We start from the raw sequence: 72,089 nt of genomic DNA, 5'->3' as shown, positions 1-72,089 counted from the left end.
CAGCGTGCTTCCCTCTCCCTTTGCAGGCAAAGGAGAGCTGTGTGATGCCGGGGGACAAGGACCGCGGGCACGCAGAGCTCGCTGTCAGTCAGCAGCTTGCAGCGCCCACTGAATAAATGTTTGCCAAGAGCAAAGCTTGCCCAGGGCTGCCGTGCTTCTTGGGATGGTTGTGCGTTCACTGCGAGACTTTAGACTCGTCTTTATTTATAAGATTTCTTTCTTGCCCACCTGGCCCCTGCACGGCTGGCAGGAGGATGCGGTCTCCCAGCTTGGCCCCATGACCCCTGCCCAGCCCCTCTTCCAGGTTCTCCCCCCTGTCAGCCCACCATGCTGGGCAGCAGCTGTGCTCTGTGCTTCCTTTTGTGACTCGGCTTCCCCATGCTGATCAGGAAGAGGGCAGTTCTTGCAAACTAGCTGAAGGAAACAGAGGGCTTGCAGTACAAATGCTTTGTGCCCGTGAAGAATGTGAGTCCTGCAGAGCTAGGACTTTTCTCCAGGCAGAACCCAGTGCCCTCTGAGGCAAACCAGAGAGCCTTGGCACAGGCCTGCTGCAAAGCAAGTCCTATGGCTGCTGATAACCAACCTTGGACCACTGCAAAGCTAACATCAAGACTGCAGTGATCACACTCACCCAGGGAAGCAGAAGACAGGTTTGCAGAAGACATGGATTGAGCTCTGAATCTGTGGGTTTTGGGCACGACATACATTCCTTCACACTGAGAAAGCAGCAGTTAGAGAGTACAAGAATAAGCAAAGCAATGGCAACCCAGTGAGCTTTACAACTTCCAGCTTTTCTGAACTGGACCTTGCAACGGAGCACATGAGAGCGGAGGAAATTCAAGGCTCACACGTACATCAGAGGGTGCACACTTCATCATACTCTGTGAACACGTAGCATCATTTCTTTTTCTCAGACCTACAGTCAGAGTATTAAAATGTACATCAAAATAAAACTAGAAAGTAAATATCAAGCCTTTGCTCAAGAAGAATAACTTTTTTGTTGTTTTCCTATGAATAAGAATGCTTTAAAACTGATAAAGCACATTGTTTGTGTAAGGTTTATAAAAGAAAAGATTCATTTCTAAATTGAAATATGGCTACAGTTCTATTAGGAGAGCATGAAATGCGGCTGTTTCCACCAGATAGAGAGGCTGAGCTTGCATGTTTTCCTGCAGTCTTTCCTGCCACTTCTTCCTCCAGTGCTGCTTCCCTCAGAGCATTTTATTGCTTCTGTCCCCATCCATGCCAGGAGTCCATCAGCCCAGTTAAAGCTGAGGATGGAGAACACAAGGACTGACAAACGCAGAGCATTTAAACCAACATGATTCTTGCAGTAATGAGTGTTTACTCCAGGAGATGCTACTTGAACAGAATATTTTATTTAGTTGACATGACAATTTCCTACTCCTTTCCCATGCTTTCTCTGAATGCAGCATTCCGTATCTATGAAAAACTACTTCAGCAGATTCTCAGTTGCTGTCCTCAGCCACTGAACCAACAGTAACATCTCTCTTTCCTTCCTTCTCATGGTGTTTTGTAGCATGTAACTCATCTCAGAACGAAGTCTTCTGAAATGCTTGAAAGGAACAGGTAGTTTTCTCCCTAACTTAATACTAATATGTTTCTTGAAATCCATGCTTCCCAAGGGCACTTCTTGAAACAGAAGATAATACAAAGATCTCAAATCCGTCATCATCAAAATAGCAGCTCTATGAAAAGGTGCTCCAAACTAATAATATCTATTATGTCAATATTCCTTATTTTTTTCCACATTTTCAAAGAAAAAATAATAGTTACAGCCTTCTAATTAGCTCCTTAATAATAAGGTAAACATTTTTTACACAACTGTATAGATTTCTCTACCGCATTAGCTTGAAACTTCTCTTTTTTCCTGTCTGATTGCACAGGAAAAGATGAGAACAAAAACTAACCCAAACCATCCCCAAACAAGGACATTGGTTAAAGCTCATTTTCTTCGTTGTCACAACACCTGTAGAGATAAAATGTTGAGCTTCCCATTAGGATAAGCATTAAACCAAAGCTTTTCATATAAACGGTGGTAGATCACAAAGGTACCCTACTGTACGTAGGTTTTAATACAGTGTTCTCAAAATAAGCAGATAGAGTTCATAATGCCTTTTAATAAGAACACATTTTACCTTGAAAACTTCTATTAGAGAGTACCCCATAAAGGGCAAAATGTAAATTAGATATAATAATATGGCTGTAATTATTTTCTTCTTTTTCCTGTTTTGATAGAAGTAATTCAGCATTTACATAAAGGCCTAAAACACTGGCCTTGGAAACAATGCCTTCTCAAACAAAGCATTTCCAATTAAATGTCTGATGCACAATGCCTTCCTGCTGTGAGCCGAAGCCAGCATGGTGCACATTAAGAAGAGCAGCCCCACAAAGCCTGGAGCTGGGGCACGGTGCCTGTTGGTGTATGGACTTCACGTGGGAAGGACAGTAGCCATTGTCCTTATGTGTTCCATCAGATACACAATGGAAAATGAAACGCCTTAAGAAACAAAATGAATACGGGAGGGATTTAATCCCGAATAACTCTGGCCATGCTGGGCTCGTTTTGACACTTGCTCACAATCTGGAGGGAAGTTACCAAGGTACAGATTGCATCAACCCTTACAGCAAAGGCACAGATTCTCCTTGTAATTCTGCTCACTCTTACTGACACATTCTAGGTACCAGAGGACCTGTTGGTGGGTGAGCAGCTCACGTGGATGGGCTCATCCCAGCCAGCTCTGTGCACTGCTTCTGTAGCACCCTGATGCTGATGGTACCCAACCAACAGACATGTCCCTTGTCGTGGCAGACAAGCTGGTTCATCCCAGTAAAAACAAGAAATAATTATGGGAATGGGCTGCAACTCCACCCTTTCAACATAAAACAGCTCTCCTCACAGGCACCATTATCCTCACTCCTACACTCCTACACTCATGCATCCCTGAGTATTCTCTGATGGGAAGGTGCTGCACCATTCCTGAGGTCAGTAATCCCTGTGAATTGAAGCAGGGGCAAGTGTGATGTGGTTAGCACATCGTGAGCCATTTGGCACAATAAGCTTCTTGGGCTGACATTATGAACACTTATCACATACATATCCTATCTCACCCTGAATAAATAAGAAAATTAAAACTCAGCATCCCATTCTTTCAATTCTGTTACTGCCAGTGACACTTACCCCTGGAAAGATAATACTTATCTAGCTAGTTCATAAGGCCATTGGGAGAATTATTTACTTGCTATACTAAAATTAATTATCTGAAGTGCTGCATAATGGATTGGTAATGTTTTCCTCATTGTCACCGTCATGAAGGATATTTCATTCATTTGCTGAAGAAAATAAATACGTTGAAAAAATAAGATGGGCATTATTTGCAAGCTGTACAGCTTTCCAAATTCAGAAATAGAAGTCATTGTTCTCCATGGCCAGAACACTTTCCAGAGAGATGTGCAAAATGGAAATATGTTCGTCTCTTCCCAATGCTGAAGGGTATTCTGAAGATGAAAATGAAGCATTCCTCTCCGTGTACTTTTGTGTGGGCTCCAGGAACTAGTTACTGAAAGTCACACAAAATTAGCTGCTCCATTTCAATAACGTATATTAAATGCTTTTATATTTGAAATCTAGAATTTTAAAAGTCTTTGTCTTGCTCCAGGAATCCTAATGCCTATTTCTTAGATCCTTAGGGAAATTAGGAAGCTACTAGACAAGTTAATGCTTTGAAGCTGTAATTTAAAAGGTTTAAAAAAAAAATCCTTTTTTTTTTTTTCTTTTCCCTTTAAGAGCTTGGCATATTTTAAACAGAAAATTGTAATAATAATTATGGATATATTGACCTCTCTGCACTCCTTGGCTGGCCACTCAAGTGAAGTAGATTTTAAGCAGCTCCCTGCGGGATTCCGTCGGCTTCCCACGTTGCCATGCTGTGGCACTGCTTGCACTCCCTGCACTAATGCTGCCTTACACCTCCACTCCCTACAGAAACTCTCCCCCAGACCAGTTGGTTGCATCTGCTTTGGAACTGGCAGGGTGTGTGACACGCAGCCAGCTGCGTGCCTGGCTGGAGCAATGCAATGCTTCTCCCCAGGGCAGCCTTCCTGCTATTGCTTACCACACCAATGGTGGTAAGTGCAGGAAAGGCTTCGGGGCTTTGAGTGCATCATTTAATTTTTCACTCGATAAAAATGGACTGGCTCCATCTGGGCCATAATCTGCACTGCCGCCCTCCTTGCTGGAGCTCTCTGAGTCTTTGGATGCGGCAGGACGCCTTCCCAAAGTCCCACTCTTTGTTACCAATGGAAGCTTGAAATCAGCTTTCAGTTGGGCCCTAAAGGTGTGACTTGGAGAAAATCACAGCACTGCAGGGGCACATCAGAGTGTGATAGTGCCCTACACTGAACTGCGCTTTTGCCAAAAAGGAGATCCCTCTCTGCAAAACAACTGGAGCTGAGGCACCACCGAATGGCATTCATTGTCACTTTAGAGATAGGGAAAGTGTCAAAGACTTTGGCATTATTGCAATAAATAATCAGAGAAGTTTGGGGGAAATACCTGTTAATCCGATTTCTTATGCAACTTTTTCCCTTTTAGCAAGGAGTCTCCACGCCTCTGCCTGTAGCTGGAAATGTAGAGACTGAGTTGGAAAACAGAAATGAAGAGCAACTGAGCTCAGCACTAAGCCTGTTTGCTGCAACTCACTGCTCACTGCTAAAGATCTGGCATGTTTTTCCTGGATAAACCAAACTGAAAAGGAAAGATACGTGCAAATGTGAGAATCAATCATGGGTTTGATGCTCTTGTCAGTCTTACTGATGCAATTGAGATGTTCTTCCACTGAAATCCTACACTTGTGCTGTCAATGCCAGATAAAGAGCTCACATTACTTTCAAGTGTGAGAACATAGTTCACAATAAAACACATTTTGGACTGAAAAACTGCACTTACATCCAGGCTGAACCACCCAGAAATCAGCCTCTTAATGCTCTTCCTCCGATTTGAATGTCAGTCCCCTACACAAGTTATCCCCATTTAAGTCAATAGATTTACCACCATAAAAGAGAGAAAGTGTCATCCCAGAGGCTCCACTATGTTTATGTACATAAAAACAGAGAAAGATTGAATGAGCATGCTTTTCTTATCCCATTTACATCCTCTCACCGATACGCAGAGGCATGCAGCATCTTTCCAATTCACGTGGCAGCCCTGGCAAAGCAGGCAGTTGCCTGGACGTAGGGATAGAGGAGCTGGCTGTGTGCTCTGCAGCAGATCCAGAAGTGCCACAAAATGCCTGAGGCCTTTTGGGACGCTCAGAACCTTTTTAAAAATAAATACGCCTCCTAACTCAAACGAAGCAATTTACATAGAGATCTATTTCCCAAATATCTCCCTGCTTCCTGAAAGCAGAGGATGGAATTATTTCAATCGATGCATTGCTGCATGCCTTATTCATAACCCGATTTGCAAAAGCGAAGCTGGAATTTAAAAGCAATCTAGATACATTTGACTATCTACAAAGATAATGAAGTGTTACTTTTATTGTTAGCAGTGCTGCTAAAAATGAGATGTTTGGTGATTCAGACCTTTTATATAAAAAGCCTATAGCTCGCTCATGTAAATCCGGTTCAATTTAAGCAGTACTGACAAAACTCTTTAGCTGCTTCGATGGTTTTAGTCCTCAAAACACAGAGACATGGAACACCTTGAAATGAATCTTGATGAGTCTTTTTTTGTTCTCTGGCAGGGTTGCTATCTTCTCACGTTCAGTGCCAGACATAAAACTTCCTGTGCCTCTGCTGCAGAGGAGAACAGTAACAAATGATGACAAGCTGATAGGAAAAAATTGGTTTCTAGCACTTCAGGACAGTTCACTTGGCTTAACGTCACAACACTCATATTGAAAATGCATGATTTGCAGTCAGAAAGCAGGGTTTTTTAAGCTTTAGAGAAGGGAAGAGAGCTACGCTCATACTACCAATAAGAGGTTTTAATCTTTATTATCAGAAAGGATGAAATGTCCCCGCAAAGAAAACATGAAGTGATGAAAGGAAGTCTCTAAGTGCGAACTCCTGCACTTCTTTTATTCTTGCTAACTGCTTGGAAAGCTCTTACTTTAGCTGCACAAATGTTCTGCCCCAGGAAGGCAGAGCTCAGCATTATGGCTGGAGAGATGGAGTCTGCTCTAACAGTTTAATAGCAAATCATATGATTTAAGGAAAAAAAAAAAAAAAACAACCCCAAAACCACCCAAACTTTAAGGCAAACACAACTTCCCAAATATGGAATTTTGTGAAAGATGCGCAAAAAAAAATATGTTCCAGTGTTATAAGCTTATATGCAGAATACACACACATATATATGCACATGTACATACACCACAAACATGTACATACACACAAATATATGCATGCTTGTTGCATTTCCTAGTAGCAACTGTATAGGATCTCAATCTGAGGTCAAAGCTTCCTAATATCAGGCATCATGATAACACACAAACACTTCAAAGAGTGCTTGTACCTGATACGTAGGGCAAGACTCGGTGTGTGGTTACATACAGGCCAAGTGGAGAGAGAGAAAATACCTGATAATGCTGGTCAGCAGGATGGGCAGGGGCCTCTGCCAGCTGCCTGGCTGCTGCTATGTTTGTATGTAATGTCTTACAGGAGAATAATAGAGCAGACCTGTGACAGTATGAGAAGGGCTCTTCTTCAGCACAATACAAACTTGGCACGGTGGACCTCTCATACACCAGCCAAAACCCAAAACAAAATCTTCATCTGCTTACAAATCCCTTTCAGCTCAGCAAATCATTCTGTTGCAGAGAACTGTTTCTCAAAGAAGCACGAAGATGCTGGGCCCTTCAAAAATTATACAGTAAATGCAGCAAAGACTGTAAAAATGGCAACGTACCACAGTACTGACAACTGGTCCTTACAACTGGTAGTTCGTTATTTGATGATGATCCTGGTGCTCATGGTACTCATCCTTTCCCACTTGTTTGATAAAAAAAGCAAGACTAACGGGCCATCTAAAAGGCAGAGGGCAAATGTGAACATCAGGCTGAAATGCAGTTAGTGAGAAAGGAAAACATCAATTTATATGTCAACTATTTCAAATCAAATCATGAAAACTTGTGAGTTCTGTTTAAACCTGGGGGTATTTCACTTTGCTGATCAGCTAACCTGTCTTTGCCTGAACTGTATCGGAAGCCTTCTCTATAATCTCATTTGTTTCTATTTGTTCCTTTTGCTAATATTGGCCTTTTTAATCTCTCTTCATTTGGAAGCACCGGCCTTCCCAATACCTTTAACCATCCTCATTGCACTTTCATTGAAATCAATGGGGCTTTGCAAATTACCGTTGTACAGCTGACTCCATTATGCCCATTACAGATTTAAAAACATGATGACAAGAAGCTAATCTGTATGCACAACTCCCTCTCTTCTGCTGTAAATAACTCAGCCATATAATTTTTTAAATACTGAAGTGCCTAAATTATAGACTAACAATGTGCAAAATTCCGTCTTCAAATAAGTCTATTTTTTTTTTCGTAGCTAAGATAATACAGCATTTTTCATAGACTCAGCTAAACTGTGAAAGCTTTTGTTTGTTTTGTCTTGTTTCTTGTTTAGAAATGGATAACGGCATGTCAGGCCAATTTAATTTAGATAGGATGCTTGGAGACTCAGAAGCGAAGTGGCAGAGTTTCAACCCGAGGTACCGCTAACAACAGAATTAACAGCCCAGCATCCTCATACAGCCCTTCCAAACAGGATCTGACAAACTCCTAATGACGTTAACAACTCCATTTCCCCTCATTAGCACCACGCTTGCTGCTAGCCTCGTGCCAGTGGTCTCAGGGACATTGCACTGCCAACAGGCTGCGGTGGAGTTTTTGTTTGTGCCCTGGAACCAGCGCAAAGAAGTGGAGGACAAAATGCATGGGAGCCCTGGGGACAAAGTGGGAGTACAGATGGGATGCTACTCCCTCTCCTGAAGCTCTTAGGATGAGAGGTAATGGCCTTGAGTTGCAGGAGGGAGCTTTGGGTTGGGTATTAGGAACAGTTTGTTCTCAGAGAGGGTGGTAAGGCAGTGGCACAGGCTGCCTGGAGAGGTGGTGAGGTCACCATCCATAGAGGTGTTCAGAAACTGTGGGGATGTGGCACTGAGAGACATGGTTAGTGGCACAGCAGAGGTGGGTTGGGGTTGGACTTGGTGATCTTAGAGGTCTTTTCTAACCTTAACAAATCCATGGTTCAACTGAAAGGAACACAGAGGAGCCAGAAGTTGGGACAGCCAAGTGCATCTGATGCCACAAGAGCAGGAGATACATCAAGCTGGCTCCTGCAGGCACAGCCAGCCTTGCGTTGCTGTTCCCAAGAGCACAGGCAGAGGCAGCACCACGGGCCCAGTGTCAGCTCTGGGCACCTTGGGCACGGCCATGGCCAGGCAAGGAGCCTGGTGGTGTGCCCATGGGGAAACAGATGACATGCTGAGGGAGGAACAGAACGGTTTTCCCCAAATAACTTTCCTCCTCCTGTGGGTGGGGATGATTTAGCCTATTGTGCGATCACCGCCGCTGTGTAATTTATATTCACTGGGGTGCCAGAACTGCACGATCTCCTCTAAACATAAGCAATTAACTCCCATTAGCATTAGCGGGAATCACTCAGGAGACTATCCCCCATTATTGATTATCTCATTTTTGTACCAGCTCAAAAAAATGTACAAAGAAAAGAAAATCACATAGTTAGTGACTTTGGCTAAGTTAAGGCAGGCAAATTAGATTCATTATCTTTCTCAAGCTAAACAGTGGGGCTTATTAGAATGTAGTTCATTTGCATACTTTGATCTGATGGGTGTAGATACCTAATTATACAGCAGCCAGCAACTTATTTTTGATGTTTTTTATTAATTAATATTCAGTATTATAATTAAATGCGCGCAGGCTGCTCTTCTGAAAATTCTGTTTTAGTTATTTCTAAAGCAAAAATTACTTAAAAAAACATACCTGGAAAGCACATCATCAGCAACAGACTCCTCCACCACACAACAGAAGTGTAAGGCACCCTGCAAGCGGGGCCCACCCAAGGCCCTGTTACTCCTGAACCCGCTCTCAAGCAGCTAGCAGTGCCCTTGGTGTTAACCCTGCTGCTGAGATATGCTCCTCCAGGAGCACCTATACCTTCATGTAATGGAACGGTTCATACAGTTGTCCCATCTTTACCTTCAAACTTTAATTTTTAAATACTTACTTTTAAAACACATGATTTCTTTAAAAATCGAGTATTGTTACACAGAAATGGGGGCATGCCTCGGCTCTGCATTCTCAGATAAAATGCTTCCATTATTTATTACGGCGGTGACTGTGAAGCTGTATGTAGAGATACACGCAGATGTTGGGAGCCTCGGCGTGCCTCAGTGCCAAAGAGCAGCAACTACAGAGTTTAAAGACACTGAAGTTATGCGCCATCTGCATCGCTTGGAGGTCTCCTGGTCTGCCCAACTCAGAAGCCTCCTTTGCAAAGCAAGCACTTCTGCAAGAAAACGCATCCCCATCCTGTGAAAACTCCAGGAGCAGCCTGCTGATTAGGTCATTAAATAAACCAGCCGCGAGCGGTGGCATTATGTATGGATCACTATAAGGGAAATAATAGTAGAATAAATACAGCAAGCAAAGCTCACTAAGCCTTCAAATACAATGAACTTTTTCTGTGAGCAGACAGTGCCAAGCAAGCTGAAAAAATTAATTTGCTATTTATTACCATTTTTTGTTATGATTGGTATCTTTGCAAGTCTGAGCCATTAGCATGTGAGTTTACAATTATCCTCGGAGCCTTGTAATGTCCTGTCATTTACCTCCAGGGATTTATGTCAGAATCCAACTTGGTTCCTAAGTGATCTTCCAGCAGGACAGAATGACAGCACCATTATGTGTACGTAGCTCCCACCAGCAGATGATTGTAATGATATTATTATTCCCCTGATCAGCTTGTGATGATTGTTTGAACTTTATCGGTATTAATAGAGAAAATAATAAAGGTATTAATATTTGAAAGCTCTCTGTATTGTGTTTAGTATCATATTATTGCTACATTTTATGGCAAGTACTTTGACATTTCAGTGAATTTCCATTTACAATATTACCACTATAATCGACTCATTTTATAATTGCTTCTGGATACTTGTAAGGTTTAATTTCTGATATTTCCCCTCAGTAAAGGAACTTGCATATGAAATTGATATACAATTATCCTTGGAAATTTGCATTGTTAGTCTACAACCGCAGGGCTTAAAACAGCCAAAAATATTCCCGCTGGCTCCTGGCCCAAATGAGACCACGTTGTGTCTCCTTGGGTTTCACAGCCACCAAGATTACTTCTGGTTCTACAGCAGACGCATCCTCTGTATTGGAGCTATTGAAAATGTCCATGCTATCTGCATGCCAGGAAGAAAGCTGCTGAGCAACCCAGGCTGACAGACACATGGCAGGACAGGACAGTCATGGGAAGGCTCAGTGTTCACCTCTTTGGTGTCATCAAGCTTTCTTCACTCCAAATGTCTGCCATTTGCATTTCATTACATTTCCAAAACGCCCATATTCGTATTTCTGCTCCAATCCTACCCGGGCACCTCAGCTTCCTGCCCTACCACCCTTGCCCACAGCTCTGATGAGCATCTTGGCATCTGCCATCGAGTTTTACTAAAACAATAGCTCAAATTTCCACCTACAAAAATAGAAGGTGGGCAGGTTTCCTCATTAGTAGAGGGTCTCTCCTCTTCCCTCTCATTTATCTCATGCTTTTCCCTACCTTGACATACACATGCATCATCAGTGTGATAAGTCTGTTGTCAGCTGGCCGTAGATCTGCCTGCCTGTGTGGGAAAAAACATTGACTATTGGCTAAGGACTGTGAAGCGTATTAAACAAAGGAATGAAAACTGAATACGTGACGTGGGAGGGGAAGATTATCATTTTGGTAAGCTCTGAGCAAAATAATTTTAAAGGCAAATGGGTGTCAAATAGATACTGCGGTGAGCCCGGAGGTGAGCCTCACCCAAAAGTACTCTGGCACTTCCAGATGCTGTCCGCCCATAACGTCACAGAAGTTTTGTCATCAGCTCGTTTCAGAAGGAACTTCAAGAAGCTAATTAATGGCAAGAAATAAGACATGAGAGAAAGAGCTGTGAAATAATTTTTCTGAATTTGGACAGGAAGAAATGCAGGAAGGGGGCCAGGATTCGTACTCTGCTTCTGGCTTTGACACTTTCTTGAAAGCATTCTTGCAAACACTTGCCCTGTGCTACACTAACTTTACACTGGCAGAGATGCTCCTGCAGAGGTACAGATTTCATTCCTGTATCTGCATAGATACTGCGTTTCCTAAACTATTTTTTAACAACTTGCACTAAGTTAATAAAGCTACCATTCTGTAGAATTACGAGACCATATGCTCTGCCTGCTCAAAACTCATTTTTCTAAAGTGAAACTCGTAAAAGAGAACTCTGACATTAAGGGAAATGCAAACAGCAGTCTGCTGCCTCTTAGGTCTGCGAGTGAGGCATCAAAAAGGTAACAAAATTGATAACAGTGGAGGCAACAGCTGTATTTCCCAGTGTGCGGCTCAGCTCAAACATATCAGTTGGACCCACTATGAGACAGACCCTACATGGGGTACAGAGGAGATTCACCCCTAAAGCTGCCTCTGATATGTCACAGCATCACCTTCTCAGAACTGCAGAAGTACTCTTAAACAGGAAAGAGAAATGGTGTTCGTGGGAAAGTGAAGCTTATTAAATAGTGCCCAGATGCAGCCATTTACTCCAGGTGAAGGGCTAAATCCCGACACTTGAGAAACAATTTCAGTTTTAGATTTTGCTGTTCAGATTCGGGCTGTATAAGATGCGAGATGAAGAGATCTGATCTAAGGATCTACTATCCAAACAGAAGAGCATTTGCATTATGAAGATGACTTAGCCAGCAGACGTGGCACAGAAAGGAAGAACAGCAGTTGCTTTAAGCAGCAATACTCCTTCTCTTCGTTGCTTGCACCTTCTCACCTCGCAGCACACAGAAAGATCATGCCATTTCCATTTCCCAAATTCTGTTCTTGCATCCCACAGATGCACACCTTTCCTTGCCCTGCACCCAGAGCACACAGCCTTCTGCTGCCCATGAGCTCAGCAAGCCGTGCTAAGAGCACTGCCATCAGCCCAGTATCTTGCACAGCTCTCAAGAGCTCCAGCCTGCACCAGGTCTGAATTTGTGCCAATGCCTGATTGCAGCACAAGTAACATTAAAGGAACCCCCTAGGCTAGGTGGCTGCCTTACAGTTGTATCAGCCTCACCGTCTTGTCAGGTTTGTTCTCTGTGGAATTGTATACCCACTCAAGGTTATGAATTTGATTTATCTTCAAGATTTTAGGCGAGTTTCAATCCTCGCAGAAGCGAAAGAACAATAGCACGGAGCAGGAGAAGATACCAGGAAGATAAATGTGTGTGAATTTACCACACACAGCTCTGTCACGGCACTCCAGCCCTGATTTGCAAACCTTCACAACACGCAATTTTCGTGTGAGGACCACTAAATTAGTCCTGATTTACACCACTGCAGAGAGCAGGAGAAACACGGACCCGAGCCAACGAAACAAAAACACATCTGAACCGAGGTGTCAGGAGGCACAGATGTATGGCAGAACCTGCACTGCTTGCGGGACACTCCTTCCAGTCAATTCTGCAGCAAATTCACTCCGAGCTAACTTGCTTGGTGTTAAATTACACGTGTATTGATTTTTCACAGCATTAATTTCATGGTGATGTTTCAAACTGCTTAAGGCTTTATCCGGAATAGCGCTGAACTCGGAACAAGGAAAGAATGGAGGAATATTTAATGCATCAGAAGGGCTCACCGCAAGATAAAAGGTTAAGAACCTCTTGATTAGCACTGCATACCACCAGCTACGTTTTTCCACGGCTTCCACAAGGGCAACAGCTCCCAAACCAGAGAACTGACTTTTAGAGCAGATTTCAACGCGCTGTTCGTTGTAAGCAGGGAATTCAAAGTTGTTTCCAATCGACATTCACGAGTACAGCTGAGAAGACACTTTGGATCTTATTAATGTCCTCGGCCCACCTGGCAAGGAGCCACGACGTTTCCCAGTTGCAGGTTCACAATATACAGTCCGCACCTGATCTCCAGATAATGCTGAAATACTACAGCCAGCCACGCTGTAGTTCATATGCACGGTTCACGTGGTGCAAGGGACCTAAATCTTGCATTCTGCACACCAGTGGGAGTTGTGCTTGAGGAAGAAATGAAAGATTATTGCCGCAGAAAACACAAAGTCAGTAATTTGGCAGCCCGGTTTTATAATAATCTTTGTCTAATGATTATTTAATATTGTACTAGGCTATTTAAAAGAATGCTCTACAAAGTGTTGGAGCTTTCTTTTCAAAGCTGGTGTAAAATGTGATTTGTAATTAGAAGCCTTAGATGTGTAATGTGTGTGAGAGAATATTAGTATTCTGTAAAAGCTGCTGTCAGTATAAGTTATATGGAAAAGCACAAAATAATAGGAATACTTACTAGCTAAAACACTTTGTTAAAAATAGATTTGCTAGATTTTGTACAAGCTCCAACTTGGAAATTTAAAGTATTTTCTTTTTCCTTTAAGTTCTATCATAAATAAATGAGTTAAGAATGATGACCACAAATGACCTTAGCACTCAGGGAATATATTAAACCATACTTTTAAGTTCTTCAAAGCATCTCACCGTATTCAAGCACAGACTCTGGAATTATTCACAGAGCTTGTTACTGCAGCTCTTAAAATTACTCACCAGTGCAAATGTTCAATAAAATATTATGATCTGAGTTGGTAAATTCCACTGACCCCAGCTGGGCTCCATGCTCGGCCAATTCCCCAAGCACACCCAACTCCCTCACTGCGCATCACTATTTTTTTTCCCTCTTTTTCCTTTTTTTCTTCCTTCCCCCACCTCTTTTTTTTTTTTTCTTTCTTTCCATTTCCCCCCCCCTTTTTTTCCCCTTCCCTTTTCCTTTTTTTTTTTTTTTTTTTCTTCTTTTTTTTTCTTCTCCTTTTTTTTTTCTCCATTTTCTCCCATTTTTCGGAGGCCGTGCCGTGCCGCTGGGCCGGCAGCAGAGGGCAGTCGCGCCGCACCGCTCAGCTCGGCTGCCTCGGATGCTCACCGCGACGGCAGAATACGGGAAAACAAAACCAACCGCCGCTATTTCCCGGCTCATACCTGGAAAACCATCACCCACACCTCCCAAAGGTTCTCTGGGCTCGCTTCCCCAGCAAAACGCACCGATGGGTCGAGAGGGATTTGGCCATCAGGCAGCGGAGGGGCAAGGAACCAAAAGTTCTTAAATTGCCCGACACTGAGATTCGTTTCAGCCAGCAACAGCAGCATCAGAGCAGCATCAGTCGTTACACGATCCTGTTGTGCTGCTGCTACGATGGCTAAGACTCAAACAATATCTAAATAAACGCTCCCCTGTGCTTCCCAATGCTGTGCGTTGGCTTGGTTTCTCCCTTTGCAAAGGAGTTCTCTCTCAACGTATTCCCTTTCTGACCTAGATAAAATAATTTCTTATTCTTCATCTACTTCTGTAAGGTAATGACACGGCGAAGAATGTGATGTGTGCGCTGCAGATGGCACTGAAAGAATCTAAAAATACAGTAAGTTTTACAGGAGAGGTTTCGTAAGGTGGCTGTCTCCTTCTTGACATCACTATTCAGCTGGCTATTGGAATGGGACTAATTTAATTAAGAGAACAGCTCAGATAAAACATTTTTGTCAGATTCTCCAAGTCCTATTCACCTCGCTCGAGAACTCGAGCAAGTCTTCCCTTCAGCAGTCCAGTGGCACACCTCCTGCATGCCAGCCTCGCTGAGCACAGCAACAATAGCAGCAATTGGCACAAAGGGAAACACTGCAGTTAATGTAAAGATTATCATATTATTTCTCCAATGGTGACCCAACGGTCAAGGCAATTGCTGGCAAGAAACTGTTCGTTGCAGTCTTGATCTTTCACTCCTCAAAAGCTCCAGGTGTGTTTTATTTGCAGCGTTTGGACCTGAAACCTGCACAGCCATTAGCTCATTTCACTCCTCTGCTTTCCAAAGGAGCTGAAGCAAAACCAACTATTTCTAAAGCAATAAACATCAGTGTGGTTGGGTTTTTGGTGTTTTTTTTTTCTTCATTTTGTTTTGTTGGTTTTTGGTTTGTGTGTGTGTGGTTTGTTTGTTTTAAAGTTATCTATTTGTCTTTTTGTGAGGGATGTAAGCAGGATGGTGAGACCCTGGCACAGTTAAGAACACATCAAGTTGTTAATATGACTGTGCTCCAGTCTATTCTAGCATGACACTTGATTTCCTAATAACAGATTTTCTGTATCTGACTTCAGTAAGTGACAACTACTGCAACACCCATTCTGCATTTTACAACAAAGAGCATTTTTAGGGAAAGAAAATGCTGGAGAAGATGGATTTGTGGCCAAAGAATGCAGTTCTTCAGCTTCCAAACAGAAGTGCTACATCCAGTGATGGAGAAGGACAGGGGAAGAAAGGCAGCCCAGAAGAAGGGGGTTAATAGAAGTTTTCCAATCTAACATTCTCAAAGTAAGCACACAAACAACAACAGAAAAAAAAGCTTCTATCAGACCAAGGAAGAAGAGTGTTAGAAGGATGTAATGCAGTCCCTGCAGCATTTCAAACTGTACTTCAAATCTAGGTCTCTTTCCACATAGCATGTTCATTGCTTGCAGCAAAAACGGGTTCTTTTAAAGAGCATGTCCCTTTATCATCATAGAACCAGAAGTTTCAGATTTCATACTTGTGATCTCAATAGCTTGCAGGAATTTATATTCAGAATGCAACTTCGGTGGAAAAAAAAAAAATACAGGGAAAAAAATGTTGGGTGATGTATTTATGTATGAAACTGCCATCAGTGAGCAGACTGGAGCATCTCAGCTGCCCCAACATTGCTTTTCAGACTTAAGAAAAAAAAGAGGAAGACCAAAAAAAAAAAGAAAAAGAGAAAGTAATTGTTTTATACTTGTGTATTGTTTGAGAAGTGGCATACTTGTGCCACTACTGACTGTTTACTGCCTTCTTGTTATGAGACTGCTTCCCAAAGAAACAAGCAGCCTACAGTCTTTCAGATTCATATTCAAGCCTCCAGTGAAGAGATGGCTGGTTTGGCATGTCTGTATGTACAAACTCCTGCATTACTCTAGTTAGCACTCCTTACACATTCACCCCAGATCTGCCTTTCCTCAGTTTGATAAATCATAAGGTAGTTGGTTCATACATCAGTCTTCCTCAGGCACATTTTTTTTTGCAGTTGTCTATGCAGAGAGTGATACCAGAGAGTTCTTGGCACTTTGCAGGATTAAACTCAGAATGGCTTTCACATTAACTGAGATAGGGGAGGTTTAGGTTGGATATTAGGAGGAAGTTTTTCACGCAGGGTGGTGAGGCACTGGAACAGGTTGCCCAAGGAGGCTGTGGATGCCCCATCCCTGCAGGCATTCAAGGCCAGGCTGGATGTGGCTCTGGGCAGCCTGGTCTGCTGGTTGGTGACCTGCACACAGCAGGGGGTTGGAACTGGATGAGCATTGTGGGCCTTTGCAACACAGGCCATTCTGTGATTCTATGACCCTTTAAAAGTCTTGATGCCACCTTCTTTTCAGTTCAAAAAATTCCAAAATGAGACACATGAAAGACCACTCAAGGCTAAGCATGCTTCTTCTAGGGGTTCAGAAGCTTCCCAAATCCTCCTCACACCCCCTAAAAGATCTGAAACATCCTCCAGAGCCTTGGCAAATGCACATTAATAAAACCGAATGTGAACACAGATTTCCATTCATCCTGTAGCTAGTCAAGCCCATAGCCAATCTACTATAAAAGTCCCTGGGAAAAATGCACAAGCATGATGCTGAGCAGTGCACAACCCTGGATGCACAGTTCCTCCAAGAGGAGCCCTGAGTGTGCAGTGCTGGCAGCCAGACCAGACCTGCTATGCCAACCTGGAGAGCAACAAGGGCCATTACACCAAGGGGCAGCCAGCCTCAGAAATCCCACTCACACTACGTTGACTATTTCAACAGCACAGGAGCTAAGTGAACTTGAATTTCCTGGCTTTTGAGAGATTATAGGCATTATTTACTTTCTTTTTTTTCTACCTCCCGCATTTTTAATTAAATTAAATTCCCCATGCATGGTTAGCTATAAAGTGCGTATTACTTACCTGCATCTTCAGATCTTTTACAGTCCCGTGGGCAAATCCATAATTAGTTGGTTTTGTAAAATGCATATTATTTACTTGACAGGCCAGAATGGCTCTAGAGGAACTGTCCTCATGTCTTGGTTAAGTGCATAATTAGGCAGGTTTTTTAAACCCATATTACGTTCCCCACACTGAAGCCACCGCACTCCATTTGTTAAATATTCATTCTTCTTCTTCTTCTTTTTTTTTTTTTTAATGTGTATTATTTACTCGATCGGCCAAGACAGCATGTAATTATGTATTTAGGACGTGTGCAATGCATAATAAAAAACACTCATGAAAATGTATGGAAAAAATTACTGTGCACAATTAAGTTATTTTTAAGCCACCGTGTCCTCACCATTTCCACCACTTCCTCTCAAAGCACAGAGTATGTTCAGAAGAACAACTGTTTCATGAAAACAAGTGTTTAAGCAAGCACTGCTTAGTGCTGCATTTACACATTTAGCTAAACATTCAGACTTGCTTCATATATAAATGCAGCACTTGTCCTTTTTTCCAATGATGTAGGTATTTAACAACATTAGAGCAGAACTTTATTTTACACATATTTCTCTCGTCCTCTGGGACAGATTCTTGCTGTTGTTCCACTGAAGAAGGCAGTGGCATGTTAACCTGAAAGCCAGAGAGCCTGGATCATTGTGTCCTAGAAATCACTCACTGTTATTTCCAGCAGATAGTTAGAGGTGTGGAGGCTCAGAGCCATACAAGTGCGTGTCACACACTTCATTAGTGACAGACCAAAAGCATGAAGTTGTCATTCACAGGGCTGTCATTCTAAAAGACTGCCCAGACGTCATTTCCTCCAGCTGAACCTATTGAATACCTGGACACATAACGTACGTAGCTACGTATTATTGCCCAGATTCATATATGTACTGAAACACCAGTTCTCATTATTCTACTGGGTGTGATACTCAGGTAACTGAAGGGCTACACCCTTGGATCTAGCAATCAAGCCATTGTGAAGCTGAAGTTAATGCACACCACCAGAATCCTGGAGAAGATCTGAAACTATTTACAAAGAGTTAACATTAAGTAACCACAGCCACGTTTGACCTCCCTGAGCTCATTTCATACTTAGTGCTGCTAAACTGAATGAGAACGATGCAACATTTACTAACTTGCAGTATGACAGCCTTGATATGCAGAAAGGGTGATTCACATCAGCTTTTTCAGTAGAAAGGGCATCCTCCTAAGTGTCTCGCACTCATTTACTGCGGGCGGTTAATGAACTGATCACCCCTCCCTCTCGTTTGCACTCACCTCCCAGCCTTTCCCAACTGCACTATCACACCCGTTGGAAGGAAGGCACTGGGCCATGTCTGTAGTTTCTCACATCCAGGTGTAGAGATAAATGCTGTAATGCTGTGCCAGGGGAGGTGGGCCAAATCACAGCCCGACACAAAAAGTACCACTGTCATCCCACGACCAAAACAACAGTATGTCCCCAGCCAGGCAGGAGAGCACCAGCTCCCCTCAAAGCCTTAACCACACTCATCCGAGTTGCCTCCTTACCCCAAGGCCAAACCAGATGCCAAAAGTATGATATACTGCCTAAAGAACGTGCCTTAAATAGAATACACAACTCCTTGCTGGAATCTGCTCAGGTTGCAGGCACACAATCAAGTGCAATCAAGGCACAGCAGCTAAACAAGTTAGCACCTGTCAGCTGGCCTCTAAGCCTGCTTCTGGTAGTGCCTTTATGTTCCACCCAAAGCTTATTATGGAGACGGCCGTGCAGAGAAAGATGCTGCCTTCAACCCTGGTTTGTTTGGGTTTTCACCACCGAGCTGCTGCAAGTCATCACCTCCACATTTTTTCAGCTGGCAAATCCAAAGCTGAGTATTCTCATTTGCTCAACAGCAGAAAAATCCAATGGCTTGGTTAAAACGGAGCTCCGAAGTAACTTGGCTGCATGAGCCCTGAAATCATACTTTATTTCCCACAGGTTGGGGTGATAACCTGTAGGATAACCTGGGGTGACAAAGAGTTGGGAGGAAATTCAGTCCCTTTTGCAACACTCCTCTGGCATCACTCCAGCCCAGCCCTGCTGCAAAGGAAAGCATGCTACCTTAAATCCCAGTAGAAAGGGTCTCGAATTCAGGCAGTATTCTAAATAAATAAATAAAAAGAACCAAAAACAAAACAAAACAACAACCAAAAAAAAAAAAAAAAAAACAGTACAAAAACAAAACAAAACAAAACAAAAAAAAACCAACAAAACACACAAGGCAAAACCAGACAGGTTCCTTAAACAAAGGCTGTGATTAATTTTAAACTGTGTTGTCCAATCATATTGATCATTATAGCCACTTACATTTACTGTAAATCTACTAGAGTTTTCCTGTTTCATTTCTTCAATACAAAAACAAGAACTCTCTCCCACAGTAGGCTAGATATTTCCTGAAATAACACATGAGTGGTGGCTATTTTACCCAGCAGGTTCCTTTATCACCATGGAGCAGGAAAGTTGACAGCCTTTGTGTCTGAAATGTAATTAGCTTGTGGGAGAGTACAGTCATAATGAAAGTAAAATTCACATTATTGCAGGCATGTGATTGTTTGCTCTTTCAAACGGGAGGAAAAAAAAAAGTGAATTCCAAGAGCATGGTTTTAGGGGGCTTGTCCAATTGGTATCCCCAGAGTTCCCATGTGCCTGTTGAGGAGGAAGGGAGGCAACTGGAGAGTTAGATCAGGTTTCTGTGTGAAAGCTTAAAAGACCTCAGAAGAAATGAATGATGAAAAATGACCAACAACATGGGATGTGAGCTCCATTTCAGTTCCAGGGCTCACCCTGATGAACTAGGGGGGAAGTCTCCTTCAGAAGCAGATATTACAAGCAGAAGCTGCCAGTCCCTTTTGAAGCACAAGTAGCAGTCCCTCTTAACTGAAAAACAGAACAACAACAAAAGGTTTAGTTTTCTGTAGTAAATCCTGGGCAAGTACATTTGCAGAGCAAGCTTCAAGCACACGGAAATGCATCACACTTTTCTTCTATTCATTTCTGAAAGGCTGAAACGCAAGAAAACAAATGATGTGGGACACAATTAGACCACGGTCTCCTGTTTCAGTGGGCAAATGAGAAAAAAAGAAGTGCAGATTGTTCCAGGGAGCTGCAGTTTGCTCTGGAAACAGTCGTAGCCCCATGTGACAGGGACAACTCTTAGCAATCCACACTGGGACCTGCTATACATTAACTACAATTAAGTCCTGTCTCCCAGGTCCCTGAAATCGTTCTTCTATAGGCTTTTGAATTTGTTGGCCTGCCCCTTGCAGAACTCCCTGGAAACAAATAACCTCTTCTTACATCAAATGTTTTGTAATGAAGCTCTGCACCTATTGATTGCCTCTTTCCAGGAAAAGGAGGGGAAGTAGGAAACTCTCCTTCCTTATCCAACTGCTTAACAGGGATGACTTAAGATGCTGTAACAACAGGAGTTTTTGGAACGTTATGGACATACACAGAATCATAAGGTGGCAGGGGACCCTGAGATAAACGATATATCTCTTCCAGAGCAAATTCCATCCGTTTCACTAGATATCTACCCAGATCCAAGCAGGACACAGTAAAAGAGACTTCAACAACCTGTTGCAGTGGAATCACAAGCTCCCTGAGCAGGGAAGTCTTTAAAATCCAACTCGAATCTTGAAAGCTCAATCCCATTTCTTTGTCCACCACAGAAAGGGAGATCAGACTTACAAATGTGAAGGCACCAGTCATACTCCCTTCCAGGCACCATGACACAGGCTTGGCAAGATATTTCTTTTAATTTTGCTCCGTGAACCACACGGCCAAGAAAAAGCAATCAAGAAGACTGAAAGGGAGTTAAATTTCCTGTTGTTTCCATTTAGAGAAAAAGTTAGAATTATTTCAGATTTGGTTGAAAAGTCTGACTGCTTTTCTGTTTTTGGCAGATGCTCATCATGACAACTTCATCTCCTTGCCACACGCAGGAACAATGCCCACATAGGCTATAATGCTGGGAAAACCATTAAGAGTGAGAAGACCCCAGCTCTCCTTGGAAATGCCATCAGTGCTCTGGACAGAATCCTTTCAAAGGTATTTTTTGGCAGTCTGCAGACTCAGGCAGCTGCTTTTGTGGCCATTCCATGGCTCATAGACAAAGAGCCTGCTGCTGTTTGAAAACTTCTCTTTGTGACCACAAAGATGGTAAATAAGTACTGACAGAGTACTTACTAATTGGGTTTTGAGGACTTTCATGAGCTGCCCTACACAAAAGCCAACAGAGATCCTGCAAGACGCCACACACCAGGCAACAGAAAAGATAGTCCAGAAGACATTCTGGTATTAATAGCAGCAATGAAAGGCATGTGACTGCTCATCAGTGAAATCAGTGCTCTGAGAACAGTGAGTTAGCATCAAGCTGTAATCTTCTGCAGCAAACTGTGGTCGCTCACCATTAACATCACAAGACCACCCCCTGTTTCTCTGAACGGTGTCTGCTTCTCAGATAAAATGTTCCTCTTCTGATCCACAAGCACTGCTTAAACCTCTGGATGCACTCGTAGCCCGTGTTGAATGCACAGTCCACAACTGCTGTTAACTGGTGACCAGAAGGCACTGCAGTAAGCACAGAAATCAAGTGCAGTGGGCAACATATTGGAGTTGGATATTTTTTGTTGTCACCTATCCAATTAATTTGAAACTATTTCTGAATGAGCGGACTTATGAACCGGTATTATTATATCCTTTGAAGTGAAAGTAGGTCTCAATCTGCCTATTTTATTTTTATTTTTTTCCTTTTCCTTAAATCAGCAAATCCGTTACATAGCCTCTTGCTGATTTTAAGAGGCATATGGTTCTTAATCCAGTGGTGTATGAATTATGGCAGTAAATGGCTTTGAAAGTGCTTCGAAAGCAAAAATATGGAAATTTTCCCCTCAAGAGACTAGGATGAGCAGTCATTATTTTTGCGATTGCAGAGAACACTGCCCAAGTGTTCCAAGTCTGTGTGTGTGTAATTGTTTGCCTCTTCCTCTCTTTGAAGTATTTTTTTAAAAACTGTAAAATCGCAGACGCACTCAAGGACAGCTTCCACAGCCTGGTCAAGAACACCAGCACATCTACATATTCACCAAGTCATAAATCTTCTATACTTTGGCTGTGCATACATGACACATGACCCTTATTTCTCCCTTGTGGTTGCACTCTGAGAGACAATAGAGGTCCAGTAAAGCACACAGCTTCCCTCTTAGGTAATATTTCATAACACCTCTTTACAACGACCAACGCATCAAGGTAACTCAGCTGCAGCCTGGGTGGGGAGTTTAACTATAATTGTCTTAAACTGTCTAATTTGGATAAAATGAGCACGAAAATTCCCTCAGCTATTTGTTAGTATAATAATGTCATCTATATGTTTCTTGCCTCGTGGTATTCTGTTTTGTAAAGGGGAATGAACTATACTCTGAATCCTTTGGATATTTGGTTCGATCTGTCTGTCAGACATTAATTAGTTTCATAGCAATCTCTCACTGCTGTCTTGTGGAAAGACAGTAAGACTGAAAAATAAGCCAGGATGACAAAGGGAGAGCTTGACTTGCTTCTGACCAAAGAAATCTGTCATTAAGAAAAGGTTCAGAACTCGGATCTGAAGCTCCTTTGCCTGCCTTGGGGGAGTACAGATGACTGGATTAAAACATTAACACGTTATTATACACGAAATTGTCTTTTCAAAGAATGGTCTGTTTGCTCATTTATTTCTGTGTACATAAACAACTGAAGAGAGGGAGATTTTCAGAGCAGAGCACTGGAACTCAACCGTGCGACTCTCACTAATGACAGTGGCTGTTAGGCAGCCAAAACACCCAACGAGGTTTCCAAATTAACCTTAAAATAACATTACAGAGGCCTCAGTAACAGCTCCGCAGTTAAATCCATATTAAAATTTGCACTTGGAGCATCGCTAATGTCCCAGGATTTCCTACTCAAATTACTCTGCATCATCTCCCTGTTTTACATAACCAAGCTCTAATTCTCCGCCGCATAACAGCATTTTTTAACACTGGTGCAAATCATATTTGGAGCACCAGCAGAAAAGGACTACAACAGAGCAGAGGGTCGTATCCCAGCTCTCCTGGAGACAAGGGAATTTCCTTACCCATATTTAAACAGAAATTTCGTCTTGTCCTACTCAAAAATTCAGACCTCAGACTTGAGGTATCATTTAGGCTAATAGCCATAAGGAATCATGAGCCTTAAAATACAGAAAAATCCATAGATATTTTAAAGATAAGCTTTATTTTTTTATTCAATGTAAAATAATCCATCACCCTTTCCTCACCAGCTTTCTCCAGCTCCAGCAGACCACTTTTAGATCAAGCCATTATTTTTCCAGCAGCGCCCAGCAGCCTTCTCCTCCCTGCTGACCTTTGGATTTCAGCAAGGGAGTAAAAAGGAGTTCCCCACCAACCTTCTGCCTGCAGCAGTGTCTGTCCTGCTGCCACCCACCACCCAATCACACCCCTTTCTCTGGGGCATCAGCCCAACTTGCCTCCAAAAGCCCCGTGCCCCAGGCCCATGGAAAATCCAGTTTCCACTTATGCAACACCAATGGTGATGCACCATTTATTTTATTCTGTGGTGATCCTTCCCTTTTTTTTTTTTCTTCCTCATCGCTCAAAGTTTCCCACACCTCTGAAAATAAAGCCAGTTTTATTTAGATTGCTGAATACAGACGCCAGAGTTTTAAAATGCTGATTGATAGGTTGTGGTTTTATGTGAAAAATACATATCAGGGCTAGACTGCAACTCTGGTTTGCAGAAGTAGGCACGCCAATAAATTCTTGGTTTATATATATATGTTTTTAAAAAAGACAGAAAAAAAGGAAAAGGACTAAACTAATCAAGTCTTCTCTGAGGCATTTCATCCCCAGGGTGTTTTAAAGAGCCAGAGGTAGCAAGACCAGAGTTTTCTCAATCCACCATATAAAAATGTGAAATGGTCTGGCAGTACACAGCCTGAAATACTGAAGTGCATACCTCCAAGGAGGGATGCAGCAGTGAACAGGTCTATTACCCTTTTCCCCCTCCATAAACAAAACCCAAAACATGCAAGTCAGCCTATGCCTTGCTGCATGTGGTGCCCAGCAAGACACTGCTCTGTTGCTTGCCCACCTGACAAAGCGACTGGGGAATTCACACAGGCTTTTGGATAATTAACCAAATTCCAACCCTTTTTAAAGTTTGCACGTTACTGGCCCCTGCTAATAGGAAAACAGAAAGGAAAGCAATACCAAAACAAATCTTCCATCTACTATCTATCTCAGCATCTGCTGATAAAACCACAATAGGCAAACCAACACGCACACCAGAAAATCAGCAGAGAAATTAGCTTGTTGCACCAGCCAATTATTATTAAAATAGACACAAATTAACAGTGTGCTGGTACGGCTTATTCTAAGCCCCCAGGGCGAAACACACTGTCCTGGCAGAGGTGCAAATCTTGATGTTGAAATAGCCAAGCTTGAAACATCAGTGAGAAGACATGGGCTTTTGTGCTCTCCAATGCAGGGCAGAAAGGATGCTTTGCACTGACGGGATCCATCACTAACCAGCTGAACCACGGACAAAAGCAACGAGATTTCTGAAGATATGTGGTATATTTGGAAGACCCCCCCTCATGTCCCACTAAAGATCCAACATATATCTACAGGAGTTTTGAAATGCTCATTAAAGGCTGTTCCCTATCCTACAAATCCCTTGTATAAGCATCCCTCAGTCTCCAACACAATACTGCACTGAATCCCATAAGCCTTTCTGTTTAACCTTAACTGCAGAACGGTGGTGGAATCATTAGAAGCGAAAATGTGAAGAACGCGCCAGATTCCTTACTCACTTTTTTTTTAGTGCCTCATTCAGGTCCCAATGATTTCAATCTTAGTTCCTCTGACCTCTGAGACGTTTTAAAGACACCCTGCTGTAATTCAGCCACGGCAACAAATTTCGGTGCCTCTCCAAGAGAGAGGAAGCAACCAGGGAAGAGTTTCCTTGTCAGGGAAAGGATGCTAGCCCTTCCTTCAACCTATTTCAGATGCTTTGCCACACTGAACATAGTTAGGTTAGCTGGCTAGGCAGCCAGGCACATTTGTTATTTATCTATCTATCTATTTGTTTATTTATTTATTTATTTATAAGAATTCCCCCCCCCTTTTTTTTTTTTCCTACTAGTTAAATATGCCATGGAATAAAATCCCTTTACTTGATTTATTTCTGCTGCCTCTGCCTCAAATGAAATTTAAATCTCATGAATCTGAAAAAAAAAAAAAAAAAAAATTACAAGCAGCTGCAGCACAGCTACAGTTTTCTCAGAGGGACGGAGCTTAAAAAGAGGTTCCTAAATCCATAAATGTTGTGGCATGAGGCCAGCACTCACTGCAGAGCTTCTCCAGAGCTCAAACACTTCAGACCACGTTTCAAAGAGTCACCCTCTGATACTGCTAGCTGTACCATGAGGTATGATTACCAAAATTATAAGGAAAGCAAATTTGGTTGGTCTTCTCAACTCTCCAGCAGAGAGTTTCGTGCTCTGTGTTAAGAAGCATTTGATTTCATCCAAACCATTTCACACATTTTCTTAATAATTATATGTGTCCAAACCTTTTGATTCTCAGAATATTCACCTCTGAGCCTGAGTGTGTAAGCACAAGACCAGCCATCAGTTTATCCATCAATATATTGCCTACAATCCTGTCTACGCATTTGTGAAATGCCCATCATCCTGATGCACTGGTGCCAGTCTGAACTCTCACCCTCTGTCAGTGCTGCTGCTGACAAGGAAGACGGAGCTGTACTGTGTTTCTTTCTGCAAACGTGAAGGCATGGCTTCTCCTGTCTGTCCCTGCTAGCTCCTCAGGTGGAAGCTGGTGGCTCCGTTTTAAGAGGAGCAGCAAGTGCAATTCCGTGTTCAGGTCAGCATTTGCTTCTGCAGTAAAACAGGTTATGAACTCCACGCCTGGACAAAAATCTCCCTGCTCACAGATTGACGGAGGCTGCAGGTGGGGAGCTCACTATCAAGGTCTTTGGGAGACTGTTAAGTGTGAGAGAAACAACATCTATAAACAAAACCTACGATGGTCTTTAACCTACACACATCCTAAGCAGCAGCATTACTTCCTCACAAAAAAGTCTATTCTCGTGTTCAGACAGCACCTAGAAGAGAGATAAAACAGCAGTTCCTGGAGTACCCAGCACCATTTTAATGGTTGAATGCGGAATTATAAAAGAGGCTTTGCTTCCAGGTGCAGACAGATGTCTGATGGCTGCCTCTTACCAAAACCAACAGGCATTTTTGGTAAGGCTTTTCGTAGCAGATGGCAAAATCTGAGTCCTGCTGACTGGAGCGGGATCTGAGAGCACTCAGCACACAGCAGGATCAGGCCCAGAGCATGGAGCTGAGCGCTGTGCTTCCTGGCATTGTTAAGAAATGGTACCAGTGTGAAAAGGATGCGAAAGAGATGTTCAGGCACTAAGCATCGGATTCAGAAAAAAAAAAAAAGACCAACAAACCTTTACGGAACACTGCGATGTTTTCTTTTGTATACTGTATCAATGACGGCGGAGTATGCTTGCTGAAAAACCAGCCCTTGGTAATTGTCAGGGAACTTCATTCTGAGTGCAGGCTCTACTGGAAATTAATTGCTTCACTGCAATCTGAACCACATCATAAATGTCATGTAGAAGTTGCAGGGAGTGAGGAGGCAATGACAGCTCTATCCGCACTGTTTCATTTAAAGGTGGGTAAAACACACTGCGACAGAAGTGCTCTTCATCAATAATTTAGTCCGCAGTGTAAAGCCAAGCCTTGCCAAAGATGCCAGGGGAGCAGCTACCTCCCTGGTTTTAATGACACCAGCAGGGAGGGGTTGAGGGGCCAGCTCAAATCAACATTCATTGCACATCTGGGCATGTCGGCAGATGAAGATATCTAGGACTGAGCTGACAGGACAAAGGGTTGAAAAAAGAAGCGTAACCTAGAAAACCTTTACTTTGAATTCTTTGTATAAATTCAAGGGGGATGACAGTTCCTAAGGTCATCTTACATAATAAAACTACAGCTATCTACATAGAGAATTTTAACTCTTTCCAACACGTAATCAAAGAAACCACAAGTTAAGTTTATATTATTCACTTTATGAATGTAAAATGCAGAATCTTTAATTCTCTGAGAAGAACTATTTTAATGAGCAGGATGTTAACATTTATATGCCTGACTTCATCGTAATAACCCTAATTATAGTACCATAGAAGCCCCACTGTAGTGGAGGGTCACTGGAGTTCCTATTATAACCCTGATCTCGGGGGAGTTGCGTATCCCCGCCATTGCGCATTGCATCGGCTGAAACTTGCCACGCAGGTCAGCACTGTTTTCTTCCTCCTTGCAATTCCTGGTTTATAGCAGCTCAGTGTTGTCCTTACACCGCTTCTGCTTGCCAAAAATAAGTGCTTTCATTCCTTTTACGGCAGTCTCCGCACAAAAGCCCGTCTACTCTCTCTGAAGAGACAGCGCTCAGGTGCAACGGGACCAACACATCATTGTACTGAGGGCCGTGTTCTCACCCTGAGAGGCCACAAAACCTTGGAGTCACCACCCAGCTGAGGCTGCTCCAGTCTGCAGCATCGCTGCGGTTCTGGCAGAGCTGCTGTGTGGCAAGCTCACTTTCTAGGTTAAACGTCAGAAGCTCCTTTATGGACGGGTGGGTGATGACTCATGCAATCCGTGCATGGTGGGACGCAGTGCCAAAGCAGCATGAAGACAAATGGGGACAGACGGCCCCAGTCAGTGCAATGTATTACTTACAGGTTATAGGACATCAAAGTGTTCAGCCATCATTTAAATCCGTAACGCTAATTCCTTTTGTCCAGATAAGAGTAGCATCAAAAACCAACTGCTTTCACCTCCAACGTGGCCAGAGAATTTTTTCTGTCAAATGTTGCCTCTGCCGTAGCAATAATCCCCACCTCTGGCAAGTTCAGAATAAATTATTTAGCCTTACAGTACCTAGAGCTATGACTGAGTGCTATTGAAAGGATATAATTGGTTTTGCCTTGTCCAGTAAAGCTACATAATTCATTTGCTCCTTATTTTCTGTTCACAGACATTTTTTGATGAAGTATTAGGTGCTTTCCCTGATCTTCAAAAGCCCTGAGCGGTGTGGATCCCACCGGAGCTGTGCTCACAGCAGAAGCCTCATCCACACTGGCTGCACTGGAGTTTTGTTGCAGCAGGGGCCAACTGGGAAAGTGACAAGCAGAGGAGCTTAGAGAATGCAGTGGGAGGTATCTCACTTAATTGCACCTGACATTTCTCTTTCATTTCCCAGTGTGTAATGCAGTTCTTAATAATAATGTTAAAACGCTAACACCACCAACCAGAAGGGCCCTCCAAAAGTTCTGATGAAGGACTGTAACATTCTCATTCTGGGAAAACTAAATGGCTCACAGAGGCAGAATGCTGCCAGCCCAAATGACGATTTTCCAGAGGGGCCTTGTACAAGAGTAGGTCATAAAAATTACATTTGTTGACTGTGAGTAGAAATAACAACTGAACATTTCTCATCTCCCCCTCTTGCAAAGGAAGACACTTGTGTTTGTTCTACCTTGCAGCGGCCTTCTCTGGAGGTCTGTCTTTCCATTAGGGAAGACACATAAGAAATAGCATCCCAAGACAAAAGTCTCCAAGACCATTGCTATATTTGGCACCCCACACTGTGTCACAGATACCGGCTCACTGCAGGCTGCCAAAGCAAACTCCTTATTGTCACAGCAAGCACTGCACCAGGTGTCACTGAGGGGAACTCCTATGTGCTTGTTACCTGTTCCTGAACTGCAGGTGAATAGGTGATGCTGCACTGTCAGTGGTTCTTCTCAGCATTACTGTTTACCCCAGTGGCTTAAAGGCAAAGGTGATAATTCTCTGAAAATCAACTTAGGAGTTTGGCCAGCTCTCTCAAAGCTTCCAAATTACACTGTTCATTGTAAATGCAAGATTTAATAGGAAGGTCATCTAAGAACCTATTCCAGTGTTGCTTCTTTGCTTGGTACCTCACTTTTGGGAAGAAGCCTGAATTTTAAAGTGATAGAAAACTGAAGCTGTGCTTCTTTCCCTGCTGAATTGCAGAAAAGCAGAAGCCCTAATTATAATAAACTCAGATAATAATAGAAGCCTGCACTACTAATGTACAGGCAGAGAGATTAAAATCAGGGTACGCATGTGTGCTAGAAAAGGATAAGCGTAAAGCCATATGTGACAGACTGGTCTTCCAAAGTGCCAGGCTAAGCAGAGCGATTTCACATACAGAACAGAACAACATCCTCTAAAGAAAGCAGAATAGCCATCCACACCCACAAACACCAGCTCTCAGTGTGTCTTCAAGGCCCAGTTCTCTTCCACTGAGCCCTACTACAGCCACTTAGCTCTCACCCAAAGCAAGGTTGGGATGCAAGGACGGAAGGGCAGTGAGCTGCCCAGGCAGGCATGTGCAGCTCCTCTGCAGGCAAAGCAGTAGAAGTTCAGGACCTCTTAACTGCAGCAGTCAAGTGCATTAACTTGTTTAATTTTGAACGGCTACTGCCAGGCTCCCAGCTGGTGCATCCTGGCGCAGCTCCACGGATCTCAACAGAGCTACTACAACTGACACCAGCTGGGGATCTGGCCCAGTTTCTCAATTTGTCATAAAGATGGCAATTCTTTGGGCACTCCTCTGTCCTATGCAGATTGTCACAAAACATCACAGGTTTCAAAAGTTACAGCGGTGACAATTCACAGTGGGCATGCTTCTGCATCTTCGCTTTCCTTCTTACATTCACAATGGGATTCCTCCAGAAGTATCCTCAGCGTGTACCCTGAGTGCTGAGCCCCATAATGAGACACCCGCTCTCAGGGGCAACAAAATAATGAGGCTAAGGTAGAAATTCTGGCTTCAGAAAAAAGATATATTTTGTGTGCGTGAAGCACTGGAGAGATTAACTACAAAAGCTAACAAGAATTCTAGAGGATAAGACATCAGAAAGGGCTGGAGAGTTGGGAATACCAACACAGGTCCCTCAGCATTGCTTCTTTCTCCTCAGTCTGTGGAATGGGCCCAGGGAGCACTCAGCTCCTGGCAGCCCTGCGAGCACTGAGCAGGACTCATCTTTTCATGAACAGAATTTGAAAGGGTCAAAGAATAGTCAGCACCTAACAAAGGAGGCCATCCAGGTAAAAGTGATCAAGTGCGACTTTGCTAAGTGGGGAAAGAATTATTTCATCTAGCATGAAAATAAGCAACTCTATATATATCTATGAAGAAATCATTCTGAAATAGGTGAAATATTTAACAGTGGTACTAAGAAAAAATAATCAAAGTACAAATCTCCCACCCAAACAACTGCCTGTCATGCAGCCCAATAGGCTTAATCTGCCACGAAGCCAAATACTTCCCAGAGGAGGTGATCATTAGTTTGAACATTAATTTCCCTTCCCCTCTTCTTGTGTATCCATTAAGTGGAATAACAAGAAATGTTCATGGCCATAAGGTGTGTTTGATGGTGAGGAGTGAAAGAGAATGTGCAATTAAAAGATGTAAATGATAAACCGCATACCTTCTCAGCTGGCTTGACCAATATGTGGGGCTTCTGGGACACGTGCATTTCTCCTCCCATGCTGGGGTCACTGAACTGCAGAGACACGAGGATGGAGAAAGCTGGAAGGGAAGAGAGAATGAATTAATACTCCGCATTTTTCTTGTTCACTTAGATTTGCAAAACATGTTTCTTGAATGAGTTTGAAGCCTAACGTATAAAAAGCTGACTATTTATATATTTGATTCTTTAAAAGCAATTAGGAATACAAAGCAGATGGTACAGCATTGTAGATTTCCCTTTTCATATTGCTTAAACACTAGAGATCAATAAGTCTAATATAAACAGATGATTTCCATAGCAGGGTTTATAATTAGCTGGCACTGAATGTGTCCAAACTCTAAAATAATTAGCAGAAGCATGTGGCACACCATTAAAACCTTGTGGCTTGTCTGCATTTACATTTATAATTATTAAAGTTAATTATGATGCTTGTGGTGTGGTTCCAAGCTCCTTTACAACTTAGATTAAATATTTTTTCAGTCCTGCTTTTTCTTTCAGCCCACCAAATGCCGACACTTTCAACAAACTTCATTTCATCAACAAATTTAAAAAATGGGGTTTATTTTTATGGGAGGGACCTGAGCGTCTTTCCCAACTAACAGTTTTGCTCTTCCAAAGGGACATGACACAGGAATCGAGGAAGAAATAATTTTGAAGGAAGAAAAAACAACCAGCATTCCCAATTAGAGGTAATGATGTTGAAGTTTAAGAAAACCGTTCAACCTGATGTGTTGTTGTAAATGAAACTCAAAGATAAACAATTTTAGTTAAGCAAAACATCTGAATGACATTCAAGACCTTACACTAAAGCAAATCTTATTCTTAGATGCTCTAATCTTGTACCATATCTGGAAAATCACATTGTAAAAGGCAGCGGGATTGGGTATAAACATCACGATGGGCAAGGACTTTTGAAGGTCTGGTTCGAGTTGACATGTTAATTCCCACAACCTGAGCTACAGAAAGCCACAGTCAATTTATCTGGTTATTTTCCTAAACATTCATCATTAAGACACTGTGACACATCCAGAACCCCAAAGAGGTTGCGCTGTTTGCATAATGCCTTTTTCAATTACATGCTTCTCAGAACTCTTCTATAACGTCTTGCTAAACTCAGCGCTGCCCTCCAAATGCTGCAGGGCCAAGGGTGGATGTCCATAGGACAGAGCTCTTCTGGAAGGTGATGCTTCTGGAGGACCAACCCCACGATTCAGGAACACCATGTTTCCCCCAAGACACATGAATCACCCTCCTGGTAGGCAAGTAAAAATAAATTTAATCCACCCATCTGCCTACTGATGTGCGAATCATCTCCTACGGTAAGATTTTGGGAGCACAGCTGCTGAATGAACACAGCTTAGAAGAGAACAGTGACAGTTCTACTGCGAATCGATCCTCCCATATGAAACTCGCCATCACAGACTTTGTTTTCCCAATCCACCAAAGGCCTGATGCAGTCCAGTCACCCAGCTGAGTGATGGCATGACAGTTTTTCCCATTGTGAAGTGGTACAAAACATCTCTTCTTGGCATGGTTCAACTCTAAAGTTACCTGTGAGGACTTTAATTTTTCCAAGCAATTTCCCCCTGTAAATTGTGAAGCAAAAAGCAGAGCTTCTCTACTTTCTCTCCATGTTTAACTGCCATGGAGGAAGTCACAGATAAGTGGCTTGTATAGCAGAAAATGCCACAAGCACCAAATTCCAGCAAGCGGGAACCATTCTGACACACCATTTCCAGGGAGAGTAAAAACCTGACCTTTTGTGTGCAGGTTAGTTACATAATTTTGACCAGCTGCTAGAGTTTTCATGACATAGCAGGATACTTAAGAACAGGGTGAGACCCTACACCTTCATAGTATTTAAGGGGGTTTTTTTGGTTTGTTTTCCTCACAATAAATTTAAATGAAGTATTTCTCTAAAGTCGGTGAAAATTTAGAATAGTTTTACAGAAACAGAGCTTTCTGTCACTTAAGTGCAAATACTCCCATTTCTGAAATTACAAGGAATACCTGATTTCTAGTATAGAGATGCATCTTTTTTTTTTTTTTTTTTTTTCCTAAAGTGTTTCTGTTCTTTATATAACATGTCCATCATGAACTTCTTGGCCCTCATTCTTGTTTCCTCTGGCTCAGGCCAGACCTGGAGATGTCTGGAATGTGACAAGGCAGTATTAGCCTGCCAACTATATTCTGTTAGCAAATTTATTTTCTTCTCCTAGACTGATGATAAAAATGTCATGGTGTGATGCTTTAGCAGGCCCAAGAGCTGCCCACCTACAGCTGCAGGGCTTGAAGAGAGCTCGGAGCCAAGAACGCCATAAGGAGAGCAGACAGCAGCTCCACCAACTTTGCTCCTTCTGCATTGCTTATTCTCCTGCTAAATGATGCAATGTGACCCCCTCAGGGATTCCAAGTCTGATCATGTTTTTCTCGCTATTTTTTCTTTCCTACTTCCTCCTTCTCCTTGACTAAAGCAGCCCAAACTGCTGAATTTTTCATGAAAGAGATAATATCATTGTACATAAGATAATGGCATTCAAATACATCCATCTGCTTGTTAGCTCTGACTACATCGATTGTGTTTCTTCTGAAAGAATATTTACCAAAAAGGGGAAAAAAAAAAAAAAAAAAAAGGAAGAAAAAAAAAAGGAAAAAAGAAAGAAAGAAAAAAAAAGGTTTCTCTTTTGTGGTATAAAATATGCACATTTTCATAACTGGAATACAGAATCCCTTTGACATACTTTAGATAAGAGAATAAAATGAACTGAAAAATTAAGAAAAGCACCCTTGTGGTCTTGCCAGGACAAAAGTATTTCCTCCTCCAATATTTCATTAAAAATCTAGACAGGTTTTACAATAAAACACTGTTGATTTTTTTTTCCCCCTTCTTTCTTCCAGTAAGCAGTATCTCGTTGCAGAGCTGAAATACTGCATGCCAATGACTGGGCTTTTTAGTAGCCCGAAAGTTTTCAAGCGTGGCCTGGAGGATTACTCCTAGGGCATTTAGTCCATCTTACTTCCCCATAAAAACTGGCCCGACTCAAATAACTCAGTTTATCATTTTGCTCCTTTTTGGCTATTCTGATAACCTAGAGAAAGTCCACAAAATGTGTGATATCCAATCACTGAAAATCTGATGAAGAATTACTCTCAGAAGTTGTGCTAGTGAAGAGAGTTACTGAATTTCAGATGTTTTAGGCAAAAAGGATAGCGCGATAAAAACGTGCCTATCAATTTTACCCACACTGAACTGCTCCCACTCCATTTCCTACAGGTTGTTTACTACAGTCCCTGGTTCTGGAGTTCCATTTCAGCAAACAGTTTATTCTAATTGGCCTTTTTACAGTTATATCACAGACGTGTCCTAAAATCTGAGCAGTGCTTTGTGCTCCTCCTCCAATCTGTTTAGCAGAGCAGAGTAGAGCTTCATCTTCCACTGGTGATGGAGAGAATGATGCTTGAACTGCTCCTCAGGTACAATTTGGTTCCTTTCAAAACTGAATTTACCACAGCCACATATAAAGATAACATGATTTAATCGCAGATGTTCAACAAGGGCAAAATTATTCACAAGTTCTCAGTTGTGAATTATTTTTCGGCTCCATTGACCAACATGTCTCACTTCATACTGTAGTACTCTATATTAATAGCTGATGCTGAGTTTCCCAAATGATGGCATCTGTGTAGCAACCAGGGAGCAATTCTTTCTGGACAAATGCATCTCCTTTTCTCTGACTTCTGATCTGCTTGCTGCCTGCTGTAAGTTTACTATGCAGCATGTGCTGTGGGAGCTCTATGTCCTAAATACAGAGGACATGTCCAGTCCAGTAAAATAATGCTTTTATAATGATTGCTTCAATACTGTTTGTGCAATCTCTTTGCAAAATCTTGTTATTTGTGATTCTTATCCTACAACTTGATATGCATAATAGCTTGAAGGTGCTGTTGATGGAATTTTTCCAGCTCTTTGATGTGCCAGCAATGACTTGTCCATGTTTCACAGCCACAGACTAATGTGGAAATTACTACAGCAAAATAAACACTACCTCTGGTATTCTGTGGGATACCACGCAGGTGTCAGTTTATGATGCAATCTCACATGCAAAACGTGTATTTTTAATTCGGTCTGTGATTTCTTAGATCTCTGATAGCCTCTTAAAAAATAGATGAAATCTACTACCCACACTGGTATGTTAATTCTGATGCTGCGCCTTGCATATGCTTTTCCAGTTCTGGCCTACTGCATAACCTTTCTTTTCTTCCAACTGACGATAAATCTGCAGACTTTAGCTGCCACAGCAAATTTGTTGGTTGTGAACTAGAGGTCTTCTGTAGCGTGTGCAACGAAAGCACAACCACCTGCGCAAAGAAGATCACATATAACCTTCTCCTTCAGTGCTGTGGAGGCCTTCAATCTGCTCAGGTTAAAGAGCTTGCCAGATGTTCAAAATTTAATAAATATTCCTGGCATCATGTCTCTAGTGGCATCATCAATCATTACTACAAAGAACAGTCCAAAGAACAGTCTGTGCCAAAATATACCTTTGCTTGACTCCTTTTGCTATTACAAATGGATCCAACAGAGTGCCAGCCACAGCCTCTATCCAGCACACCATTGTGCAGATGACGGATAATTTCACAAACTTTTCTGGACATCCAGGAGTTTGGAAATAGTGCCAACAGTTTTCACAGAGCTAGTAGTCTAATAGCATCAAAAGCATTGGTAAGGTCAATGAAGACTTGTTAAACGGGAGTGATTTTTCCTCTGCGCGCATATATAGATGCACATAGAAAATATATTTATATATTACTTAAAAAAAAAACAAACCTGAATAACTGTGGAGAAATCAGCTAATGTTGCACCCTAATACCCTCTCAGATAATATGCATCACCTTAGTACCTGAAGGACTGTGACCATATTCAGTTAGCATTTCTTTTCCTGAAAATGAACGGCTACAGAAACATCTTTATTTGTATACCAGACTGCTGAAAGAAATCTTTGAATCACAGCCTAAGGGCACGTAGTTCAGGCTTATGAAGGTGACAATAGGCATCTATTCCTAGTCTAATTGCATATCCCAAATTCTGTCAAATTCTTTTGAAAATTCCAGTTTTAGATAATTATTTCTCTATGCTCCTCCCGAAACAGATTTACAAGCAAATGTAAAAGAGGCTGAATCAAACTCCATACAAGTTAGAAGACAACACACGAGCGAGGCTTTATGAGTGAGGTACACTTCATTTTTTCAGAGAACATAGAGGACTTGGTTTCTCAGAGTACATGCAGTGACTATTAACATGGCCTTGCAGTATTTGATGTCTTAATTCCCTACACTTTTTCCTCCTCGATTTGATAATCTCTTTCCTGTTGAGACCATTATTGGTCTATTTCAGCTTCTTAAGAAATCTTGCCTCTACTTTTGATGCAAAAATGTAACTGAAAGACAACCAACAACAGGAATTATGTTTAAGAAATACAATGAGAGAAAGGAAATTGCCTTATTAATGACTTATCATTGACTTCATTCAGCTTAGTGGAAGTAGAGGTGAAAAAAGCACTTCAGCCAGTTCAGAAACTGCCTGTTGTCTATTGTCAGCTTCAGTCAATAACTGTTTAAATAGGAGCAAAATAAATTGAAGATAGTTCTGTCCAAATGGATTATGGCTTTTCCCTTCTTGTTCATGCCACAGAATTTTGTGGCAATTTGTTTGTGTGCCTGTTCATTAGATACAAAGTTGAATTCATTATGTAAGCATCACTGATTGCAGGGATCTAAGATAAAAACTTATTGCAAATTGCATTTGATCTAAGATAAAAACTTCCCAAAAGCTCTGCTTTCCCAATTGGGTGCTTTGCACAATGCAGCAGGATATTGCTGCCAGGATTTGGAGTTCTTGGGAGCCAGCCAGCTTGCCAACATCTTCTTGGAGTATGGGAGAGTTTGCAGATCAAGGGCTCAGTAGTGCTTGGAAGATCTTGGCATGGAAGCTGGGCCCTGGAGACAGCGGGAGCTGATGAACCTCTGTAAGTGCAGGGGCAGCATGTGCAACATGCAGCCTAAAAGATTTGTCTTTCTCATGGCTGGAGTTAGTCTGAAAAGGGGCCCCTATAGGGACATGTATCCCATGAGATACAACTGCTTGGCAAGTCCTCGCGCCCTCACAAAGTTGCCACTCACACAGACCAGGAGCTTAGTCCTCTTCCCTTTGGCTGTGCTTGCTTTTGGAGCCATGGACTACAGGGTCATAAGGACCCAATGGCTGCCTGGAGTCACCTCTTCTGCAACCTGTGTCAGTCATTTTGCACAAAAAGCCCTGTATCAAACTGCATAGACTGGGACTTGGCTAGAGTACTGATTCTAGGAAGTGAAGGGGTGGCAAGCGCATCACTCTTGGGTAATCTACTCCACTATTACTTATTCTTAAAAGATCTCTAAGGATCAGCCTGGTCCACATAATGCTACTCATTTCAAGAGAGCAATTTTGAGCCAACTCGAGTTGATGTATCTTGTCTTATTTCCCAACAGAATCTCACACGGCTACCATACAAGACGGACTCTGGGTTTCTGTGTAATAATCTGATCTCTGTAAGTCCACGAGTCTGGATGTCACACTGCCTCAAAAAAACAGAGGCCCACAGAGATGGTATTTCTATCTGATAACCTCTGTAACGAAACTGTATGATCCACTTTCCTTTCTTTTCTTGTATTTCTTAAACATCATTATTGTTGTGCACTGAACTTGCTATATGCTTACATCAGAAGTAGGAGCAAGATATCTTAGGAAGCTAAAAGTGTTTCCCTTCTTAGTGTTTAGTAAAAATTAGAAGTACATTAAGGAAATGTAAATGAGAGCATCAGATCCTGCAGCGCACAACATGCAGGAGGCTGAATTAGCACTGTGAGTGGGACAGACTCATTGCTTAAGACACAAACTCGTCAGAACACAGCTCTGAAGAATGTACTGCGTGAAGCAATCTCACGATTATATGGGAATGGATCAGAGCCAGGACTATAAAACTTGCCTGTCCAACATTAGAAACTCATATCTATTTTACGTAAGTGACCTAATTATAGGGAGTGTTATAAGGTGGGTGGCTGAAAACAGGGTGGCTGAGGGCACTGGGATTGTTCAGTAGAAGAGAAGGCTCGACAAGACCTTATTGCTCTCTACAACTCCATGAAAGGAGCTTGCAGTGAGCTGGAGGTCAGCCTCTTCTCCCAGGTAACAGCAATAGGATGAGAGGTGCGGCCTCCAGTTGCACCAGGGAAGTTCAGGTTGGATATTGGGAGAAATTTATTCTCAGAAAGAGAGGTGAGACATTGGCACAGGCTGCCCAGGGAGGTATTCAGGGTCACTGTCCCCGAAGGTGCTCAAGAAATGTGGAGATGTGGCACGTGGGGACATGGTTTATTGAGCATGGTGGGGATGGGTTGATGGTTGGACTAGATTCTATGATTCTATACAACCTCTTCAGATACCGAGCATAAATTCCTTATAATTGTTCTACTGTTGCCTTCATTTTACTCTCCACAATCAGCTCTCAAACACAGAAGCATTTGCACACAGTTACTCCACAGAAGAACCTACAACAGCAAATCCCAAAGTGTTGCACTTTCCATGTGCCTATCGGCAAGGAAAGAAGGGAGAGGGAGGGAGAGAGGACAAGAAGAACACGGGTGAATGCAGCAGGGCTTCCTTGAAAAGGTAAGTTCATAAGAACCTAGCACTACTTTAAGGAAAGCTGGCACTCAGCCTCATAGGAGGACTCTGGTGAACTAGCCTGTATAAAATTATGGAGGTTATTATGTTTGTAGCCTCCCTGCTGTGCATTCTTCCACAGAAGTGCTCACACCCGCTGTGCGTGGCCAAATAACATGAATTAAAAATGCTGCACGGCGACGAGGTTCGGTTTCAGTTGAAAATACCTCAACATTGGCTGGCTATTAACACCTCAGCATCTCCAGCGGACAGATCCCAGCTTCTTGCCAGGCTGCTGCTAACATCGTATGGCCAGAAAAACATGGCTAACTCCAAGGGACACCTGAAACCTGGCCAGAACCACCAGCCTCCCAAGGCTACGAGGAAACAACTCAGGCCTGCTGTAGGGAGGAACAAACCAGGGCTGCAATTCCTCTACAATAGCCCCCAGACTACAGCACAAACCCCCATCTATCTCACATCTAAAGCACATCCACCAAGCCCACGTTTTCCACGGCAGCCATGAGCTCCTGGTCCATTTCGCAGGAGCCACCATCCTTAAGGATAATAAAACTCCACTAGACAACAAGCACAGGAGGTACTGATGCCAGGTTAGGAAAGAACTGTTTTATGGGTAGCTGTATATTAGTTCTAGGACAGGTCTACCAGCAGCTAGTGCCCTAAATTATGTTCGGGAGACACATGAAGTGAGACAAGTGGAACGGACAATAAATGCCAACTGCTGCAGGCAGGTTTATGGGGCCAACAGTGGTTTAATGTTTGGGCACATGGCTCAGACATGCTAATTTTCTCCTCGTTCCTCTGCCCAAGATGACCAATTAGCTGCAACTACAGCTCAAATGTAAAATATCAAGTATCAAGTCCTCATGGAGCCCTGCTCGGGATCAGTTCTGCAGGTAAATGCGTTCACAAAAATGCCAAGTAACACTGAATAATGTGTAAATACAAGGAAATTGCAATCTGCTCACAGACATTCTGTCAAGTAAATTAATTGCTCAGTTCTACTTTATTAGGAGACCTTTATGGTCGTGGGCAAGCCTGCCTCGATAAAATCCTTTGATCACTCTTAATACTAGAAGTCCTCCTTTGTGAGGCTAACTTAATACTGTTGTATTCATGCAGCCTAATCTGAGTAGGTGCTAAGTGTTTTGCCAGTAGAACTGCTGCAGAGCATGGAGGAGAGATCATTCTATTTATTCAATTTTATTCCATTCAATAGGGTAGATTTCTTTGTTTACATGATAAATTTCTTAGCTGTCATTTTTTTTCCTCTCTCAGTTTTATGTACTATACTGTGTTCTGTCATTTTGTTTTTCTATTTCTCTTTATCAAAAATTGAAGTTGTTTCAAAAAAAAAGCTGATCTTAAATCTTTTCTGCTTCAAAATTAGCTGTTGCCTATGCTATCACACATGCAGGTCAGAGTTTAAAGGCTGATCCTACACACGGAGAATTCAATACCAAAAGTCCAGCTGAGACCAAACAGGAGAAAAAAATAATAATAATAATAAAAAAAATGCAGATCCAGGACTGCAATGTCTGCAGTGCGACTTTTCAAATTCATCCACTGACAAAAACTGTAAATGAACTGGCATGCACACTGAATAGAAGTAAGCCTTGGTCCTGCCCCAAGATACCCCCAATGCCAGCAGCCATCAAAGGGTGGTCAGCCTCCAAGGGGAGTCCTGGGCTGGTGGAGCCCATGAATGGTCCATGTAAGCAGTGCCATGATTTTGCCAGGTGACCCATCTTACTGTTCTCAACCTGTCACTTCAATATGAATTGGAAAAATGCATTAGGAAAAAAAAAAAAAAAAAAAGCAACAGAAGGAGCAAAACAGGGAAGGAAACCAAATGTTTCCTTCATCCAGAATGCTAACAAAAGCTTGTAATCAGGAAAAATTGGAGGGTCAGCCCTGCAGCTTCGCTCTAATTGTGCTCCTCTTCAGATAAGAATCTCTTATGGGTGTAAATTGCCTCGCACTGCCTGCATGTTTAATGTCCAACGGAGTTCGAGGAAGGGCTCACAGTGTTACTGGAAGAAAAGAACATGCAGAAGTTAATTTCTACCCACAGCATGAACTTATCGTGTGCCTTCCATGAATTAGGAAAGAAGCAGAAACTGGAGAAGTAATTACAAATCAGTGTGAATATTCAAAGCAGAATCAGGATAACTCAGAGCCTCCAAACAAGCAGGTTACATCTTTGTTTAAATAAATCCAAATTTGTTCTTTGTCATGCTCAGAAATACGATCAAATGAAGCACAGCTGCCATACCCGGGTGGCAAAGAGGGGCTGCCTTTATCTGAACCTTCATATGAGCAATGTGGGCACTTTAAGTACATCTTTCTCAGGAGTCACAGTGACATTCCTTGCTTTTTTAGAATTTTATCTTACCGGATTTGCTATTTTCCCTTCCTTATACCAGCCCTAATCAATGCAGCAGGTCAGGTTGAAAGAATGGACAGCCCTAGAGCCACATACATTTAAACCACTTTGATGCAAATATTGATCCAAAGAGCATAGCCATGTGGAGGTGATGCTTTTTTTAATGGACAAGCTTCCCCCCTCCTTCTCTCCCAGGTTTGCACTTCGTGAGATAAAGCAGAACTGTCTGCCCAAGAGCAGGAATGAATACATGAATTAACAGATTCAAAGATAGACCAGCCTCAACGATAAATTCTGTTAAATCCAGAAAGCAAGATGCCATCTGCATGAAATGAGAGCGTGTTTCGTGGCCTTGCTTTTCTTAAGCATTTCCATTTTTTCATTCACACTTTCTGGTGAAGGTACTTTGGCAGACGACGTGCACAGTGGTGGGAGAGGAGAAATACCAGCAGGAATGGTGCTGCTGACACAAGAACCACCACGGCCCTGCGCTGAATTCCCATGTACACAAGGCTATCAAAGCACTTTATTAGAAAGCCACTGTCCACAGCTTATATTTAGAAACAGAGAGCGAGTCCAAGCAGCAATCCAAAGATGAGATCAAGGGAAGGAAGGAATTCTAAGGACCGCTTTGAAATTCAACACTAAAAAGATCTGACATTCTTCTATCTGTAGGCATTTTTAGGCTGGGCTGAAAATATAAGAAAACCTGTTTGTACAGAGAAAGCTTTGCCTGGCCCCGTGCCAAGACAGGAAGTCTATCAAAGCTGGGTAGTGTTTGAAAGCAACAGAACACTAGAACCAAAAAAAAAAAAAAAAAAAAAATGGAAAGGGGGAAGTGGGGGGGTAAGGGGGGGGGGGTAGAGAGAAACTAGAATGAAAAGAGTTCCTTCTACGTTGACTTTTTTTTGTTGCTGTTGTTCAGATGGTTGCGTGTGCTGTTTGCTGTACCACTCCCTGCTTTCTCTGCCCAAGCCAACAGCTCTCAGCATGCAACTCGAGCATCCTCAACCACAGCCAAACAGCAGGCAGCCATGGAGGCTGGGCCAGATGAGCTCCAGAGGTCCCTTCCAAACTGCTATTCTGTGATTCTGTGGTAGCTGGTCACCACGGTGTGAGTCAGGTTGGAAACTGGATGTCCATGTGGGCTGCTCAGAACCACCAGTGCCTGAAGATAGCTCAGATGGGAGCATTTGGACACATCCATATAGGGACCAGCTCATGGCAGCACAAGGAGTGTTGTATTCCTTTGACCTTGGAAGACCAAAAGTGTTTCACAGATATTGTTTGTTTTTTAAATTCCTTTTTTTTTTTTTTTTTAAATTTCTGGCTGTAATATATTCAGATACAAATGGTGCTGTCATCCTGAGCTACAAGTTAGAAAGTTATTACTTTTAATATGCCACTACCTTAGGCCTCTACTGTTATGTAAAAGAAAAATAACCTTGTGTGACAGTTTAACATTGATCGATGTGCCTGCCAAATGCAAAGAGATAAATAAGCAGGTGATGAATAAACAGCACTTCAAGTAAAGACATTACGCCGCATGCATAAAACGACGCCAGGCACCTAGGAGCCGTGGGTGGCCGAAGGTTAGCCATTTCATGCCCACTCAGTAAAGCAGACTTAATCGCTTCCAATATTTTCTGTTAAAAAGCACGCTTAATGAGCCAATTTCACAAGCCCAGAGAAACTGATTATTATCTCCGAGTTCCAACTGAGTTGGTTGTTTTCCAAGAGCCGGTTTTTTTTTTTTTTTTTTTTGGTTTTTTTCTTTCTTTTTTTTTTTTCTTTTTTTTCTTTTTTTTTTTTTTTTCCTTGACGGGATGAAAACCTCCTCGGGAAGGGGAGGCGGGCCCGGCGCTAGATGGCAGCGTTGCTCCGCGCTCTTCTCGCCTCCTGCCCCGGCCTGGGGCTGCGGCCGCTGCCGGCCCGCGTCTGCTCGCAGCCTCCGCCGTGGACTCAGCCACAGGCTGAGGGTCGGCCCGTGCAGCTTTGCAGCGATGCAACCGCACGGCAGCGTTGGAAAGGCACGGAAAGCTGCGAAAGAATCCCCGCCAGATCGGAGAGAAAGCCCTGCTACGAGATCCCGGCATGCGATTAACTCATCCATCAGAAAAAAAAAAAGTCAAGTAGAACTGTTGTTGGGTTCTAAATCAGAAGCCAGGCTTATTATTTTGTATGAATATTCATAGGAAACTTGCATCTAGTTTCCAAACTAGGCCTTCAATTACTAATCAGCTAACTAAATAACTGGTGCAACTACAGAACCACAGCATCACAGAATCACCAAGGAAAAGACCTATAGGATCATCCAGTGCAACCACCCACCTATCACCAATAGTACTCACTAAACCATGATGCTCAACACAAAATCCAAACGTTCCTTGAACACCACCAGTGTTGGTGACTCCACCGCCTCCCTGGGCAGCCCATTGCAGTGCCTGACCACTTTTTCAGAAAAGTAGCAGTATTTCCTAACGTAACCGTAGGGTAGAAATCCACCACTGAGCTCAGGGATGCAGCTGTAACCTGTCTTGTTCAGGGCTGCCTTCCCTCTGCCCTTGTTTGAGATGTCTCTGTAGTGTAAGGTTGGCAGCTGTCCCCAGGAAAGGGAGCTTGCTGATGTCCCACGTCCCACTCTGCAGACTCAGCTGCATGGGCTGGGGCATGGATTGTGTGCTGGGAGTAGCTGGGACAGCCCTGGCCATGCGCACAGCCCTCCACATGGTGATGTAGAAATGTACGTTGGGCAGTTCTTTTTGTCTCGTGGATAACCTGTGTGACAGACAGAAGTGGGAAACCCCACGATTACATCGCACACATGCCCACTTAATGTGCTTTGATGAGGAAGGCGATGAATATTTAGGAAGTGGGAATGCAATCAGGTACAAGTCACCATGACTTCGTTGAAGTTTTGCAGATCTTTGCTATCGGGAGCTCGAGGCTGAGGCTGAGGGCAGCTTCTTCCACTCCTGCATAGCACAGAACTCGACAACTCAGCAGCTAGTCATGCACGAGGTTCATTGTGTACAGATATCTGTGTGCCCTCCTCACTGTGTGATAAGGGGAAGAGGAATCACAAGCAGTAGGAATGCTTTAAGACATTAATAAAAAATTTACATCGAGGCAGGACAGGGCTATGCACTTCCCCAGTGTAGAGAAGGACGTGCTCTGAGCACCACTGTCCCCAGGGAACAGGGATTTGTCCTCACTTTGCCCCAGGTAGGTGCTGGCTGGAAAGATGAGCACACCTGGGATGAACCAGTGGTACTGAGAACATCCCAGATGCACGTGAAGATTGTGGCTGACAGAGTTCAAATAGGTCGAGATACTTCTGACAGAACAACACGTGGCAGATGGATTCATTTGGGCTTAAATCCTAGTCACCTAGGAAGTACTGAAATCAGCTAGTCCATTGGAGTGGAGTGCCTAAATACCTTTGCAGAGCTCAGCCCTGGTAAGCAGGGCTATTCTGCCCAAGAAAACACAATATTTGCCTGGTCTATGATAGTCCTACTAATTCAAGAGGACTCCCTTGTGTTTTGCCAATTTAAATCAGATTGTGATTGGTTTCTGACCCAACCAAGAGACAGATTTGATGAAATAAGACTGGTAAAACTCACTTTAGGACAAAGGTTGATTTGATAATCATAATTACATTTCCACTATATCTATTTTCTTAAGTGTTAGTAGATTTATTAGACTTTTCCTGTATAACCTATTGCTGATTTGCAGCTTCCTTGGTAATTTCTAGTAGGCAGTAGCAATTTCTTGTATCTTCAGTAATGTCTTGAATGTACATTTTTTATATTAATGATCTCACCAGGAGAAAAAGTGTACGGTGAATGCATGATGGCCATATGGAAAAGACAATGAAGTTTAGTAATTAAAACTGAAAAGGGAAAGAACTATGCAGTAATTAGAACACTGATTAATCAGCTGATAATTTTATCTTGATTAATGCTGCTGATTTTCCTCTTCTTATTGACCTAGGAAAGGTAGGTTTAGACCAATTAAATATAAATTATTCCCTTTTTTCACATTCCAGGCAGATTCCAGTGTTCTAAGTCATACTATGTTTAAGATGTAGCGCTGAATTGCTCTTACTAATTTGGGCAGCTCAACAAAAGGTAAAATAAGGTTTACGTTCCAAACATGCTGATGCTTTTATCTAAGGCAGAATTGCACAGAACCGGTTGTTTCACTATTATCTAGGGAATATTAAAATTAGATTAAATTGCAGTGGAAAAAAAATAAAAGACTTTGCCCATAAGTGCAGGAAAATGAAAAGGATTAATTCATTTTATTAGGCCCAAGATATGGATGCATAATGTAGCCCTGAAACTTAAAGAAAAGGTTCCAAATTAAGGCTCAGATTTACCTTCACATGCAAAACTATTATTCATGGGGGAGAAGTGTTGCAGGTACCAGTCTCACTCCCTTGTCTGTTCTTTATATCATAAACAACAGCACCTCCTCTTGCTTTCCCATACACAGGGGATTAAAGCTACTTATCTTAAGTCCTGCAACAATGGAAGGAATTGTATGTACAGCCTCATTCCGTTGCATTCATATGTGAATCAGGGTCTTTCAGGTGGAAGATGCCAGCAGCTCCCAGTAGCTGAGCCCATCGTTTTTGCAACTGGAAGATGCAGACACCAACGTTGAAGATACTACATTCCTCAAAGAAAAGTATCTAGAAGACTGCATGCAAAACACAGGTATTTTAGTTCTGGAAATTCTGATGGAAACACTGCTTGCTAGACGTGTGCTTTGACTTGCCAGAAGAGGAAAACATTGCAATCCATGGCAAACCAAGTGCTGGCTGCTCCCTTATGGACCACCTTCAATTTAAGTGAAATCTGTGATTCCACCCATACTAACTTCTTCGTTTTTATAACATCAGTGGAAGTGTGGAAAGGTAAGGCCATGGAAAGAACACCTTTTGGTACGTGGCCTCTTGGCTCCCTTCTCTTTGCTGGATTTTCAGGTGGCAGGGAACAGATGCACCTGTGTGACATCAGAAGTGCTGTTGTTAGCCTACATTTAAGAGAGCAAGGGAATTCCCAGACCTGGAGTGGAGCACTTCAGCTGATAGAAGACTCCTTTTTCATTCACCATCCAAAACATTCATTTCACTTCTTCCCCTAATATATAACAAGAGCTGCTGGGATTAGGTATTGTGAATCACTTATCCAGTCAATTAACACTTCCTTTGCATTTCCCATGTTTTCATGAAGCAAACCCTTTCCACTGTTAGTTTGATGTGAATCTAATTCTGCAAGTCAGTTTTCAAGTGTTTGACCACTCATAATATTATGGGGAGTTGTTTTCTCTCTTGGATGGAATTACTCAGCAGGACATAATGAATGAATGAAAAAATAATAATGAACAAGCAGTGGAAAATGTTTTGTTTGAATATAAATAACTTGTTAGCAAGCACATACAGGTGTGCATAAGAGAAATACATCTTCCTGGAGCAGAGGTAGCCAAACAAAGAATATGACGGAAACCAAAACAGAGCTGGAGAGTTTTCACATTATTAGATCAAGTCTGTTCATTACTGTCTCCTTTTGTATCAACAGAAAAAGCACTTCTGTGCTTTTTCAAGGGCAAGGGAATGAAATAAATGATCCTCTGGTCTGGATCAAATCAAGTGAGTGAAAATGGATGGAGGCAGACTCCACCGCTGCACCACTCCTCCAAACCCAAAGTAGACCGTGCAAAAAAAGTGGTTACCGTTATAATTGATTGCCCTATGCTAGCAATAATCCAAACCCCTCCACTTTGCAGCTTTTGGGGTATGTTACTAAGGTTCATTAGACCAAAAGATTGCCTTATTTTGTCAGTCAGGCATACTAACAGATAAGTAATTCATCAAGAGAAATTTTGTTCTGCAACTATCTGCGTTTTCTAAATGAGACGCTTTCCACTTTCCTTTTCAGAGAACCAAATTCTGCAGTCACAAAACTAAGAAAAGAGGCACGGGTGGACATAGGCCTGGTATTCATTTCCACAGTTAAACAAAGACAAGAAAAAGTAAATACCCCATTAATTTCCTTTCTCAGGTATCACTGTATATCCTAGCTACGCTTTGAGTGTTTTGCTCTGGTTATAAGCTCTTTGGGTGAACGGAACCTGCAGTGCCAAACACAGTCTGTGGAAAGAGACAAAAGCTAATGTTCTCAAAGGAAGGTGCCTACATCTCGTAAAGTTGCATTCGAGGTTTTACGTTTGAGGTGTCACCTCCTGGGCATCTGAAGCTCAGCATTTTTAAATCAGGCCACTCCCTTTTAAGTATGGATTTTTTCAGCTGAACTTCACGGTTTGAAACAGAGCAGAAGCATACTTAAGTAGCTGAAAGCCTGTCTATCTGGGGCACACAGTGCTTGTTCAGCCACAGAATTTCCAAAACAAAAGGAAGTCGAGAATGAGAAAAACAGCTAATATAAATAATTTTCAACTGCAGCCAGACAGCTACTGTCCAATGGTATTTCTTTTTTTTTTTTTCCTGATGAAACTATTAGGTCAGAAGATGCAAAATATGAATTTGATTGAAAGTAAGGCAGAAGAGATGAGAAGAAAACCCCTCACCACTCCTCCCTGTATGTGTGCATACAATCATACAATAGAGTGGAAGAAACAATAAGCTAAATCCCTCACATTTTCTCGCTTGTTGGTAATCTTTCATATGTGACTGACAGCAGAATGTAATTACACGCAATTAAGTACAACTGGTACACTAATTATTAAGTACAACTATATGACAGTAATAACAGAAACTGCAAAAAAAAATCTGGGAGGAAAATGAAAAAAAGTAGAACGAATAGACAGACTGTGTCACATTTGAAAAGAATGCATAGCATATACACAGTGAACTGGTAGTTTGTATGATTATTTCAAAAAATATTTTCAGTAAGATGACGAAATACCATACAGCTTGAATATAGAATGAAATTTGTAAGAATGACTATCATCTTCGTCTATAAGAAGTATATTGAGGATAACAAATCAAAAGAAAACCGAAACAGTCCTATTTCAAATAGCTTTAGATTCTTCAAAACCTAGTTATATATAAATAGGCAGAGGGTTAAAAAACTATACTGTACAAACATTAAGAAACAAGGGAGATACAAATAATCAGAATTTGTGTTGTTAATCTTACTAAGTTGTTTTGAAGACTTGCCTCAAGTTTCACACCTTTGTTTTAGAAAAATCAAGACAATTTATCTAAAGTCTTGCTTTAGGTAATTTTATGATTGATTTACACCAGCAGCAAGCTTAGGTAAGAGAAAATACTCAAATGTTCCAGCACAATATCTCTCAATACTCATTTTGCTGTGTTGAGGGCAAGAACGTAAACTGAAGACAAAGGTTTATGAGTGTTAGACTGAAGTTGATGAAAGGCTCCACTGACACACAAGTTAACATGGCATTCCTTTTAAAATTCACAAGATCCGTAGCAAAACAAAGGGATGGCACATGTCGTTGGACAGGATGGAAGCTCATGAAGAAACTCATAGAAGAAATATCCCAAATGTTAACGAATAAAGATATTAAAGCTTTAGAATAAATGACAATAAATATTTTATCAGTAAGACTACACAAAAAGTTTAAAAAATCAGCTGATTTACCAAGCCTGGAAGATAAAGAGGAATAGAGCAGCAACCACTCAGAATTGTAATACAAAATCATCAAAACTCATCAAATCATATGGATGTGAGGTTGTTAATACTCAAAAAAACTTCATTAACAGTAAAATGAAAGAGTGCAGGTTACTCAAGATCAAGAAAACCATTATATGTTGTAATGGTAATTAAGATGACAGTGCACCATAGGTATAACCAAAATTATGAGAGGAAGTTCCTGCAACAAGTCAGGGTGAAACACTGCACCAAAGCCATGTGAAAGGCAAGAACTGAGGCCCATAATGAGAGCTCTGTGTCTAGCCTTCCGGCTGAGCATTTCAGGAATTCCTCCAGATATGGCACAAAGAGGAGTGCAGACTGCTTTGGGTTATCTGAGGAAACTTTTCAAGGCGATCAAAAGTTTGCATGATCAGCAATGAAAACGCTTAAGTCAATTTCATGAGATGCTTGGTAAACTAAATGTGGCAAGAACGACAGTCTGAACCAACCAAACATAACAAATATTCTAACATACAAAGGAGAAATGCCTGGAAAAAACTGTACAGTACTAGTCATTCATCACAAACAATATGTCAACCAGAGTCATTCAGGGTTGGTTATCGTACAGAAATTAAAAGTCCCCGAATGCCAACTTTCACAGGGAGCCAAGTCACAAAGTTACTCAACTCTGTTTGATGTACCACACTTTTTTAAAAATAATTTCATCAACTTATGTAATTCCGTACAAAACAACATTTAGTGTTAGCAGCTCAGATGATTGAAGAACAGATCTGAATGAAGAATCACCAGAACAGAGGAGTCGGGTCTAGGGAAATTAAAAGGTGATGATTTAATCACAAGGAGATTCAACATTATAAACAAAATAGTCTATGATCTCAAAGAAGTTTAGTATCCTGCAACAGTTTAACTGAGAAGTAGACTCACGTATCCTAAACTTGTGCCAAGAATTCAATCTGATAAACAATAGATGGATATGGTAAAGAAGCACACATGCTACTACAGTAGCTACCAAGTCTACTTTTCTAACGTCTGAAAGACTACTAGAGCAGGTAACATCTCCAGAGAGGCTCCAAGACAACGGACAAACATAATTGCTAAAAGTTTCTCCAAGCCTGGTTGAGAATAAAAGAGAGGAGGTCCTGCAGACATTCCAGAACTATGAAACATCTCAGTGGAACACAATGCTCCCAGATCACCATTAACCATGAATGGAAGTTATCCATCTGTGGTCCACCCATAGCAAATAAGTTACATTTGTAGAACCTGTGACTTCCAACCAATATTCAGTTTCATAGAATAAGATATTCCTTGGTAACAAATAAAACATCATTTAGATAAATTAAAGCATATTCCCATTTTCCACTGGACAGCTCATGACTTCCCAGTCCCGTATGAACTCTTGGTCAGTTTTTGACTTCAAAAATTGGGTTCCTAAATAATATTACAGAACATTTTTTTCTCCAGATGGAACAAACTATGCCTCACATTTCTCATGTATGTTAAGCATTTCTTTTTGAACAGAGTTTTGACAGTTCACAGCTTTCAACAAAAGGCACCACGTACCATTTTCTCCTACTATCCAAACAGCTAAGTACTACTCTCCCAGCATCTTTGAAGGCCTTTCTGCAGTCCCATCAGAACTGTTTTTTAAACTCTCAGCTCCCGGCTAAGAGAGTGCACTGTCAAATCTCCACAAAGCTCCAACTCTTTCCAGCAGTATTTTTTCCCCTCCCAGTCCCAGCAACTCACAGATTCAACAGTCAGGCATACTTGGATGTCTTCTAAAAGCAGCCATGATTGCCCTTGGTCAAAATTATTCTGTACTTTTCTGCAGCCCCAACAGCACTTTTCACAGCCAGGATTATTCTCCACATTGTTGTCTGCAGTCAAAGTCACTCAAAAATTCCTATGGTCCCAGCAGCACTAAAAATACATAACAGCCTCCTTACAATAATGGCTGTGAATCACAGCATTCCTCAGCTGACATAAGTAGTTAAAATAGTTTAAAAAAAAAGTTAAAATAAAACTTTTTAAAAGTTCAAGTGAAAAATGAAAAAAGGTTGAAAAGGACTCCCCTACCGTCTAACAATATTAAAGTCTGCCTCAAATTTACAAACGTACTCAGCAACATCAAACACGCCGGCTTCAAACACACGCGGCAGCTTCAAACCTGGCAGCTTCAAATGCGGCAGCTTCAAACACACGCGGCAGCTTCAAACGCGGCAGCTTCAAACACTTTTGTGGCAGCCATCTTGCACACGCTCAAAAGAGCACAACCTTAGAAACCTTAGGCAGGCACCTTATCCACTAGGCTACACAGAGGCTTTGTTACAAAAAAGAATTATTGGAATTTGCAGACGTTAAATTAGCCCGTAGAGGGAGCTCACACCGTCCCATAAATGTACAATAATTGGAACATACTGTAATTTGAAACATTTATCTATTAAGCTCTCTGTAGAGAGGCTACAGAGGTCAAAATAGAGCGTTCCTTACTTCGCACCAACCTCTGTGTGCCCATAAAATTTCATTCAAATTAGACTCCATTGACCACGTATTTTGTAGCTTCAACAAACAGAAGAAGAGGTGTTTGGCCGCATTTTCTCCACAACAAGCACGGCTTCTTGTAATCATCATTTGCACCTGATGTTGGAAGAAGAAAGTCTATGCCAGAAGGCGACAAGAACAAAGTCCCGTCGGTCGGATTGTCATGGCAATGCCCTCAATCTCCCCACACGTTCCTCCTGTTCAGGCGGCTTCACTAGTGCTCTTTTTATAACTTGACTAGAGCTCTCTGGTTTTTGCACTACATGCCATGCCTTCAAAGAGTATTACAATACCGTGCTTGATATTCAAAGGTTGACAATGGAAATTGTTAGCTACTGGACATTCTTTAATGAAGCTACAAGTAAACAAAGACCTAAATTCCTCTGGAGATGTAGATCAGAAAGACTACTCTGTAGAGGAAAACATCCAATAAACGTGAGGAAAAAATGACTTTCTTAAGTCCGTACTGTAAAAGATGGATTGAAAAGGAAAACGTAGCCTTAGCTGGAAAGGTTCTGAACGCTTACATTCATTTACATCATACAAATTGAAACAGCGGAGAGCTCTTCGTCTGTGTGAGGGAGGTTGCCTTCCCTGAGCCTGAATGCACAATAGAGCAAGATGGTGTGCAAGGAAGTAAGAAAAAATGTTAGCAAAGAGAGATTTTTATTTGACTTAATATAACTTGGGACACTCTAAGCATTGCACAGATTGATCAGAATTCAATTTTAAGTTGTATTTTCTTATATAGCATAACAATGCTAGCAAACAATTCATTATTGTGTTGGCTTTGGAAATGCGAATGCCTACATCTTTTAGAGATTTGTTTCCTCTCATTTTGAACCAATAATTTTTAAAGTTATTTTCCTTTTCCTAGGGAAAATATGATTGTTCTGAGAGTCTCATAATCAAATAATCAAGAACCATGAAGGAAAAGAACATTAGTCACACATGAGAGCAGGAACAGCCCTTTTGGTTAAAGCTGCCACTACTATCCACATAAACCTTGGTAGACTCTGCTGTTTCATGAGCATTCAATTAGATTTTATGCATTGTTTTTATCTCCATCAAAGCCAGAATTAACCTCACACACTCTGATTGAACTAAACTGAAACATCCACATACGTTCCTCTCCAATCCCCCTTCTCCCCCCCCCAGTATTACATGGTATCAACATATACTAACACATTTTATTTAGTATATAAGTTGTAGCATCTTCAACTCTAAAAACCGAAATTGAAGATGCAGTGTTATACTCTTTCACTCTTGGTAATCCTTGCTCACCCAGTTCCTTCATGGGATCTCAAGAGCTCTGAACCAGCACTATATATTCTTCACAAGTAGTTAATCCAGCTGTGTTAAGTCAATTGAGCACGTACTTTATTGTTTTCCAAGAGCAAGGCTGAAGTGAGGAAGACCGAAGTCTGAGAGTTGCAAAGTATAAATTGTTCTTAAATTATTTAGTAAAGCTGTGACAAAAATTCGGAGGGCTCTACTGTTTTAAGTCAAGTCGGAATTAATCTTTGTATAAGTCTTAGTGTGGGTATCCTTAGATATAGCAAATATATAGCTTTGTCTAGGACAGGATGGCCATCCTTGAAACTGTTGAAAGCGCTTAAGCAAAGGAAATCTTAATCAAAATTTGGCTGCTAAGCTTGTCATTGAAGATGGAATATCCTGGAAATATGTAAACTAAATGTGTTTAATTGGTATGAGTGGAGTAGTCAGCAGTAAGCAGTCGTAGATCCAGAGCCTGTGTCAGGATAGTAGTCAAGTAGATGATCATATGCACAAAAAGGGCCACAGAAAACCCCTGTGTGTGGTAGCTTCGTGGGAGACCACCTAGCATCCAAATTTGCACATCTTTGCAATGAATCAGTATCTCATATCTGTGTATGAGACTGGCTCATTGCACAGTGGGTAACAAACTCGTCTTTAGGACAGTACTATCACACCACTCTTGTTACTAGCAAGATCTACAGCAGTAGAGAAAGCTCATCCGTTAATTCAACTCTGAAAACATCAGGTACTTCTCACAGGCATAGATATTTATCCACAGAGACATAATTTTGAGTGCCTACAAATCTGGGCTGAAAATACTTTAAGAAATTCCTTCCAATGCAAAATAAAATGCATTTCCGTAGTATAAAATCAATATTGCCTGCTGTGTTTTCAGCATTTCTGTTTCCACCATCTCTTTGACATCACGAGGTGCAGAACTAAGAAAAGTAAGTTTTAAGAATGAACAAGTTTTTTTGTTTGTTTGTTTGTTTGTTTGTTTTTGGAAAAGCTGTGATTAAGGATTAGCTCCAGCTTTAGTTGTAGCTCTAGGTCAACACTTATTACACAACTAGTAAATTCACTGTTACTGATTCAGAGTCTCACTCACAGCTGTGAGTGAGATATAAAAAATACAATAAAAATATAAAAGTTTTGGGACCTGATCTTCTCCTCCTCACAAAACTCACAAAAGGGGTTATGTATTTGGTTTCTAGTAAACTCACATAAAGAACAAGCACATCTTGGCTTTCTTGTTAAGTTTTCCCCCTCTGAATTTATGTTTAAATTTGTTTTCTTGCTCAGAAATACAACGGTGTTCAATTTGTCCTGTGAAGTAGTTACACAGAACTTCAGTTTAATGCTCTAAATGAAAAATATTTCCACCTTTATGTCTTCAAAGCAGCTATAATAAGAAATGACATTATGTAAAATAGAAATTAATAGCTAATAAACTTCTCAGAATCCAAAAGAAACCTGGAAAAGAGAGCCTGGAGATAAGGCTGAGTCAGTGCCTTTTGTGTAAAAACTCTGTTCTCCATCACTGCATCCATTACCTCCCATGATGCAGAGTGAATAGAAAACTAATGCCAATGGGGAAAAAGGGACCGGCTATGGTTACGGCTATAGTAAAGCAAAGAATAACGCGCCAGCATCTGCTATCCTGTTTTGAGTCCTCCCAGATGTGGTTCTTGTGTACTCAGGCAAGTCTTACAAATAGCTGATAGCTAAGCAGAGTGCAGTGCGGGATGTGCATGAGAGTGACGCAGCGATGTGGGGTTATTTCCCTGACAAATTCCCCCAGCCTCCAGGAATGTACTACTCAGGAATGCCTTTGCCACTGCAGAGATGATGTCTGGGTTTTACAGCTTCCAACACTCTTTTTAATTGCTTTATGAACTTTTGTAAGCTTCCAGTATTCACAGAGTTATGTGTGAAAGACAGAGCACAGACACTGTCTAAGAGACACTGGACAAAATGGAGTAATTTGCTACTTACAGTAGACTGACTGGCTCCCCGTTCCCCCTGATCACCTCTTCCTGCTTGAAACAGGTTCTGAAGTGTACTTCATACATATCTCCAAGAAATCAGAGTAATTATTGAAGGGCATGTGTTTAGCATAAAATTACAAGAACTGATGGGAAGAAGATGAGCAGAATTGTGCCTTTCTGGCCATCAATCTCCAGAGCAGCAATCTGCACGTTGCACAAGGTCTCTGACCTCTGTCAGGTATCTTGCTGGCCTGCACAAGATGGAGTGAACTTCTTAATAAGAGAAATTCTAAAATCATGCATTACTGTAGATTTGTGGCAAAGCTTTTTATTGCCAGCTACGTTTGTCTCCAGTCTCCCAAAGGGAGCTGAGGAGTCAGGTGGCAGCACCAGAGTTGCAGCTGTGCAAAGGATTGCTTGGGCTGCAGCACCCGAATGTGGTGAGATTCCTTTTCTGACACTTTTCTCCTTCCCCCTCTCTCTTCTTTTCTTTCCTCTAATAGGTTAAATACAAAAACCCAGAGAAACTGAATAACGACATATCTTGTCTACACAGTATGTTCTGCTTACGTTTAGGGACCATCTGTGAATGTATTTTACGCTGCACACATTCCTCGTGTAATAACAATGATCTGAAGACTGAAATTTGTTTTTTTTTTTTTTTTTTCTTAAAATAAATAAAAAAAATTTCCATTGCAGTTGCAGTGCTAGAAGCCCGAAGGTCAGCTTATTCTAAGTAGGCATCACTGATGGCAGCAAGCAGGTATTTTAAGACAGCTTATTTGTGCACAGTATCCATGGGCCGTCCACCTCAACTGCTTACATGAGTTCTTCAGGTAGCAGACAGCCGCAATGGCAAAAATGAAAAGTCACATTAGCATCTGCTATACAGTAAGTATTCCCTTTTCTCAAAAATAGGAACCAATTAGGTTTTTTTTGTAGGGATTAGTTTGTTTTTTTTTAATGTACGTGCCATTGTAGTCTTTTCAAAAGCAAGTATTTATATACAAACTTCATTTTTTTTCATACACTCTTTTAGGACACACGCAAGAATAAATAAAAAAAAAAAACTTTCCTGTTAAATATCCTTACAGTGTAGTAATGACGTTTCTGGAATGCAGTTTAAACACTATTTTCAGTGCACGATTCCACTGTCCTGATACTGCAATCTCATTTCAGGTGTTGTATGGAATTTGAAGCACTTTTGTCTACAAATTGTCTGTTCGTGTTTTTGTCTCTTACCTGGTGTTTTGACTCTACTTTCAAGCAATTTTTTTCCATCTTTGCTTTTATTAGATAGCTGCAGTTGCTTTTTGTTGTTTCTTTTCCCTTGCAATGCAAAGCCTGTGTTCTGGAATGAAATGCTTGATGCTGGCACCGTTGTTTTTCATGTCAGCTCGACCATTTTTCCTTCTATTAGCTCAATTTGTAGCAGTCTGCACCAATAGAAAATGGGAAGCTGCCCACACCTTCCAGCTACTGACTGAATGCTGGCACTTTCTCACAGTTTCTCAACGTGTCTGTAACAGGTCTCAGTATTAAAGGGATTGTCTGCACTTTAAATGAATGCAGAGATGGCAAGCCAGTGAGCATAATTTCATTAGCAGTTCTGTATGCACGTATTTTTCCTTGCATACCAGGAAATTTCCCATATTATGATGGCCCCTCATTTCACTGCATGGCGACGGGGGAACAAAAAATAGGTTAAAAAAGCAAAAGAATTTGACAGTGGTGCACCACACAGCTGGGTAACAGCACATCCCACTCACAACTACTCTGCAAGCGGCAAGAGGACAGGGAGAGTGGACAGAGCACAAAATACTTGGAGCAAATAAAGAGGACAACAGCCTGCAGCCCTTACTCCAGGAGGAAATATCTAGTGTCTCCATTTACAGTGTGACTAGAGTTGCAAAACTAATCTCTGTTCCTTATTCTAATCACTGATTGGACTACTTACACATCATTTTTTCCTACATGACAGTATCTGTTGTTTTACTTCTTGACTAAATGGAGCCTGCAAGTCAACCTACATGCCATTTGCAGTACGAGTAGATGTAGCAGTAGGTCTGTAATCGCAGCTGGAGACGGTGATCTTCTTCCAGAAAAAAAGCAGCAAAAACCAACTCGTCCTCCATTACCTCAACTAGCACAACAAAAAAAGCTTATGTTATGAGTGCATCTCTTTTATAGTCATATGTGAGGGCTGCTCTGAAAGTAATGCCTCCTATTTTATGATGTTGGCTTGTGACATCAGAGATGGACGTTGGTGGTATGGCAGTAGAGAATGATCCTTCCCAGCAGTATTCCATTACATTTAGTTGCCGTGTGACAGATGGCAGCAGAGGGGCAGTCTGACAGAATGGTGTTTGAGATGGAAGTGCGTGTGAAGAAAAGGTGTGTCTCTGAGTTCCTCCATGAGAAAAAAAAAAATGGCATCCATTGATATTCATCAACACCTGCTGAACATTTATGGAGACCGAGCAGTGCATGTGAGCACAGTGAGGTGGTGAGTGGTGTGTTTCAGCAGCTGTGACAGCAACAGTGGATCACTCCCACTGGTACAGATTTTTATGAGTGTGACATGCAGGCTCTTGTTCATCGCTGGTGAAAATCCACAGGTAATGGTGGTGACTATGTTGAAAAATAGTGCTTTTTAGCTGAGAATTTGCTCTATCAAACTGTATTGTTTTGCTCTTTGTATCTGTCGTAGCCTCCGTGGAAATAAATAGGAGGCATTACTTTTAGAGCAACCTACATAGTCACGTTAAAGCAAATAATCTGGCCGTTGCTAATGGAAAATTATGCTGTTTATATTAAAAGCAGTGTAAATCATAGACAAAAACAAGGAACTGAACAATGTGATGCCAGTACAGCTCATCTACCTCATAATAAATTTGTTCCTGGGATCCAAATAACTCGTATGAGAAAGTAGGTTAAATGTAGAGAGTGTTCGTAACAGGATTATATGGAAGAGCAAGGCATGTCACATCTGAGATGGCCTAATAAGAGAAAAGCAGCCCAGAATATAAATGGCTTGTGCAATATAATGAAGATTTTCTGACAAAATTAGATTGTCATTCTAGAACCAAACGCTGAATTACTGAAAGCTAATGTCAAATAGGATTATGTAACATGCCTGGAGATCCTAGGTATGAAAGTCACAGACAGGATACTGTGATCACAGGAAGGAAAGGTCTATAAATAAGCAAACAACTTCCTAACAACCACATCCAGCAAATCTTCTGGCACAAAGTTCAGGCCAGGAAAATTCAGGGCCAGAATCTGCTGTCACTTACTGCTCTTGCCCTTGGTAACAGCACCACTGAAATCAATACTGTTACAACAGGGGTAAGATTAATCTGTCTCCTAGTGTTTCATGAAGCTGGAAGACAAAATTAATGGAAATCCCTAATATAATATAATTGACATGAATGCTATAGACTCTGTCCTGCATGCAGATCCGTCAGCTTTGGTCTGCTGGCAAAATTAACTGTTTTCAGAGTAAAGAGTTAGCTACTCAAGGCAGGGAAGTGAAAACACGATTTAATACAAATGATAGGAAGAGGAAAAAAAATCTAAGGGCTGTACTAATCATATCAGGAAAATGTTAATTGTATGATTATTGTTGCAACAGTAACTAGATGTTTGTCTGTCTCCAGTATCAGTTTAGAGTGTTTGTAACCATGGAAGCTGATTCCAAAATGAGATCTTCTGTTTTCTCACATTACACTTGATATGATGAGTTCTGATTCATGAGAGAATCAAATGTTTTTGGCAGCCTTGGGTTGCGATTGTTGTTAAAAGGCAGACAACTCTCATGCTTTGCTTATCTGGCAACACCTTTTTAAAAATCAAATCAGGCCTTAAGGTTGGGTCTCCCTGAACATACTTATTAGAAGGGTGGGCGGCCTCCTTAAGACAATTACCTCTGATCACCTCTTAATGGAGCTTTAGGACTACTTGAACATTAAAGGAAAGGTCAGACAAAGCCCCTGTGTGACATCTTTCAGGGCACCAAAACTGTAATGGAATCATAGATATTAACTCAGGCATATATAGATTGTTCTTGTTGCTGCTCCTGAGCTGTGGAAACAAATAGATTTAATGTGTGTTTGAGGTTAGTGAGTGGGATCAGTTAATTGACTGATCAGTTGTGGGGGTGAGGCGGGATCATATCATTATACTTTCCAAAATTACATCAGGTATGACTTACAAAAAAAAAAAAAAAAAGGTTCCTGAACCATTCTAGCTATTATTTAAAAATATTTTTTCTTGCAATACAGTTTTAAGGTTTTAAAATATTTTTATTTATTTACTTCTCAATTTTCTAAAATAGGAGTATGTTGAAGTCACAGCATTTTATCCCTTTCCTCTCAGCCTGCCTGCAGCAACTGGAGCCTTGGAAGGAGGCCATGCTTGAATGTTCAGAGTTCAGTGTTTTCCAGAGAAGTTCACCAGTTCCAAAGTAAAATGGGAAGGAATTATTTCCAGAATGCTTTATGTGATTTGGACAAATTTTAAGGTTTTAGCAAGGTTCTTAGGAGGGTGCTAGCAATGGCTGGTGGACTCCAAAAGACAAGTCAATAAGTTTTCAGTGATTCCAAGAATATTTCCTTTCCTGCAGTTTCCTGCCTTGAATAATTACTGAGTGTATTGTTTTGCAAATGAGCCGTTTGCCCAACTTTCTTGCAGTTTGAACCAGGGGGGAAAAAAGAGTAATTTTTCTTTAACAATGCATTAAATCATCTCTCATAATAAATTAAATCATTCTCTCATTACAGTGGCAGAGCGAGATCCAGAACCAGTGCTGGCATGAGCAGCAACTCAGTGCCACCATTACTTCCACCACCAAAGGTGTTTGTGTACAATGGAATCTGTACAAAGCAACAGAAACAGTGCTATCCTGAAGAAATTTAACAAATGTCAAGAGTACCTTCTAAGTAAAAAATCTGCGTTAGTGCAACAGGCAGCCAAAATACAAAATCCTCTTGGGGATTTATTTGTGTAGGAAAAGCCCAACTAAAAGCCTCTTGCAGAGGATGACATGATGAAATTGTTGCCATGTTCTATTCCACCTATAACATGGCTATTTAAAATATATGTTCACTGAGCTAACAGATACTCCTGAATCCAAAACTAAATCCGACAACACGCAACAGCAGTGCAGGCTTAGATTAATGCTTGAAAGAAACAAACTCACTGATGTATTAAACCTTCCAGGCATTAAGAATATGGCAGGTTGCTGAAAGCATCTATGAAAAGAATCTTTTTATTTTTCCACACCTGATCCGAGCAAGTGGGTCTGAAGGGACTGAAAGACTCTTCTGCCTTACATTTTGTCACGCGCTGCATCCCTAATGACAAATCTATCTTAAACATATGTCCTTTGCATTGGCTCTGCAAACAGTACCATCATGCTCCATATCACTCCGAATGTGGGATTCACTTTACAACATGCCCTATATTGCTTCATCATTTCCTTTCTCAAGATAGACAAACAATAAGGAGCTTGATAAAGAATTGACTACACTCTCCTGATTGAAAAACAATATAAACACCGAGATTTTTTCTCTGCTGATGGGTGATAAAAATTGCTAAGGATTTTGTGTTCTTTACCATGTGCTATTTTTATTATTTTGTCCTGTTATGGTTTTCTAAAAATAGCATCCTGAAGACCCAGTTCTGTTTGGTTTTGTTGTTGTTGTTTTTTTTGTTATTGTTTTTTGCAAATCGACACACACATTGTAAACACACAACCTTGCTAAAACCTTAAAATTTGTCCAAATCACATAAAGCATACTGGAAATAATTCCTCCCCATTTTACTTTGGAACTTCTCTGGAAAATTATTTGAAAACTTCTTTTGTCACACACACAGAATTATAGGCAGTATCTTTCACTGGATCACTCAACTCAACATAATGTTATGTTTAAATGCTTCAATAATTTCTTCACTTTCCCCCTCCCTTCAAATCTGCAAACTTCTATCAGAAAACTGCCTACTGGCCACAGTTGCTCGTGGTACGAAGTCATCCTAACAAATACAAGGCTGCTTTTCTTCCTATAATTTTACTGTGATTTGGAGTATTCAGCCTGAGATATGAGTTCTTACGGTAGCATATTCATAACAGTTGAGATTCTGTATTTTTCGAACTTAAAACCACAACTTAGGCCATTAACTCATTCACATGAGTCTACTTCTACTTGTTCAATACAGTGCTGAATTTTGAGCTCAGCTCGGAGTTGGTGGGATACATCCAAGATAAAGTTCCATGACATCAGCACACCACATTGGATTCAGCTCCTTCACACAACGCTCAGGGTTGTTTTGGACCCTCTCCCTCCCCCCCTAAGTCACTCTGTCCCAGGTTGCTGTGGTTGTCCACCACAGCCCACGTGCCATGCTGTGTGCCATTCCCTGCAGTGTTTCGGGCACAGTCAGGCAGTGTGTTTAGTTTAGGCACTTGAGTCCTTCTCACCAGCAAAGGATGGAGGACAAGACAGCCCAGCAGTGGGTAGCTGAAGAAGCAGCAAAAATTTGAAGGAGGAACAAAAATCACACAAACTGTGTTTAAAAATTCCTCTCACACTCCAGCGCTCACAGGAGTGGCAGCAAATCCTGAATTCATGTTAGGTCCACTCTGAAGCCAGGAGTGTTGGAAGGCTCTGTGGCAGTGCCCTGAGGCTGTGTGAAGTCCAGCTCCACTCTCAAGTGCTCCCCGAAGCAAAGGCATGGTGTCAGGGGCTGTGTTGTGCACACAGGCAGTGCAGCAACAACCCCTGCAAGGCTCTGACACTGCCTGCAGCAAAGCCTTTCAGGTGGTGCTTTGTCCAGTCCAGGCCAGCATCAAGACAGATCTTTACAGTGCCGTAAGCACAAGCCCTCTTGCTACCTTGGACATTTATCACTATTCTAATACGTTCTCCAACACATCTACAAAGATGCATGAGAGCTTAACTCACTTTTCATTTGTACTTTTTCTCTGAGTCTGGAAAGCTTTTAGGATAAGCATTGAATTCTGTCTTAATACACTAGAGATTGACAGCAAAGGCTAGTCACATCCATGGTACGTCTCAAGTTTAAACTGAAGAAATCCTTTACATTAGGAGACAGAATGGCAGAGAGGAATATGTCAGAATAATCAACAACAAATGGTCAGGGAAGAAAGTCATCTCCTCCAGTGGAGAAGATTTAGAAACAAGACTCCTCTTCTCAAATAAGTAAACAAATAAATTACAAACACAGCAACATTTTGTGATATAATGTACCATCATGCAGTATCTCAGAGCTGCAAGGACAGAGCCAATGTCAGGTGCAGAAATATGTGACTGTATTTTAGGTTTAAGGATTTGCATCTGATGTTTCTTTTACTTCTACGAAACACCCCCATACTTCTAAGAAAGGTCACCCAGCTTTGCGTGGGGAATTCTCAATCAGGCAGCAGGTGTAAAAGGCCTACATATTTACATATGTTCTGGGTTTGAGAATGGGAGAAAATGGGCTGCCTTAGAGACCGCAGGAAGAGACAGAAATAGAGGTGACAGTGTAAGTACCAGAGGCAGGATGACCAGCAATGTCATTAACGTGAGGTATTCTCCAGCTAAAAATCGATTATGCAGTCATTTCTCAGGAAGATGGCTTATGAATTCAATTCAGATAATTTTTCATGTCCTATAGGTGGAAGCCGCGCTAATAGACGGAAATGAGGGTTCTCCCCAGCTGATGATGTGAATATTAAGGAGAATTAAAAATTCTTCCCTTTGGAAGAACTGACTGCAACACCTGTGATAGGCACCTCTGCAGAGCTGTGTTAGCTCTAAACTGAATGCCACACACTCTTTCAATCACGTGATGGACTGCAACAAAAGCCTCTGTGTCCAGGCATCCTTTTTTCCTAGAACAACAAAACCTGGACTATGATGCACAACTTAGATTCCCTCAAAGTATTTTCCATTTGCTGGGCAATGGCTTCTGGCTCGCCTCTGCTTTTGTCTGTATGAAGGCTGACCCTGCTATGACCAAACCTGTAGCCTTAGAACCCATGGAAATAACTTAAGGCATTTGTACCTTCCGTTTAGTTCAGATGTTTCTTACTGTTGGAACTGCTATTCCTACAGGATTAATTATAAATAGTTATCTACTGATATCTACAGTAATACATTTTGCTTCCGAGCATGCACCAGTGAGTTTTATAATGGGTTGTGTATACACTGCAAATGTTAAACAATATTTTTGTTGATAAATGACAGGCAACTTGTGTGTGCATTTCCTGTGAGATTTAATGATGCGGTAGGATAGCTGGATGGAAACTGGGAATTAAGACTTAGTGCCAAAGCCATCCCCAGAAAGCAGGCATAATGCTTATTAACTAAATAGAGGTTGAACCCATTTACTCATATTTTGGTTATTGGGATCAAAATAATTTTGCTTTTACTATGACATATTGCTTCTAGTTCTTTTCTCTTTCTCCAAAGCACTGTTTTTCTCCCCAGGAGTAAAGGGTCCTTCTGAGTTCCCAAGCTGTTCTGGAGCCCTCTGCTACCACCAGCTGTGGGAAGATGCTGCTCTGCCATGTGCCAACCAGCACCGAAACAACTGCTTCACTCTCACCAGCTTTCTTATTGACCAACTCAACACCACATCTGCACATCCACAGAGATAATTTCATAGGATTAAAGGATTGCCTTGAGACAGAAGGGACCTTCAAACGTCATCTAGTCCAGCTCCCCAGTCTCCCCCTCTCCAGTGACCCATGAGCTGCCATACTTAGAATAGCAAAAGCAAGTGAGTTGTTCACACTGGCAGGGAAGCTCAAGCAGAACTACGCATTCCCAAATATTTCCCATTTTAGGGAAGTGATCCTGCCTCACACCCATCACCCAGAAACACTTTGCTCTCACGATGTTCATAATGCTTGTTTCTATAGTGCTTAGAAGCTTTAGGAAAGCACTGTTATGTGGGACGTACCCACACAAGAGTTAGCCAAAAGGTAAAAGCCAAATATGGCAGCAAGAGCAGAATTTTTTCATGAAAGCTTTGGCTTATTATTTGCAGAACATCAGTGCGTAGATGGAAAGGAATTGAAAAATCTTTTGCATTTTATTAGCTGAACAGTTCTACTTTCCAAAACAAATGAAGGTATTTCTCTCCTAAATGCCAAGAGCACTGAAGAAAAAGTTACTCTGTTTTCAAGCTACAGCGTATTTCTAAATGACACCACGTATTCCTCAGCCTCTTCATTTTTCACTGTACCCTAGAATTCTGTTTTGAAAACAAAGAGGTGCCCAGGCTTCCGGGCACGTGGAGGAAGATCCAAGATTCTTGTTGTTATTTTCCCTGTCTTCCTGTGAGCCTCGTCCGTGGCACAATCTGCCAAATTCATTTTACGGTGATATTTTGGTGTTTCTTCTCTCATACAATTTTAATGTATTTTAACTGACAAATCTTAAATATGCATAGAGCCGTTTTTCTGAAGTATTTGAAGTCCTAGAGCTTTACATGCTCTCTCTGAATCATTACAACTACACCTGATAAATATTCTTATGTATATGAGAAGAAAATCTCTTAGGGATTATTTCCTTTCCATACAGTGGGAGGTGTGGACACAGGAAGTTACGAGTTAAAATAAGCTTCCTACAAGGAGAACTTTGTTTGTGGAGCAATAGGACTGACCAGAAATTAAAATGATTCCTCAAAAAATGGGATCTGTGCTGAATAATGATGGGAGTTTTCTGATTGCCACCAGAGGGAACAAAACAGTGCAGGAGAACATGAATGCTCATGATGTTACCTAATGCACCTTGCAGCTCAGACCTGTTGCTGAACAAACTTCTGCGTGCCCATTTGCATTAAACTTACATTAACAGTAAACATATATGTTACTTTAATATTTAAGGCATCAGCGTAGCATTTGTAGACATTTACTAAAAAGAGTGGCGTTTTTCTCGTGGGCGTTTACAAATGAAGACTGGAAATTATTTTAAACAATGAAAAATCATGAAGAATTATTTTAGCCTGTGATCCTACCACCCCAGCTCCCTGTCCCACACAGCCCAGTTCCCCCCCACACTGCCCACACCACCAGCAGCCCAGGAGCAGTCTCTAATGCCGGGTTATCAGCTGACTCATTTCTTGATGCAACGTGTAAATAGCCTGGGATCCAAACTTTAAATCACAAGAGTGAAACTGTGCGCAGCACTCAAATTTCGTGGTTAACTGCATGTAACTGAAGCAGCACTTTGGTGCTACCTGGAAAATAATGTATGTTTATGCTTAGAAAATAGATCCAAAAAAAACCCCACCACCTTTAAGAGTACTTGTGCAGCACATCTGCTCTCAAGATGAAATTTACATTTGTGCAATAAAGCAGCGCAGCCTCCAGCCCTGCACAAAATAGAACTTAAATGGGATTTGATGATGCATAAGTCTTTGCAATATCTCTACTTGGGACAAATTTTACCGTGTTCTCTTCAATGTCATTTATTTAGACTTAGCAAAAGAAAAAATTATTTCTTTAGTCAAAAGAAAAGGGCTGACTGCTGACTACTGGGGGAGGCTGTGCTTGCCTTCAACAAGAAAGTTTGTTTTTCAGGTTCCTTTCTCAGGACATTAATGCCCCTGCTTAAAACTAATAAATATTGAAGTAGAGCTTTCAAGTAAACCAAAAGATTAAACACCACTAGAAAAGAAAAGAAAAAAAAAAAAAAAAAAAAAAAGTGTGATTATTTTAATCATCAGAAGCATGGTCTTGTGGATACGGCCGTGGGACTGAAAGAATTTAGATTCACTCGCTGTACCATCACAGACCTTAGCTGTGACCTTTGGCAAGTTGTTCAATTGCCTTGTCCACAATTTCCCCCTCTGAAACACAGACAGATGCAGCTCCATCTGTACTGAGGGATGTGTAGCCATGTGGGCACTGCCACTGCTTGCAACATGGCAGCGTAAGTCACTGTAGTGGGTACAATGGAGAAGTGTAATGCCTATCACAGCTCACAGAGCTGGTGTGATTCTTCCTCGGGACGTCTCCCGTAAAATTGCTCCCTTGTGAAATGGAGTTCTTCATCTGCCTTTTCTCCAAACCTTTCTCCAGTTGTCAATTTACCTTTTCAGACCAGGAGTTTTTCCTCATCGTGTACCAGCAAAGTAAGCCTTACCCACAGACTGCATCTCCAGCCCCCCCCCACCACGTGCAATACTAATACTCCTACCTTTGGTTAACCCATCTCTTGCCTTGAAATCCACTGAAATGGCTCAATAAATGGAAAGGACAACAGGAAGTTTTGGCACCCTGGTACTTAGAATCAACTCGTCTCCTCCTACCAGCTTCATGCTCCATAAGATTAAAATCAGGCGGCTATGGCTCCAAAGCTGCAGAAATCAGTTTCTTTCTCTCACTAATCAGCTGCTTCTGGAGGCAGGAGACAGTGGAGCACATCACACCTCGACTCTTAAGTGAACTGCCACTTTCACAAAGGCGTCCAAGTCTGAATGACAGCATACAAGTAGGCAAATGATGACCTTGTGAATGGATCTCTTTCCAAACACAGAACAGCCTCGAAGTCTGTATAAGAAAAGGTTACAGCTTCACTTATTTGTGCTTGCTTTGACCTGCAGACCTGTAAGAATGACTGAGCAGGGAAAATATGCAAGATAAATTGTTCCATGTCTCAGTACAAGACACGCAACCACATAGGAGGAAAGAAAGAAGATACAATTCTGAATCTTTTATCTAGCTGAAAACTGACCTTCCTTTGCTTGAAACTGCCTGTAGGAGTCCCAGGACAGGTTGTTCTGACATTCTTTTAACATCGTTTCATCAGCACAGCCAAAACTAATCACAAGAATATTACCCGATGACAGGTGCATTTATTCTGTCAATTAAATCAGATGGTTAAATCGAAATGTGCCCCAAATCTCTCTTGTTTGCATTATCCATATTGGCATTTCTTGGCTGTGGTTCATTGCTGGCTGGAAGTCATCCAGCCCCTGCAGAGTCACTTTGCAATACAGTGCCAGCAAGTTTCCATGCTCTGCAGCAGTGGTTACAATGAGACCAGCATGGTCCTATAGGACTGACCTGAAATATTTCACTAAAGTGGGGAAAAAAAAAAGAAAAAAAAAGAAATTAAAAAATCCTGTCAATGAAGAAGACTTGAATCAATGTTTCTGAAATGGGGAAGGATATACCACTTCACAGCAAACCACCATTGGTGCGCACAGAATGAATGGACTCTATAAACATCATTAGCACAGGACTGCTATGTAAGGATAAAAAGTAACCTAACCTCATTTAAGACATTTCTTTAAAACATTTTAGGTGGAGGAAAAAGAAGGTGTTGCTTTGTTGCTTATAACTCCTCAGAGAAAAGAATAGGCATAAAGGCATAATCATAATATACATCAACAAAAAAGAAATGAAGAAATCTCTCCTATTACCTAATTATCCAAGAAGTCTCTAAGCAGAGGGTGAGACTACATAAAATATTCCCTGAAAGTTGCAATGGAGCATGCTAAAGATGAGGCCAGGTTTTCCATTTTGGTTTTGCAGTGTAGGTGCCAGTGTATTACAGCTGAGATTTCTCTTCTCTGCAGTAGTAATGGCTTTGCAGTACCGAAAAATTAGACTTTTTTTTTTTCCACTCTGTTATATTTGTGATGTTAATAATTTGCTGAGTGCTCAACCCACCCATTTATGAAGAGTCATACTCCCTTTTGTCATGTGAGAAATGCACTCTAGCAGGGTGTTCAGTCCCAAGGCAAGGTTCTATCAGCAGAGGGACAGACAGGCAGTTCACAGCTTCACCTCCCTAGGAAACTCCCATCTACTTCTGATCTCTTTCCCAGCCTCCAGCCCCATCCGTTGCCTCCCATCCTTCCCACTTCAGAACAATCCCCCACCGTCAGCTCTTCTGCAGAAGACACAGAACAATTCTGAGTGCTGTTCTTTACTTAAAGACGGATGAAACCTCAAAATTATAGCCAGGATACACGGAATGATAAATGCATTGAAGTAATGCTTTGTTATGTATTTTCTTAGCTTTTGCTTCCTGGCCTGAAACACTTCCCCTGCAGTCTGATTTTGCAAACATTTAAGCATTTGTTCATGGATAGAACTACTAGCAAGGCAGGCCTGTGTCAGTTTCCACATTTAAATAGATTTTACTATTAGATTTTAAAAACTGTCTTGGACTGTCTTGAACTGAGAAGTAAAAGGCGTAATCCTGCAATCAAGAGCATCTTTACAACTAAAAAAAAAAGAAAGCCAAGGTAAGTCCTGAATAACACAGAATGTAGTCCTATAAAACATCTGTGAAAAGTACAGGCATGTTTTTCCTTTCAGTGTATGGCACCTATCCAGGCAGCAGTGAGTTCTGGACAACACACTAATGAGCATTTTTTCAAGGCATTACATTCCTAAGTCATTCACAAAGATTTAGTTGCTCATTTCCCACTGGATCTAGAAGGAACTGTGTGGCAAAGTGCTTTTGTGCACTGTGAAACTGAAATAAACCAAGGAAATATTTACCTTTAAGTTCAGCAGCTCAGTTGTTAAGCTTAGGAACTGTAAAGCAAGGAACTGATAATTTACTCCTCAAGTGTCCTATTTATCCAGAAGACCATAAAGTCATGCCTTACTTCTGTGCACATGCAGCCACCCCCCAGATTTGAGTGCCTGTGTCAGATCAACAGGAGCTCTGGCATCCCAATACCTTCTGCTGTGGTCATAAAATCAAAATGCATTATTAATCATTTATGTCCATTTCCCATTTTTTTTGAAAAGCATCATAACAAGGCTATCATTAGCGATACACAATTCACTATCTAAAAGTTAGTGCACAAGTCATTTTCTGATCATTGATGTGGTTTCACGTTCCTATGCAAGTGATAAGCTATGAAATGCCATAAATCTACTTATTGCTATTGAAAGATGTGGGTTAATGAAAATTTGGTGCTGATTCTTTCAGTCTAAGTCATCAGTGTTCATTCCTGCATCTGCCCTAAGTCCAACAAGATACAAACATTTCCACATCAGTGTTAAACTTTAAGACTGGCTTTGAAGTAGCAAGCACACATTGTTTTTAAACAAGAGAAAGACATGTACAGCAACAAGATATGCATTAAAGGCAAGTCTTTAATGCTTAAGACTGGCTTAAGATAATGGCTTATCTTGTCAGTGCTGTTCCCACCATCTTTTCTTTCTACTCTAAATAGTTTTAATTAGGAAGTAGTATCAAAATCTCAAAGAAAGCCAGGTACACAAGAATAGTCTCTAAGTAAGTTCTCTTTATTTCCCTAGCCACCTGAAAGAGAAGAATGCTTGCAATGTATTATTTTTTTAAACTTGACTACCTACACTGAAAAGCTATTTGTGGCCTGCAAAGCAGCCCATTGGAGTTTTGTGCATAAAGAACACAAATAATCAATCACAGTTCTCTTAAACACTAGCCAGACTTACATTAAAAAAATGTCTAAAAGATACCTTTTCTTGCAGCTCCACAAAGTGTAAAAAAAAAATAATGCGTCATTTCAGTCTTAAAAACCAATTATTTTTACCATTTTCATCCAGATTAATGTATTCCAGGGAGTTATCCCAATAGAAGAGAATTCTCAAGACTTCTCCCGAACAAATTATACTTAAATTAGCTTTATTTTCATGTTGCACTACTAGAATTTAAAAAACAACTGGGAAATCCTGTTTTTGTTTTTTTGCTGTTGGTTTTTGGGTTTTTTTTTTGCCAAGATGTTAATTTTTTTCCACTGAATGATTTTAACATAGCATTGGTATGCAATATGACATTGCATGGAAGGCCATGCAGAGGGTGCAGTAAAAATATGTAAGATTAATCAAAGAACTAGTAAAGTGCAAGTCAAAGCATAAACACCTTTTGCTTTCATTACACAGAAGAGACATATACAACATCTATCACTGTAAGAATAGTCTAATAGGCATTATGCAATCTAGGTGAGAGGAATACACGTGTATCTGTCACATTACAGACTGTATTAAAAAAAAATACTGCATGAATGACTTTCCTTATTTTCTCCTGCATTCCACATGCTTCTGATTTCCCAATAAAGCTAATGCCCATTTAGTGGAATATGTTGTGAATCGACTGTACAGCAATATTAAGTAAGGCAACCATATGTTTCCTCCTCTTGCCATACTGTTTGTGACTGCCCCTGCCTCTTGGTGGATTAGATCCCTCATCAGCTTGCCTGGTGCTGATGGAATGCCTTTTGCAGGTGTTTTGTTGATATAATGCAAAACACAGATTTCAAATAGCTGAGCTCCCTCGTGCCTACCCCAGCATTAGCTCCTTGTTCTCCCTTATTGCACAGCCTGCAGAGGTCTGCTCTAGGCTCTTATTTTACAAAATTATCTTAAAAATTATCATACAAGGGAATGTATGCACTCTAAATAGCTAAAAAAAAAAAGGGGGGGACATTCAAATCCACTTTTTTTTTTTTTTTTTAAGAAATTAAAAGCCAGGTGGTGACATTATCACATAGGAAAGATTTTTTTTCCAGCAAGCCTTCCCATCTTAAATGCTTACACAGGAGCGCCCAACAAAGTATCAATTCTCTTTAAGCATAGCTGCATTCAAAGCCTCGTTTTAAGCTACCATTCCATTTTCTTGACATTTTTGTCCAACTTGAAGAGCAGCAATGAGGTGAAGTTTATGTAAAACAAAGTACCATATCAGTAAAAAATTGGCACAAATGTAATCCATTGCCACAACCGATGCTCTCCCGGGGAGATTTTGTGTTTTTCTCACAGTTCTGAAAACACCCAAGCACTCCTTCTCTACACAGGTGGAAGCGAAGGTGCTACGTCTCAAGGAAATAATCACCAAGAGGGAGGAAATAAAAACAATGCAAGTAGAGAAACTCTTAGCTTATATTTTTATGCTGGTGTGCTGGTAAGAGAAAGGCCTCATTTGGGAAGTCATAAAAAAAAAAAAATTAGTGTTAGCAGATCTCTAAGTCAGAGCACAGAAGCTTTCTATGCAGATGGAGGATTTAGAAGAAGCAGAACGATAACCACATAGTCGAGAGACTAGAAAAGAGACCTTGATGTTTGATAGTTGTAATAACCTGCAGAGTGCTCTAATGGCTCAGGGATCAGGTGCAGAACTACAGCAATAACAAGAGCTGAATAATTATCTCAGCCATATCTGTATAACCACAGTCCCAGAGTATGAACTATATAAGGAGGCTTCTGCTGCCTCTCCAAGATTTCCTGAAATGTTAAATCACTGAATTGGGAGCACTTCCAGCATTAGTACTGCCCAGTTAGAAAGAAATAAAGCCCAGAATCCTCCAGTGGCAGTTCTAATGTCTTTGTTAATTATGAATTATGGGTAAACATGCAGACTCACAGAGGTCACGGCTGTCAGCAACAATACTTTTCAAGAAGGATTTTTATGAGGGTCTTTTTTAATTTTGCCATAATGTCCTTTATACATACATAAAACGCGCCGCGAATACAAAAAAAAATAGCATTTGTTTTTCGGGAAGATGTAATTATTTCTTACTTGTTTCCTACCCTCGGCACAATCGCGTACCCGCTGCCAGTACGACCCAGTTCATAACTACGAGCTCCTCTGTGAATAACAACAGCTGCGCAATTCCAAGGAGCGGGCAGGAGAAGTCATCGGGGCTGGGGTTGGGTTAATGATCAGACACTCTGTTAACAAGGAAGTGGTGGGGTTTGCAGCGAACGGCCAGTCAGGAGCCCATCAGCTGTGGTCACCTTTCACATAGCGTCGAGAAACAAAAGCTGCATACGGTATGCTTGATTAACCTCACTTAAATGGCAATGCTGATCTCAAATCTGTCCCCGGAGTGTATATAAACAGGATTAAAATTATATTATGTGTGGATCCTACCCAACAAAATCAACTGGCACAAAATCATTTTAATTAGGTAGTAGCGGCTGTAACTCGTTCAACTTTGGCATTCGTTCTTCTCTGTCCCATCGAAGAACTTTTGGGACCCCATGCAAGTTGTAGAAGGAAAAAAAAAGCAGATTTAGAAACAGCACTGAACAATGTGTCGCCATGCCTGTTGGTTAGTTTGCAAAACGACTGCACGGAACCGGGTGACATTCAAAACAGCCATGTGAAGTTCTGCGTGCAGGGCACAAGCCTACAGTTTTCAAAAAGACAGACTCAAAACAAATTCCATTTGCAATGCAGGTTTCAGATAAGTCGGAATCAAAAGATTTGTGTCCAGTTTAAGAAACATATTACTGCTAGCTGATTTGCTTGAAATCTCTCAAGGAGTCAAGAAACCACAAGACCCTCAATGATGCATGACTTCAGCCCATGAAAATGAAGTTGTATAGGATGTCTGTTGAGGACTTCAGTTTTTAAGGAAATGCAAGATATGCGACACAAACTTAGGAAAGCTCTTCAGGGCGTGTTTATCTGTACTTACTCTTGGGTTCCAAAGAAGACAAATCCCAAATGCAGCCTTCCAGATCATGTAGGGGTATTGTTTTGCTTTGTTCTTTTTTTTTTTTTTTT

The sequence above is a fragment of the Phasianus colchicus genome, chromosome 2, assembly GCF_987193195.1.
Source record: "Phasianus colchicus chromosome 2, bPhaCol1.hap1.1, whole genome shotgun sequence".
NCBI lineage: Eukaryota > Metazoa > Chordata > Aves > Galliformes > Phasianidae > Phasianus > Phasianus colchicus.
Note: the sequence above shows the minus strand (reverse complement) of the source record.